Source organism: Watersipora subatra, chromosome 8 (assembly GCF_963576615.1).
Source record: "Watersipora subatra chromosome 8, tzWatSuba1.1, whole genome shotgun sequence".
Taxonomy (NCBI): Eukaryota; Metazoa; Bryozoa; class Gymnolaemata; order Cheilostomatida; family Watersiporidae; genus Watersipora; species Watersipora subatra.
The window spans coordinates 15608106-15680194 of NC_088715.1; the positions used below are offsets into that span (position 1 = coordinate 15608106).

Consider the following 72089-nt stretch of genomic DNA (forward strand, 5'->3'; position numbering starts at 1 on the left):
AATTCAGTTTACTGAACACATACTTGAAGAAAGTTTTATTACGTAATTTAGTAAACTTCAAAACTTTAGCTAAAATTTTATTATTTATCTGTTTGCGAATCCGTTTTTACTATAATAGATAACGCTGAATTGGCAAGCAACTTATTTCTCCTAATAACGTATATAATCAATACAACAATTAATGCAACAGACAAAAGACAAACATTAACAAAAACAAGACGAAGAAGCATCGTGTTGTAAATACTTAGGCCGAAAATATTTTTCAACAGGACATCGTAGCGCATGGGTGCAATGCTAAAATAATTATCATGCGTGCTAATTATTTAGCATGCTGAAATGCTATATAGCGCATGAGGTATGCCGTATATGAAAACATCTGTGATCATTATGGTGTTCTAGCTCAGTGGTAGAGCGTCCGGATAAGAAAGTTGTTTTGAGTTCAAATCTATGGTGGGTTCAAATCTATCAAAATACAGAATCTTAGTATCAAGATTTTAATAGCTATGCTGTTATATGAACACATAGTACAATTAACCGCCTCTGTCATCACACCTGCCACTACAAGTGTCATCACATCTGTCATTACATTTGTCAGTAATATTATATATAGAATATTAATAAATATTATATATTAATAATATCTATATATATATTAATGTATATAATAAGGCGGAGCTGAAGAAGCAAGCTCTACATGCCTATTCATCTCACAAATCCTGTCTGTATCACTTTATTTTATTCAAAAAGTTTTTGGCATGTACACCGGACCAAATTATCTCCCTATCTTCTGTTCTTCACCGCTACTAGGTGTCTTTTGTTGCCAAAAACTAACACGCAAACTCAGCAAATTTTGCTCAACTGGAAATTCTACAAACCTAAAAAGTAGAAAAAAAAAATGTTTAGTGCTGCTATAATTTTTGTAAAAAATAATATGGCAGCATCAGGTATAGCAGCATTTGTGACAAGGGATGATCATACAAAAATCAGACCATGTAGACACAATTACACAGCATGTTGAGACACTAAATTGGGAACTATAACTGAACATGAATTGAAATTATAGCAAAATATCCTCAATTTAGTTGACTCACTGCATATGAAATTGTAGAGAATTAATCGTCTTACTCTATTTATTGTTTGGGTAAGTAATTTTCCTAATAAGCTATTTAGGTTTAAACTTTAAAGTTTGACTTGCAACAAAATTCACATTACAATTATTTGATATCAAAAGATTCACCATGTCTTACTCTGTTGTGTTGTAGGTGCAAAGTATGTAGGAATGTGATTACAAGCTCATAAAAGCTCAAAAACGAACAGTTAAGTGCAGCCGCACGAGACCACCGTAGTTAGATTCTCTTTCCAAAACGGTTCAAATGTGACGTAGTTGTGGTAAATGGTTTCTGTTTACACTTTCATTCAACCTTATTCGTCGAAATATCTTCACAAATATACTTCACGCATTCAATAAAACCATGTCTATTGTTCTTACGCGTCTGTTTTATCGTAATTGTAACGCGGTCACTTTTAGCAGTGATATCTTATAACTTACCGTAAAAGTTCGTTCAACTTTTTAACCTTAGCTTGAAGGAGTGCATATTATTGTCTGATAATCATGATGAGCCTGTTGGTCACCTGTGATAATCGAAAAGTGCTGCAAAAATTATTTTCGAAATATTGGGTCACATGATCAGATTACGACTTGACGTTTAGTCCAAGCCGAAACAAAACTGTAAAATAGCCAGCATCTATATATTTGATACTGGGTGGTCGGTAAAACCCGAAGTGTTTGTCATAAACTAGTGCTATGATAAGTTTATATTGAGCTTTTATTGGCCTTTTAATTCACGTGAGAACATCACGTGACAAGGCAATAACCAAACTGTAATGACTACGTCAAATAAATAAACAGATTTCAATCTACGGAGGCTTTCGTTTTTTGAGCCTTAAAGAGCTTGCAATCACATTTCCACATACTTGTCACCTCCAACACAACAGGGTAAGACATGGTGAATCTTTTGATACCAAATAAACTGTATAATGTGATTTTTTTGCAAGTCAACGTTTAAAGCAAGTGAATAATTAGCTGTCTTAGTTGATTATCTGAATACTAAACTGTTTTTATTTAAATAATAAGCGTGTGAAAAGCTAAATGAGACATTATCTGGTTACTAACCCAGTGAAGATCAAACTGTAACTTAGCTGAATAATAAACATGAAAAGCTAGCATGGACATTATCTGGATGCTAACCTATTGGAGATCAAACTGCAACTTATTTGAATAACAAACGTGAAAAATTAACATAGACATTTTCCGGATACTAAGCATGTAAAAGTTCACATCTATAGAACACAGACAGGATGCTAAATAGTCCTAATCACCATCACACATGTGATGCTTGAGCAAATATTTTGATGAACTTTTCATTTATAGTAGCAAAACATGAAATATGATAGCCTCTGATTAAACTAAAGAGACAGCCATTTGTCTGAGAGGAACTTGATGGGAAATTCTACACATACGACAAACAAGGGAAAACATAGCTTGCAGACAAGTGAGAGATCTTGAAGATATATTCAAAGAGATAATTCAAGAAGCCATGTGATTGGCTGTAGCCTTTTGCTTATTTTGTGTTTTGCTTAGCGATAGGCTGCCATAGTAAGTCCAACTTACTGCTGATAATGAACCAGCTCGAATTGTAAACAAACCATATTTCATAACTTGCTTATCAAAAGTTAATAATGAGTGGCAAATCCTTTATAAAGGAAGTTTTCTTCTGGTCACGAAATTTGAACAAACAGGTCAAATTTAAGTGCAAAAAATGAAACTGCCTTTACAGTCAGATCTGATGAGTTCCTGCTCAAGGTCGATAAAAACATCAGCAGAAATCCATAATCTTCTATCATCTTTTTCCTCCCGATTGCATTCAGACACTCCCTTCAGCTGAACCTTGAGGTATTTAACCTGTACAACTGAAAAGAAGAGCAGCAATACTTACTTCATGAATTTAGAAGACGATACAGAGATGATTCCTAAACTTCAGTTCAGACATCTGTGCACTAGTGGATCCCTTTACTTCGAAGTTTAGAAATCTACTGGTGCACTGATTCTCCAACTAAAGTTTAGAATTATACTAGTACACAGATGTTCAAACTGAAATTTAGGATTCCACTGGCGCACTGATGTTAAAACTCAAGTTTAGGAATTTACTAGTGCACAGATGTTAAAACTGAAATTTAGGAGTCTACTGGTGCACTGATGCTCAAACTTAAGTTTAGATATCTACTAGTACACAGATGTTCAAACTGAAATTTAGGAATCTACTGGCGCACTGATATTAAAACTCAAGTTTAGGAATTTACTAGAGCACAGATGTTAAAACTGAAATTTAGGAATCTACTGGTGCACTGATGCTCAAACTTAAGTTTAGAAATCTACTAGTACACAGATGTTCAAACTAGTTTGAACATCTGTGCACTTGCAGACTCCTAAACTTCAGTTTGAACATCTGTGTACTAGTAGATTCCTAAACTTCATTTTGAACAACTGTGCACTAGTAGATTCCTAAACTTGAGTTTGAACATCTGTGCACCAGTAAATTGTGGTAAAATATTGATCTACCAACAAAACATGAAAAGCTCAACTATCTGGTAACTTAAACACGCAGGACCAATTTCCCATTTTTAGTTTTCAGATCATTACTATTCTTATTCTGTTATGATGGCTGATCAGAGACAGTGCGAATGACTCAATGTCATTTGGAAATACAATCAACAGCAATAATCATTTGGTATTTTTAATTATGGTGTTGAAACTTTGGAGAAAAATGAGAGTTGATATTTCAGAGACTCTCAGAGAACTATTGCTAAAGGATGAACTTACATGTACGCAAAACTATAGTAGATTTCATCAGAACATTTAATTTTTAATTTTTATCACTTGCGATTGTTTCTGATGTTTTGAAATGATCTGACTGCCAGGATAATTTAGATTGAAATACATAAAACTTGATAGCTGTTAAACTCTCATATTCAAGCGAAAGTACGATTATGAAGTCTATAGTTGCAAAGAGATCAACAGATTAGAGACATGCAACGCTGTAACTTGAACGCACTATAATAGCTGATATCACTAACAAGAGAGATGACAGCCGAGCAACTAGTAAGGTCATTTTAGTACACTTTTATTCTAAGCATTTTAACTGCGACCAAGTTTTTTGGATTTCATTCTGAAACATCTTGACGATCGTAAATAATAAAACAACACCGATACTTTCTGAAAAATTCTACTAAAATTTTGAGTAAGTTAATATTTAATTGTAACAAATCTATGTGAGGTTTTATCCGTTACAAAGTCATCTCAACACAATTTTGAAAAAGAGCATATACAAACACAGCTCAACAAACGTGCAGTATACATACATTCTTTCAGCTCTGTTACAATGCCACCAGATACACGCAGACCTGTACAAAAGAGGTTTTGAAAAAGAGCATGCAATAATCATTTAGTATTTATAATTACGATGTTGAAACTTCAGTGAAAAACGAGAGAGTTTATATTTCAGGGATGCTCGGAGAACCGTTGCTTAAAGATGTAGATTTTATCACAAAGTATTGATATTTTTCTATCAGTTGCATTTGTTTCTGATGTTTTGATGTTTCAGATTAAAATACATAAAATTTAATCGCAGTTGAAACTCTCAGATTCATGCAAAAGTATGATTATGGTGCTTATATTACATTTATAAATATTTTTATATATATATTTATATATTATATATATGTTATGTGTTTTATAGTTGTAAAGAAACTGATAGAATAGAGAGGCGTAACGCCGTAACTTGAACACAATAGCTGATACTACTTACAAGAGAGAGAGACAGACAGCTGAGCCACAAGTGGCCCCATTTCGGCACATTTTTTTAAGCGTTTCACCTGCCATCAAGTTTTATGGATTTTAGTCTGAAACATCTTGACAATTGTAAATGATAGAAAAAACACTTTTTGATAAAATTTACTAAAATTTTGAGTAAGTTAATATTTAATTGTAGCAAATCTATGTGAGGTTTTATCCGTTACAAAGTCATCTCAACACAATTTGGGAAAGTCTATACAAACACAGCTCAACAAGTGTGCAGTATACATACGTTCCTCCAATTCTATCGCAGTACCCCCAGAGACACAGAGACATCCTGGAATAACGGGTGGAATGGTGTCAGGATCAGTATTAATTGTTACACAAAATACTTTTACTTTTCCCATTGTAGGCAATCTGCAAATGGATTTGTTGTCTTTTCAATGTAATGTAGAATTAAAAAAAAGCGAAACTTGATTTGTTTAGAAATCATATAATATACAAAATATTTGTTTTGTTATGAGTCTTTTACAAATCCAATAAAAAATGAAGCGTTTGACACATTGACCAATTATTAGTGTAAAAGGCCCATCAATATACAATAAGCATGCAGTAATCTTTTGCTACTTCGAGTTTCAGATTTCAATACTTCACAGGGTAAAGCGTTCATTTAAAAATTGAAAACACAAAAATAAAAAAACTGTTTATATAAAAGAATAAACAGACATATAACACCAACATATATAACAACATGTATATCACAAACAGACGACAACATAATCGCAATTCTAAATTGGGAAACCGCACATGAGTATAACAATAGTTTTTACTTGATCAAGGAAACAAAATTACTCATCTAATATGAGCCTAATTGGTCATTATGAAGATGCTATATATGATATATATATATAATTGACATATGATATTGATATAAGATGAATTGTGTTCTGCCATGGCTCTGTGTCTGTGAGCGATCCCTCATAGATTGAGTATGATGTCTGCTTAGCTCACTGAAAGTAGAGGCTGTGCGGGTGTTTTTTAAAGCATTCTTGCACGAACATGGCTCTGGGGTCTTGGTTGAACATGTCTGAGTTCACTGTCAAGGAAACCTCGACGACTTGGGGCATGCCAGTTGAAGAAAACAGAAAGAAATATGGCAGACCTGTATATGTGTAATTGTTTGGTCTGTTTCCAATGTGTCATTGGTGGTTCTGTGATTTGCTGGGTATTACATCTTTCTAATTTTTCTTTGCTTGTAGCTTCCGAATGCCTTTTTTGTGGTTCTCTAATTTGCTGAGTCATGTGCTTCATCTGGGTTAACCTTCCTAATATACCTAGTGGATGTTTCGATGATGATGCAAATTGTTTAAACGCTTCCATTAATTGGTTTTGGTAATATATCCATACATCACTTGCTTCAAGACTTCTGTATGTCTTTTGCTGTAATTCTATACAATGTTTGATAGCCAGCTAGCATGACCAATTAGCTGATTAAATACAAATACAGTGCACCCCTACCAATAAGTCGTTGCGGTGTTGGCACCATAAGGCGAAAATGTCATATAAACGGTTGTAGAAACCGACAGCAAATATCTAATGCAAGCAAGCCCTGGTGAAACACATCAAAATTTTATATATGTACCGTGCATATTAAAAATAAGTTACAATATATTATGTTTACCTTAGTAGCTATAGTTACTTGAAGTAACTTTGGTGCATTTAGTGGTTATCAGCTGCAATAAGATTGTAGTAAAAAAATGAAATTCAAAGTTTTTTGAAAATTTGTTTGAAAAATTTTTGAAAAATTTGAAATTTAACAGAAATGAAAACAATTGTGAAAGCTGGTCTAATGAGCAAACTTTATGCAATGGGTGACGGTCCGGAAAGGGCCAAGGGTAGCAACCCCATGGGCATCGATTTCTAATGGGCTGGTGAGAAGACAGGGTGACCAAGTCGATATACCAGTATTTAAAGTTATTGTTCTTACAAGAGTTGAGTTCCCTCCTGCTGGTTTCAGCAGGTCGTATCGCAGGAAGCGTTAGATTTAGCGCACTCGGTTAGTTTCAACAGAGCTCAAGTAAGTTGGTTTCAACTCCTTCCTGTTGGTTTCAACAAGTTGCATCGCAGGAAGCGTTGGTTCGAGCGGAGGTAAACCAGAAGTAAGAGTTGTCTCCACCGCACTCCTCCGACTTTTCTTCAAAATGCAACATTACAATGTAATACGTGCAGTACGTACTGTAGTACGAAGTTACTACCTTCAAGATAGATGTATAACATAAACTTTGAATTTAGCTTAAATGTAGTTAGTTTACAAAACACATACTTAAAACTAAGTTTCAATATGTATTTCACTAAACTTTAATGTTGCAGTCGTCTAAAATTTCATGATTAAACGTTCCAGCCTGATTTTACTAAAACTTTTAACTGACCTCATTAAAACGTTTTTCAACCTAATTTTGCGAGAAAGAAAGCCCGAGCGTTACTGTTTGCGAAAACAACCTTTTGCATATTTGGCCATGCAAATGCCGCCGAAAGAAATGTTCACCATTGAAGTGGCGTGATTTGAGCTAGTATATGTATTCATTTTGCTTACTGTTCACTAATTTCCACACGAATAATGCTGAATTGAGAGAATGACCATCGTATTTCTTTACGCGTTGTGGTAGAGATTTTGGCGAATAGCCTATTGGCAATTTCGTTATTCCGACGTATTCAGCACCCGGTCAGATCTAAAAAAGATAACGATTTGTGAGTTTCTAGCCCACAGTTCCTAACTCGGTTTGAAAACTGTGTAGCTGTGTTGGCGATTACATGTAATCAGCAGTACCATGGACGTAAGAATTTAGTTTTGTATAGCTTTTAGAAGAAACCTTTGACATCAGTGTTAAACGTCCTGCTCTAGCGAGGAATATTTGTTTCTTTTTTGCATTTCTAAAGCAAGCGGCATGGTGGGGCCAGCATCGTGCTGCATGCTTGCAGTCAAAACTCTTCTTCTTGAAAACTAAGAATGATTACTGGCATTAAAAATGGTGACTGGTGTTTTGCTGGTGCTGGAAATGCCTAAATTTATTCTAGATACTAGAAATATAAGGTATATATATAAAAGAGTGATAAAAACATAATGCATTGAAAAAATACCAAAAAAGTTTACTGCTCTTAATAAAATGTTACGCTGCTAAAAATAGATCCTAGACAGATGTTTTATAAGCAATTATGTTCTTGATGACAGTTTGTGTTGCAACAGTGTCTTCTAGTGCAGACTGTTAAATTTCTAATTGTAATTTTCCTTCGAAATATTGGACTAAGTTTTAGATTTTATTTTACTTGTTTTAGGTGGTAGATGTTGGCATAAAACTGGCGATTTCCAAGTCGAAATCAACAATCAAGGTATGTCTTTCTGAGGTTGTGATCTAAAGTTGATGTGACGTGATGCTGTTAAAATATCTCTATTTCATTTAATCAGTTCATTATTTATAGGATTAGTTTTATCATAATTTTTGTTACATCAACAAAATATATATTTTATAAACTTATTATGCAACGCCTAACGACGCAGAAAAAATCTTGCCATATTGTATTATTCATTAACTTTTTTTATTTTTATCAAATGTTTATTTTCAGTTTCATGCTCTACTAATTCATGATAGTCTCACTAACGCATTAGAACAGCCTGCTGGCATTGTTATAGTACCAAGACATGATTCTGAGCGAAGTCACTACTCCCTAATGGTTAGTATTCTTATGCTGCACTTTTATACTAAAAGACTATGTCAAGGTATTAATTTTGAGAACGATTAGTGTTGCACGGCTGGGCATTGTTATTATAATTGTTTTAAAAATTTAAAACAGCACATCTTTTATATAGCGTGTAACTTGAATAAGATAACTGTTTTGTAGGCACAAGAATACTTGCTCTGCGTGTATCTATAACATGCAACTTGCATTAGCTCGCATAGCTTTATATACAAGTTGTATATATGGAACTCTGTTTGCAGCTGGTAGATAGAAAACTTAGGAAATTCATTTAATGGGCTCTCTTTCTTACAAAGGACAACAGACCATTGAAAATAGGTGAGCATGAAATACTTCACTAGGTTTGTTGGTAAATCTTACAAAAAGCAACAGTTATTGCCTTTGCATTCTAGCATAAATGGTTTAATCCAAAAACTCACTGTTAGTAACAATATTTGCAGGAAGCTTGTTTCTGTTGATAAAAGGTTTGCTGATTATGCTGTGACAGATAGTGAGATGGCGGCTATGCAACAGAAAGATTGTGTAAGCTGTGGACTGTATATTATCAAGGTGAAGCTGTGGACTGTATGTTATCAAGGTGAGTTACACTCTCATACGTAGAGGTCTCAAGACTTCAACAATTATCAGTAGGAAACGTCTGGTTGGATTATTTATCTACACATTAACTATTAGTAGGGAACCTAGTCCTATGCTGTCAATTTTCACTGTTAACCACAATGTTTTTTCAGCAAAATTAGTGTGATTCCTTGTAGGGGGTTATGCAATAATCTTGAACTTTCTAGATATTCGGCACATTTTTGTTGTCGTAAACTTATTAAAGAATAATTCTAAGAATCTCTATTTTTATAATGTTATTAATATTTTCAGCATGCGCAACGATATGTTGAATCATTTGAGCTAGAAAATAGAAAAGATGGTGATAGGTCTTTAAATCCTTCCACATATCGTAAAGAATTATTGGCAAGTATGAAGGTATGTGAAACAATAACTATTCCCAGCAGATTTAGCACATCTGTATATCTTGTATGTAAATATATGTTAAGATACTTCCTCACTTATTTGGTTCAATTTTCTCAACCTGAACTAACAACTTTTTAACATTTTTGCATTGAATTTCGTTTTTAACCAGTTTTCTTTATTTATGTTAGGAAGATGGTCGAGCATTGGCGGATATCAAGCTCTCTATTGAAGCAGGTAGGTTGAAGATGTAAGCCACATACAGGCTAACAAGTTTTATATTTGTATCATGTTAATACATAAAAATTATTTTACTGTGTTCACCAATCTAGAGCATGAGAATACTATTCTGATATCTTTAAATAGTATAGTGTCGGTATCTACAGACATTACCTGCTTTATATATATCTAATGCATGTTCTTAACCCTTTGGCTATGGCGCGCTTACGGCCGGGGAAATACCAGCGTGCGGAGGCAATTACTAGGGCGATTTGAGCCTTCGACATGACTGCATAAAAACTGCAGTTATGAAATACGAGCATAAAAACAGCAGTCACTTACATCACAATTCTGGTAGTTACATAAATTAATATGCATAGGAAAGCTGAGAAACTTCTCTACAAGCTGATATTTTTTCTATGCAGGTAGCTTGCAAATGTTTTTTAGCAAAAGTCTCAATTTGTTGAAGCTATTAACTTTTTTATACGTCATTTTCAATTGTATTTTCCTAATTGATAAAGGTAATTGACAATGTTGTATAAACAATACTTGCACGGATTCATAGGTTCTCAACAATTTGCAAAAGAAATTGGTCGTCAAAGAGCATCGAAAGTGAAGTTATGAGCTCCGATGCATTGCAGGAGCGCCACTCGAAATTCTCAGTGCATGACCCAAAAGACCAGCGAAAAATGGAGGCAAATTACATGCAAATTGGAATAGAGATATAAATGAATATGCATTTGAAAGCTTAGAAATTTCTCAACAGGCAGCCATTTATTCCCTGCAAATCGTCCCTGCAAATTTATTCGTCTGTGAATATTTCTATCAAAATTGTGATGTGTCAAAGTTGCCACCTATCTATCATAAAACATCGATAACAAATAAATTTTTGGAAGCAATAACTCTGTGAAAATGGTTTATGATAAGCATCTGCACGGTGTCATATGTTTGCAAGAGTTTGCAAAGAAACTGGTTGTCCAAGTTGTCCTTTCCAGGCCAGCAAGCTTTCATCTATAGATATGAATTTACCAGGCAGCAAAACAGAATATAACCGGTCGCATAGCATTGCAAAAACATCTTCTAACTTGAAAAATTTATTGCTAGCAGGCTGTTCAAAATTGTCAGCAAAATGCACAGTAGAAAGTAAACTTGCTTCTATTTTTCTTTCTATTTTTAATTTTATTAACAATCAGCGCAGATAATAAAGGATTGTGGACCAGTAAGACAATAGAGTAGGCTTTTTGAAAATACTTATATGCAAAACTAAATAAATAACTCGCCAAATATCTTTACCATCAACAGGCTCTGAAGCATCGCAATGTTTTTGAAGGCCATATTTATTCGTTTCGCTAAATATAACATTTATAATGGCCGATGTTATGAATAGCTTTAAATATTAAAAATACTTACCTGTTTGAAAATTCGAACTTACTCCTGCCAAGCTGTCAGCAAAATGTAATTTTTTTGGTTTTAAGTCAGCTCCTCCTTGAAATCCCTAAATACTCCCGGTTTCATCACCTGCCATTTCACTCTCACTTTCACAATCCAATTCACCCTCTTGATCTCATTTTTCACTATCGTTGTCTTCCCCCACATTCTTCCGACCTGATATCCTCTTCTTCACTTCCAAACCAGTCGATGTCTTCCCCTAAACAAACTTTTTTAGCAGAGCTTGAACAACCGCGTGCGTTCATGATGAATAGATTTCATAAAAGATCACATCTTTGCAAAGTGTATTGCTTGCACATGCGTATTATGGATTATTTATAGCCTCAGTATTACAAAGCCAACGGAAATTGATCAAATTACTAATTTTAAATTTTAATGTTGTTGTTTTAATAAATAATATATTTTAAAAAGGTCTATCGAAGGCCGAATTATTTCGAGATTGTCGGGATCCGTACGCTGAGACGATGCTCGTATTCCGGGCTTTTACGGATTTCATAAGCAAAGGGTTAAATAGATCAAAACTTTGTGAAGTAATCTGTAACGTTTTCTATTTATTTATTTGTGTAATAGCCAAGGAAGAATCCACCAGAGAAGGAGCAGTGAAGTGTTTCACGACAGCAGAAGATCATGAAGCTACTAACTGGAATGGCAAGGAGCTTACAAAAAACCCTGTGGAATTTCCTGCTGTCTCACTAGATGCTCAGCTTATGCATTATAAAATCAAGTACCTGAAGCGCTATAAAACACACCATACTAGTTATGGTGTATTTAATGTAGTTCCAGCCGAAGATTACGAACATTGTCGATAGGAGCATATATCTGGAATGTATGATGGTATTCAGATGGTAAATGAGACCATTTTATATTATCTTTAAGAGATTAGCTCTGACTATCAGGTCATTAGACGGCAACTTATTAGACTGAGTCCAGCTCTACTAGAAGCTTACGAGTTATGGTGTAAGAAGTAGACTCCAGAAGATGACAATAGTAGGCCATCTCCAGCATATTATGGTATGGAAAAATTCTTTACGCATAGCTAAACATATGTTTTCCTGTTATGCTATCCAATGTACACATGTATGCGGATAACTGGCATATCTTCAATACGTTTTAAAACAAAATTTTATTGTTTGTTCACACCGGACTATTATAGTGTATTCCCTGTTATTTGATGCCCTGATCCAGTAGTAACTACTTTTTTGTCAACTTTTATGTTGCATACATTTATATAGTTTAGCCATCTTGTATTTCTAGTCAGTTTGTTTGCATTAGTGGAATATGCATCAAGGCAGTGTGTACGCAGCTGTACTCAGTGTGTAGTTTTTCGTTATACAGTTTTGCAACTTGATGTATTCAACTTTTTCAGCGGTTTTTCTATTTGGTACATATTGTATTTCATTGAGAGATGCTATGTAAATCTAAATAATATATAACTTTTACACACAACATACAATGATAATACCTTCACATAACTCTAAGCTTTAGTTTGTATGAAGTCATAAAACTTTTATTTAGCCAGGCTAACACTTGCTTTTCAAGTCCATGGAGTTCAAATAAGATAACTGTTTTGTAGCCAGGCTAATAATTGCTGAAAAGTTAGGTTCTAACATGTATTTAATACAAATATAACTGTTTTGTAGCTAGGCTAATATTTGCTGAAAAGTCAGGTTCTAACATGTATTTAATACAAATATAACTGTTTTGTAGCTAGGCTAATATTTGCTGAAAAGTCAGGTTCTAACATGTATTTAATACAAATATAACTGTTTTGTAGCTAGGCTAATATTTGCTGAAAAGTCAGGTTCTAACATGTATTTAATAGAAATATAACTGTTTTGTAGCTAGGCTAATATTTGCTGAGGAGTCAGGTTTCAATATGTATTTAATAGAAATATAACTGTTTTGTAGCCAGGCTAATAATTGCTGAAAAGTTAGGTTCTAACATGTATTTAATACAAATATAACTGTTTTGTAGCTAGGCTAATATTTGCTGAAAAGTCAGGTTCTAACATGTATTTAATAGAAATATAACTGTTTTGTAGCTAGGCTAATATTTGCTGAGGAGTCAGGTTCTAATATGTATTTAATAGAAATATAACTGTTTTGTAGCTAGGCTAATAATTGCTAAAAAGTCAGGTTCTAATATGTATTTAATAGAAATATAACTGTTTTGTAGCTAGGCTAATATTTGCTGAGGAGTCAGGTTTCAATATGTATTTAATAGAAATATAACTGTTTTGTAGCTAGACTAATAATTGCTAAAAAGTCAGGTTCCAGCACGTATTTAATAGAAATATAACTGTTTTGTAGCTAAGCTGATAATTGCTGAAAAGTCAGGTTCTAATTTGTATTGTAATTGGAAGAAAAAGTATAACTGTTTTGTGGGCAAGCCAAAACTTGTTGTAGTCATATAAAATAACTGCTTTGCAATGTAGGACATACGTAATAGTTGGTAACATAGAGTTATCTCCCCCTAGAGTGATAACTACACGAGCGTTTCCGGTGCCAACAAGGAGCGTTTAGGCCACGCCTCTTTTTTGTGCTAGTCAGTCATAGTGATTGACTAGATCAATAACATCAGCCATGGGAAGGGTTAAACAAGGATCATGAATTCCAGTTGAGATAGTAATTAATGCTCATATTAAAGAAATGATGATTATAGTTTATTACTCTAATATATGCTTATTATTTAAAGCAATTCAATACCTACCAGGGATTGCTAAACATATTATGGAAATGTTTACTTTTTCATTTCCATAAACATAAATATTCCCATAATTTTAGGGAAATGGATATGGAAATTTTATTTTACAAGTATGGAAATGGTATGAAAATGGAAATAATATGGAAATGAATTATGGAAATGCTATGGAAATGGAATTAATATGGAAATGAACTATGGAACTTTTATGGAAATGGAAATGAATTATGGAAATGGAAATAATATGGAAATGAATTATGGAAATGGAATTAATATGGAAATTAATTATGGAAATGGAAATAACATGGAAATGGAAATAATATGGAAATGAATTATGGAAATGGAATTAATATGGAAATGAATTATGGAACTTTTATGGAAATGAAAATAATATGGAAATGAATTATGGAAATGGAAATAATATGGAAATGGAAATACTATGGAAATGGAATTAATATGGAAATGAATTATGGAAATGGAAATAATATGGAAATGGAAATAATATGGAAATGAATTATGGCAATGGAATTAATATGGAAATGAATTATGGAACTTTTATGGAAATGGAAATAATATGGAAATGAATTATGGAAATGTTATGGAAATAATATGGAAATGAAGTACGGAAATGTTATGGAAATGGAAATAATATGGAAATGAATTATGGAAATGGAATTAATATAGAAATGAATTATGGAACTTTTATGGAAATGGAAATAATATGGAAATGAATTATGGAAATGTTATGGAAATAATATGGAAATGAAGTAGGGAAATGTTATGGAAATAGAAATAATATGGAAATGAATTATGAAAATGTTATGGAAATGGAAATAATATGGAAATGAATTATGAAAATGGAAATTGTGACATACACGTAATCCCTGATACCTACATGACTTGCCAAGGCACTGAATAGATAGTGAGTGAAAGTGAAGGTAATGCAAGCAGTTACTCATAGATAACATACATAGTCATACTGGGGTTGTATTACATTGGTGTGATGGGAAGCTAATCAACTGCCATCAACTATGAGCTGTACTACCCGGTGTTGCCCGAGTAATAAAAAAGTATTTGGATAGAAAATTTATTTTTATATAACATTTACTATTCTAACTTTTAAACTTCATATCATGAGAAAATATTTTTAAGCAGTTTAAATGAATTAAGAGGAAAAAGAAAACAACTCTAAAGGTTTGCAAGCTTTTTCAAACAACTACAACTTTTAAATTTCATATCATGAAAGAAGTGTTTTGTTGAAATAAATTAAGAAAAAAAATAAAACTGTAAATGTGTTTAAATGTAAAATAATTAGCAAGTAATGACTAAATATAATCTGTTTAGCTATGATTACAATGAAAAATTATTTAATAAATAGGGTAATAAAAAAGTCTATTATTTTATTTTTATATAATTATAGTTAGTAGAATTAAGTATAATTTATTTTTATTTAACATATAACAACATTTACCACTTTAACTTTCAAACTACATATTATGAAAAGTGTTTTGTGTAATTGAAATAAATGAAGAGAAGAGAGAAAATAAAAACAACTGTAAATGTTTTCAAGCTTTTTCAAACAACTACCACTTTTAAACTTCATATCATGAAAGAAGTTTTTTGTTAAAATGAATTAAGAAAAAAAATTAAACTGCAAATGTGTTTAAATGTAAAATACAAGTAATTAGCAAGTAATGCTAAATATAATCTGTTTAGTTATGATTACAATAAAAAATTATTGTAATCATAGCTAATTTTTATTACTTTATTTAATAAATAAAGTAATAAAAAGTCTATTTTATTTTTAAATAATTATAATTTAGTATAATTAAGTATAATTTATTTTTATCTAACATATAACAACATTTGCCACTCTAACTTTCAAACCTTTTGCTTGCTTACATCAAGCAAAGATGTCCACTAACTAGTGGACATCTTTGCTTCAAGCTAGTCTATGTATTTGATTGATATGTATTGAAATCTAAGATTACATGTAAGGGCTGTTTGTGAACTGAGGTGACAATGAATCACTCTATCACCATACAATGTCAATACTTTCAGTTGATGGCAGCCGATTAGCTTCCCATCACACCAATGTAATACAACCCCAGTATGACTATCTATCTTATCTATGAATAACCAATGATATACAGCCCTTCATGTGTGGGGGCTGTATATCATTGGAGTAACTGATTGCATTAACTCACTTAACACCATCTATTCAGTGCCTTTGCAATGCATGTAGGTATTGAATTGCTTTAAATAATAAGCATATATTAGAGTAATAAACTATAATCATCATTTCTTTAATATGAGCATTAATTACTATCTTAGCTGGAAATTCATGATCATTCTCATGGCTGACGTTATTGTTCTGTCGATCACTACGATTGACTAGCACAAAAAAGGGGCGTGGCCTAAACGCTCCTTGTTGGCACCGGAAACGCTCGTGTTGTTGAATGCGCAGTTATCACTCTAGGGGGAGATAACTCTATGGTTGGTAATAATATTATCAATGTACAATCTCGATTCAAGAGTATACTAAAAACCATTTACAACAAAGGCCTACTACAACTACGCAGTACAATTAGCATTAGCAGTTTTGTAGTTCCGTAGAAACGACCTTTTTAACGTGCAGGTATATTGTAGGCGCCAAAATTTATTTCTGTGTATATTCCGCAACCGAGTTAGGAATTGCGGCTAGAAACTCACAAACCGTTCTTTTTTAGATCTGACCTCAGCACCCCGATTGCGAAATTTAAATCTTGAGAAATTTTTGTCGCGATTGCGTTGCGGCGAAAAACCGCCAAAAACAACTGGAAAACCAAATGGGTTGCACTGTATACATACGGAATATTTCTATTTAAAACCTAAAGAAAAAATGATGTAATCTCTCAAATATTGTAGACATTTTCAAGAACCTATGCTGTTCTTACAGCGAAGTGGCGTTCTCCGTTACATCTGCGCTGGCGGTTTGACTGCGGACAGCTTGATCTTTGTTTTCGGACGAAATGTTTTACGAGCGTCAAACTGGAAACGAATTTTTTCGTTTACAAATGTTCGTGACCAAAGACTAGTTCAAAAGATCTATACTGCAAGCAATCTTCATAGTCAAAAACAAAACAATTCCTCATAGTCTTTTGGTCGTAGGGCTAATCAGCTCATCGATATCTTTGCTTTTGCGCTTTAGCTCCTAAAACGTTGTTTGGATAATTAATTGTTGGTTGTAGATACAGCTTTTCACTTGCTTAACACTTCTAATATTACAGGGAACATGTTTTTCTGCCGATGCGTTGTTTACTGCAGCATTCTTGCCGTAGCTTGACAGCCGACCGATAACGCTTTTAATATTTTTTTGTCAAGCTCGAGGTTTTCTCTGATCATTGATAAGATCTGGAATGCATAAGCATTGTGCTACTTTGCCTGAATTCGTGTTTAACTTCAATTTTCGTGGAAATGTTTGCTGTTTTTACCTTCTTCGAGCAGTTTTGGTTATTTAAAAAATGGTTTTGCGAATACTATTCCTGTTCTTCGCTTTTTTACGGAATGTTCGTCGTGATTTGTAAATATTTTTGATAGTGTCTCTTTTTATGACCATTAATTGTTTCTAAATTGACCAGCTTTGCCTAGTTATATACTTTTTGGGAGTTAGCAACGCCAAGAGTTAGTTATTGTTTCCCTGTGATCTTTCCAGTCGTGAGTTTGTTGCCAGCAATGCTACTAACCAGAGGTGTACTCATTCAGTGGGTATGTGGATATTTATGTGATTTGAATGAAATAAAAATAATAGTGTAGTATTCTATTAATTATGTTATCGTTAAATTTTATACGATAATCTTTGTGGTATTGAAGAAAACTCGCAAGAGTGGGGTGGGGGGCAACTCTTATTTTTATTTATTGCGCTGTAACCAGCGCTGCCGTCAATACAACCTGCTGAACCCAACAGGAGGGAGCTGAAACCAACTCACTTGTGCTCTGCTGAACCCAACAGAGTGCGCTGAACCCAACGCTGCCGACTGTACAACCTCCGGAAACCAACAGGAGGGAGCTGAACCCAACTCACTTGTGTTCTGCTGAAACCAACAGAGTGCGCTGAAACCAACGCTACAACCTGCCGAACCCAACAGGAGGGAGCTGAAACCAACTCACTTGTGTTCTGCTGAACCCAACAGAGTGCGCTGAACCCAACGCTGCCAACTGTACAACCTGCGGAAACCAACAGGAAGGAGGTGAACCCAACTCAATTGTGTTCTGCTGAAACCAACAGAGTGCGCTGAAACCAATGCTGTCAATGCTATAACCTGCTGAAACCAACAGGAGAGAACACAACTCTTGTAAGGATAATAGTTATTTAATTATCCAAGTTGCTTGTAGTAACTTTGTGTGAGCTTGCTAGTGATGATGATAAGTGATATATTTCCAATACAACGACTTGATTATGATAATACCAATCATGCGGCTATTTCAAGAGCCAAACACAAACTGAACTGCCTAAAAATTAGTGGCAGTATTTATATTACATAAGCGATTGGCCTAGAGATTGACGGTTATTTTTCAAACTGACCAATCATATCGTCTTGCTGACGATATGATTGGTCTTGCTGATGATATGATCGGGCCCCTTCTCCGAGGAAGCTGCCAAGTGAGCTCTGGAGACCGGTGTGGCGTCCATCTCACTCGGTTAGGACATTGGCCACTCCGATACGCGAGGTTTCTTCTCGAATAGTCGCCAAGAACCCCCGAGATCCTCTCGGCCTTGATGACCTGGACGTTCTCGGAACAGCCAACATCCAAATAGGATAATTCTCCAGAATTATTCCTCCCATGGCCCTTTTCAGGGTCATCAGTGTTTTCATAGAGTTTATTCGTTTGAATATTTCGCTTGATTTTTAAGTTTACAACACCATTTCAGTTCGTACCTGTATAATTTGTTGATAATAAAGTAATAGTCTAAACGGCACATACGTTCCTCGTATGTTATTAACTTGTAAATTGATATAACATCGTTGATCAATCGAATAATGATAAGATGAACTAGTGATGGCTTACTTTACTTTGAATAAATACTTTTTCTCTTGAATGATTCTGTAATCAGCGATGTCAAATATTGCAAAATCATTATTTAGTTAATTAATAAATAAATACTTTTTCGTTTAAATGTTTCTATAATCAGCGATGTCAAATAGTGTGAAATCATTATTCAGTTATTAAGGATTCAAGTTGGACACAACAGATGGTTTGCTTTGCTAGATATTATTTGACATGCAAAAGTAATTTGACTTTTGTCAAATTAATTTTCAATGGGTATGAGTAGACTTCAAATAAAAAGATTCATTTTGATTCAGGTCGGCTTACGGCGTAATCTCAACTGCACAGGCCCTAAATGATTAGCTATGATTTAGTTACTGCTACCCAAAGTATTTGAGTGCAACTCCGCATCGTTAACACGGTAGGGTGCGAATTCATCATCAGTGGGCAAATCCGAACCCATTTCAAGCATAGAAACACAGTGTATGATTTATTTACCGCTCTCCAAAATATTTTGGTTCCAAAAGACTGTTACTTATTTAATCAAATTGAAAACCTAATCTTATATGCATACCTCATCACCTAAACTACTAGATTTCATACACTGTTAATCTAATCTGATGAGATTTTTAAAATGCAGGAATTAGGGTTTGAGATAATTAAAGTTCCCAAACAATCTCAGGGATATAAATCATAGTTCATTATGTTTTTTTGCAATTTAAGCACTCGTTGCTACATTCTCCAAAAAACCTGCAAAACAAATTTATTGTGAGTTGATAAGCATGAATTATTCTCAAAATTAGTTCTATCAGCAGACTAGCTATTGTGAGATGTTATAATTTTAATTTTTTCATTTTTATTTATTTTTGTGTTTTCAATGTCTTAATAAGTATCTTTTACCCCGTATTTTTAATGAATATGTTTTACCTGCGAAGTATTGAAAGCTGAAACTCGAAGTAGCAAAAGATTACTGCATGCTTATTGCATATCATTAGGCTTTTTACACCAATAATTGGTCCATGTGTCGAATGCTTCATTTTTTTCAATTGATTTGCAAACAACTCATAGCAAAACAATTATTTTGTCTATAATATGATTTCTGAACAAATTTTGTTTCGCTTGTTTTCTAATCTTACAAAATATTTAAATAACGGAGAATTCATTTGCAGATTGCCTACAATGGGAAAAGTAAAAGTATTTTGTGTGACAATCAATACTGATCCTGCCACCATTCCACCCGCTATTCCTGGATGTCTGTGTGTCTCTGGAGGCATTGTAATAGAGCTGGAGGAATGTATGTATACTGCACGTTTATTGAGCTGTGTTTGTATGGACTTTTTCAAAATTGTGTTGAGATGACTTCGTAATGGGTAAAACCTCAAATGGATCGGCTAAAATTAAAGATAAGTTTATGCAAAATTTTAGTACATTTTATCAAGAAGTGTGAGTATTTTTCTATCATTTACAATTGTCAAGATGTTTGAGACTAAAATCTATAAAACTTGATGGGAGGTGAAACGCTTGAAAAAATGTGCTGAAATGGGGCCACTAGTTGCTCGGCTGTCTGTCTCTCTCTTGTTAGTGATATAAGCTATTATGTTCAATTTACAGCGTTACACTTCTTTATTCTGTTGGTCTCATCACAACTATAGACATTATCATACTGTCGCTTGAATCTGAGAGTTTTAACTGCCATCAAATTTTATGTATTTTAATCTGAAACATCAAAACATCAGAAACAAATGCAACTGATAGAAAAATATCAATACTTTGTGATAAAATCTACATCTTTAAGCAACAGTTCTCCGAGCATCCCTGAAATATAAACTTTCATTTTTCACTGAAGTTTCAACATCGTAATTATAAATACTAAATGATTATTACTGTTTAGTGTCATTCTAAATGACATTGAGTCATTCGCACCGTCTGATCAGCCATCATAACAGCATAATTATACTAATTATCTGAAAAACTAAAATTTAGAAATTGGTTCCTCGTGTTTTTGGTTATCGGATAATTGAGGTTTTCATGTCTTGTTGGTCGATCAAGATTTTACCGGATTCTTCTAGTGCACAGATGTTCAAACTCAAGTTTAGGAATAATTTTTCAATGGTCTTCTAAGTTCATGAAGTAAGTAGTTTTGCTCTTCTTTTTAGCTGTACAGGTTAAATATCTGAATGTTCAGCTGCAGGGAGTGTCTAGATGCCGGTGGAGTGAAGGGTCTGGAAATAGTACAATAATAAGGAGTTCTACTGATGTTCTTATCGACCTTGAGCAGGAACTCATCAGATCTGATGGTAAAGGCAGTTTCATTTTTTTCACTTTTAAACCTGTTTGTTTGTTCAAATTTCATGACCATCGGAAAACTTCCTTTGTAAATGGTTTGCTGCTCGATATTAACTTTTGAAGAGTTAGTTATGAAGCTGGTGCACTATCAGTAGTAAGCTGGACTTTTAGCCTAACCCTAAACAAAACACAAAATAACCAAACGGCTACAGCCAATCAAATGGCTTCTTGCAATATCTATTTGAATACATCATCAAGATCTCCATTTATTAGCTAATTTCTGCGTTACTTTCTCAAAATATATTTAAAATTCTAAGTGAAGATTTTGTTTACGTGAACTGATGAATTAGCAGCGCGCGAAAGGTTGTCTTCTCATCACAACCACTTGTTTGAGAGCTTTGTTTTTCTCTTGTTCTTTGTATGTGTGTTGGACTTCACCTAAAGTTCCTCTCGCACACAATGGTTTTCTGTATAGTTGAGTCAGAGGCTATCATATTTCAAGTTGGCTACTAAAATTCAAAAGTTCATCAAAATATTTGTGCACACGTTACATGTGTGAGGGTCATTAGGTCATTTAACATCCTGCTTGGTTTTTATAGATCTAATGTCATGGTGAACTTTTCATATGCTTTCTATCCAGAACATGTCCATGTTAGCTCTTCTCATTTATTATCCAGATAAGTTAAGTTTGATCTTGTTTTATCTAAATAGCTTATTAGGACAATTACTCACCCAAACAATAAATAGTGTAAGACGATTAATTCTCTACAATTGTATATGCATATAGTCAACTGAAATGATGATGTTTTACCATAACTTCAATTTATGTTCAGTTATAGTCCCTAATTTAGTGTCTCAACATGCGGAGTAATTGTGTCTATAAGGTCTGATTTCGGTATGATCATCTGAGTTTATAAGGTCTCACTTCAACATGCGTATCAATCGTGTCTATTATTTATGGTCTGATTATGGTATGATCATCCCTTGTCACAAATATTGCTATCTGGGTTAGTGACTTAGTATCCCGTTTGTTCTTTACGTTTATTATCCAGATAGGTTACAGGTTGATCTTCACTGGGTTGGCGTTCCATTTGTTTTTTACGTATAATATCCAGATAGGTTAGTTTGATAAGTTACAGGCTTTTTTCATGTTTATTATACAGATAGGTTACACTCAGTGACTGGATAGTCACCAATTAGTCACTTATTAGTCAACCAATATAGTCACTAGATAGTCATCTACTTGTTTTACATCCATATAATTGATTAGCATAATCAGCATAATTGCGTTAATTAATAACGCAAACGTTATTTATTCAGATATTGAGTAAGACGATTAATCCTCTACATTTTTGTATGTAGTTAGTCAACTAAAATGATGAGGTTTGGTCAAAGCTTCAATTTCTGTTCAGTTAAAATCCCTATTTTAGTGTCTCAACATACGGAGTACTCGTGTCTATAAGATCTGATTTTGGCATGATCATCATTTCTTTGTCACACGTGCTGCTACACCATAATGCTGCCATATTATTTCTTAGATATTTTATACTCAAATCCGAAACTATTGGTTTATGTGAAAACTAGTTTTTAAAGGTTCCTTAATTTGTCAACAGCTATGGTCCTTCCTCGCGAGCTATGTCATATACCAAAGATGCTTCCTCGCTAGCTGTGTCAAGTATCACAGGTGTTTCCTCGTTAGCTGTGTCAAGTATCACAGGCGCTTCCTCACTAGCTGTGTCAAGTATCACAGGTGCTTCCTCGCTAACTGTGTCAAGTATCACAGGTGCTTCTTCGTTAACTGTGTCAAGTATCACAGGTGCTTCTTTGCTAGCTGTGACATGTATCACTTTGTTACTAAGCTCCAATTAGGAAAGGATAATGCTGTGTGTCTGAAACTCAAACGGATGGTTCATAGATCCCACTCAGTCCATAAACATTATTAGTGCCTTAAAACTTACTATTCATTTGGTACTTGCGATATTCCAGACCCTTACTAAGTCAGTAAATTTCTATGGTGAAGATGCAATAGACATTCATAGCTGTACATGTATTAGGGGGTTTATGTTTTGTTATAATCTTCAGATTTTGGTTCTGTTTTATACCCATGGTTAAATATAGTCAAGTCTCCACTTATGATCACCAGATAATACAGTGTATGGTTTGAAAATATTTTGGATTTTACTCATAAGGTAATTTACAGCATACAGTCTTTGAAGTTTCTCGAATTATCAAAGGTTTGTAATATAAAATGATTGTAGTAAAAATAGAAAAGCAAAAAATTGAAAAGAGTAAAATATTATAAGCTAAGTTAGTCCCTAACTTGACCTACTTTAAGTTAGAGTAATTGAAAATTCCCTTCACCACTAGCTCCATTCTACGTATCACCGAGTCAGCATATTCATGAGTGTGTGTTAAAGGGCACTAATAATATATACACTTATTTTCATTGCTTGTAACTCTATAAATTGAACATCCTACCTATAATTTATGTTTTTAATTTAGTTTTTTTTTAATTTAAATTAGTGAATTTCTTTTTATGTTATAATAATTACTTAAATAATGTGGGTATTTATTGCAGAGGTATCATATTTCTCATGGTTGTGAACCACATTAAAGGAGCGAAAGTGTATTCTTATGAACATATTTTGTACGACAAATAACAGTTTTAACGTATGAAGCTGATATGACAAAAAATTTACTTCAAATGGAGAGTTTTAGCGCTATGCAGCGGTGTTACTGGTAGCTGATAGTGACAGATATGATCGCAAATGTGATGACAGATGTCATGACAGATGTGATGCCAGATGTGGTGACAGATATGATGACAGATGTGATGACAGATATGATGACAGATGTTATGACAGATGTACTGACAGATGTGATGACAGATGTTATGATAGATAGGATGACAGATGTGATGACAGATGGGATGACAGATATGATGACAGATGTGGTGACAGAGGCTGTTCGTTGTAATGCTGTTTCACATGAAAGTTTTGGAGTAAAAACTCTAGACTAGTAAGAACAAACTGCAGTGGTTTAAATTATCTTTTATCTTTCATCTTTCAACTTATGGATCAGCTGTAGTACGGTGTTTAGATTTCTGTACTGCCTAGCGGTAGGTCAGAGGTTTGATTCCTGCTAAAAATGTCAAGAGCAGCATCTGGTATTAATTTGCTCTTGCGCTAAGGGAGACAACCCCAAGCTGGAACAATCCAAGGCGATCCACGGGAAACCACATCAGTACATTGCGTTTGACTCACATAGTCGTACGCGCGCTCACTGAAGTTTGAATTTCATGAAAAAGTTTTAAACTTTCAAGCTACCAACAGCCAAGTTTAAATCTTTTGGCCATATCGTAAGGCGGAGCAAATGCCATAACCAGGGACCAGCCAAACATTGTAATTCCACATCGTAACCTGAAGGAACCATATCTTAGGGCCTCTGTATCCCGGGTTTTTACTTCAGTTGCCAAAAGTCCACACTCAAGTGCCCACACTCAAGTGAGACACAGTCTCCCTTGAGTGTGGGCACTGAACTGGGCCAGGAGAATAATTGAATGAAATGCTCGGCCATTTTGTTCATTCCCAACCAGTGTGCTGTTTCAAGTGAAAAAAGTAATACAAACAGTTGTTTTGTAATTTATACGGCATTTACTGTCTTAATATATGTCTTCCTACAATGTAGGTAGGAATGAGAGTCAAAGACATAAATAGGAGCTATGAAAAGTTTAAACGCTTTCTTCCTAAAGGCTGACTCACACTATCTCCGCGTTGATGCCATAGTACTTCAGTGATCGTCGATGATAACCATGTTCACACTATCACATACCCATCCGCGTTTGCATCAGGAAATACCCCATGACGTACTGTTTTTATTTTTATCTTAAATTTTCACGAAGAAACCTCTTTGTTTTCGCTTGGTGGAATAAAAAACTAGTCGTGTGGTGACTATCATAAACGGATATGATTATATAGCTCTATTCGCGACCGCGAATTACCATCGCCGAAATGGTTCACATTTGAAAGGCGGTCATAGATGCTCGGTGAAATATTGGGATTGTTTGACCTTGCAAAATTTCCTGACGTGTCCGCGACGCTTCGTCGATACTATCCATTCATGGTTCACATAATCGACGATGGACCCCGAAAGGAAAACGCTGACAAACGGCGATATAGTGTAAACCGGTCCTGAGTTAGTGCAATCGATGCGGTTGATTGTGTGAATATGAATACCAGCTTGCCAGCTTTTTCAATACCCACTTTATCCCGCACCTTGTAAAGCAATGGCCCAGCCATCTCCGTGGCTGGTAGGTGGCGTGCATCCTAACAAGCGCTTTTCCATCAAAGCTATGTCTCATGTTCCACGAACCGGAACCATTCTGTTGCGTAGATCATTCTTGCGACAACCTCATTGATTCCTTCCTTTTCAGTTTTTCTTGTTTGGCTCTCATACGCTGAAAATCTAGAATTCATTTGTCTTCGCTATGTGACCTTTCTTGTTGGTGTGGCAGCACATGGTTTAGGTGCAAGTACTGTTGTTGTTGTAGTCTCTTTCTGAAGCTGTCGGCCTCACTTCTATGAGAGTGATGCCATTTTCTGCTGTTCTGGAAGCGCAACACTTTTCAGTATGTGATTTCATACAATCCACTATTCCTTGCATGACAGTCTTCAAGTCCTTGCATGTCGCTTTAAATCCCCTACCATGTTAACCAAAAGCTCTGGCTTTATAGTGTTTGATTTGAGCGAGAGTTTTACTGAATGTTCAAATTAACTGCTTGGGGAAACAAAACACTTCTAATTTACACGGAATTATTACTTCTAAAGTAAAAGCTGGCCTGGTTAAAGGTAGATATATTTGATGTCATGTCATTTATTAAAACAGAGTATCAAGGAAAACTTGTACCAGGTACAGTTTCTATCTTACAATTAATTCTGCTTTGAAGTTTACTAATTATAACTCATAGGTCCTAACTTCAAAGGTCCTTCCGCAGTGTTGTGCTACGCATGCAGTCAGATATCTCCACCATACTTGCTACTTCGTGCCAGAGGAGTGTTTACAGATTTATTATACACACATCAGAACGTGATTGTTTGTCCATAAACACTGACTTTGCAAGTTTATAGAAAAATCGACAAAAAAGAAATGTGATTCTTCCCAGAAAAAATCACGATTTAAATCAATGCTTTAAATCATTTGATTTTTTTGCCAAACCTGGTAAAGGTCATCTGTAATGCCATCTCAACATTTTGCTTCTGAGATATGTCAATAAAGAGGAGTCTGTGATGGTAAAATGTAGTATTAGATTTACTGATCTATAGTTGAATATTTGCTCCTAAAGACGGACTTACGCAAAATTTATGTAGATTTCATCAGAAAGTATTAATCTTTTTTGTTATCTGCAACTGTTTTTGATGTTTGAGGAGATCTGACTGTCAGGATGTTTCAAGATTAAAATTGACAAAACTTGATCGCGATTAAAACGCACAGAAGAAAATGCGTGAAAATAGCATCACTAGTTGCTATCATTGCTATAGTTGATATCAGCTGTTGTGTTCAAGTCACAATGTTATTCATCTCTACTCTCTCAGTCTTTTTGCAACTATAGACATCATAATCGCACGACAGTGCAATTATGATGTCATATGATGTCTGAGACCAACAAAAAGAGAATTATGATGTATATCATTGCAAATTGTCTCAAGTTACCTGTTGAGTTTTGAGGGGCTCTCTGAAGGATTTGGTTATCAGTATTGGGGAATTGACAAGACTTTATCTATCTAGGGAGAAAAAACTGACTAGTTGTTAAATTACCCTACAGGATGAAAATATTCGATGGATATAAAAATTCGCGATTTCGTGAACAGTCAATTCCGCGAATTATTAAATTCGCGAAAAAATAGTTCTATTTTTAGTCACAAGGGAGAACAACTACTGCCTCAAATTTAAAAACTAGTCGCTAGGCATAAATACTAAATGTGGCTGAGTTTCAAAACATTTTTAAAATAGTCGCCGGGGCTTTGAGTTAACCCCATTGCTAATACATCACATTTCTTTACAAAATTATTCAAGGTGTCACAAGATATGCAGAATGGCGTCATCGCAAAAATAGCGGTTAGGCAATGTACTAAACGTAGCCGAGTTTCAAAACTTTTTAAAAATCATCGCCGGGGCTTCGAGTTGAGCCCATTGCCAATGCATCAAACTTCTTTACAAAATGGTTCAAGGTTTTCACAAGTTACTAGGCATGGTATTGTCATTGCAAAAATTTCTCCTACAGTCATTTTACATTGAAATCAACTCCATCAACCTCTAACACCGAAGTTGAAGACGATCATGATCCTGACTTAGACCTTATGGTATGTACTTCATTTGCAGTGCAGATACTTTTTTCCATAATTAACTGCGTTAGTTAATTCTTTTGTTTAAAAACTGATCGCGTTCATGAAATACTTCAGCTATTGTTTTTGTACTTCCTTTACACATGTTAATATTTTTCTTTTGCGTTTACTGCAGATTGAAAATGAAACAGCACCTACCGGTATTCTGATTACGAAAACTAAAGACAAGTAGTAATATTCACCGTGGCAGCAATATTGGCAGGGAAGCAATTAATCAACCTAGACCCCTTCTTCAACAACAACTTATTGATATCGATGTGGCAAACTTGATTATATTATATATTTTATTTCATGTATAGATATATTATAATTTATTACAAACTTCGGTGTACAAATAAAATATTTCAAATGCAAATAAAATTTTACAAACGATGAATGGAGTAAATATAAACAGATTCGCCCATATGGCGGTTGTCTGGCAATAAAATTAAACTGATATTCTTGATAAGTGAATACTAGTGTGTAATGGTGCTCTCTGACTAGTTATTTTGGTAATATCAGCTCTATATCGTTGTCACTGTTTTGGGTAGATGTTAAAGGCAATTCTCTCGCTACTACATAGCTTATCACCAGAACTCTCCGCGTTGCTTACTATTGGAAAGTTCTGCCGGTTGGCAAAAAATTTGTGCTCGTAAAGGCTCTTTTGTTCCTTTTTTAAAACAGATATATTCTTCTCGTTAGCAGCTGCGGTCACATCCACCTCAATTTCCAGACCTCCCTGAATGATTGGTGATCTTCTAGGAATACATCTACCACCCTTGCAGTCATTGTGCCTCCGTTTATGATGAAAAATCTCTCACACTAAAACAAATAATGAAGCGGTAGGGATGGAAAAAATAAATATTGCGTTTTACCGAAGAACCAAAGTAAAATTCAACTAATTTAGTAAATGGTTTGAAAAAACTCATTACTTACCACAAATTGTTGGTTCATCAAAGGCCTCCAAATCTATGACTATTCGTGAAAACCTCTGAACGCAGCAAAAAATTTATGGCTTAGCATCATTGACTCGTAGTTGTTAGCTAAATAGAAAACGAAACATGGAATGCGCGCATGCGTAGGGTTAACTCTATCGTTAGCCGCAATAGAGTTAACTTTTCATAGAGAGTGACAGTGTTCAGCCGCGAATAAATTAATCCGCGAATAGCATGAAAAAGGCAATTTTCGCGAAATTTAACTTCGTGAATAAATTCATCCTGTAGGGTAGGTTGTGATATTGTATGTAGTTTTATGTGCGAATATGATTCTTGCTGAGGGTAAATTTGCAAAATATGTTGCATCCATGAAATCGCTTTACTGAACTTCTTTTTTGTTTTCGTTTCCTATAGATTTGCTGAAAATAATTTTGATTTGCGTTATAGATTGATAGTCAATTTTGTTGAAAGGTCTATTTTGTATCCAAAGAGACCCTGCGTTCTTAGGTCAATGTGCTAATCAATCAAACCTTTAACACATACACTTGTAAAGTCGTAAAATTACACTTGTAGATAATTCGAGGAGTTGATTTCCCTCGCCGAAGCAAACTGCTGCTAAGTTTCACTTAGTTTTTTGCACTTCCTGTTTAAGGAGAATTACAAAAAATGTTAGTTGCCTATTAGTTGGAGAAATGAGAACTGGCTGCCGACAGAATAATAGTGTCTAATGGCACGTGATTTAAATTAACTTAATTTAAATTAAATGAAGCGTAAGTAAGCGACGGACAGTATCTCAGATCCCATTAAGGCATTGTGAGAGGAATTTGGCCAATAGCATAACGATATCTTAGTGATGCCGTGGGGCCGACCATAGCAGACCTGCTTTTGAGTCCCTGCTGGGAAATTATAATATTAGATTTACTGGTCTATAGTTGTATAATATTAGACTTACTGGTCTATAGTTGTATAATATTAGATTTACTGGTCTATAGTTGTATAATATTAGATTTACTGGTCTATAGTTGTATAATATTAGACTTACTGGTCTATAGTTGTATATTTGCTCTTAAGGATGAACCTACATAACATTTTAGTAGATTTTATCAAAAAGTATGGCTATTTAGATTTGGTAGATTTTATTAGAACATATCGGTATTTTAGTATCAATTGCAATTGTTTTTTTCTATTTGATATGTAATTCCATTTTTAGTTTATTTTTCAAAACAGGAAAACCAAATCACTACAATCATGGCAATAAGAAATTCACCGAGTTCGTTAAGTGCAAAGGAAAAGTGAGAAGTTTTGTGAGTGTGATTCACTAAACAATTTTATACTTATCTTGTAGAGAATTCTGTTCTGAATAAGATGCATTTTACAATAAAACAATACAGTCATACTTCAACTTACGAGCTTAATGCGTTCCGAGACTGAGCTCGTATGTCAATTTACTCGCATGTTGGTGCAATTTATTTATATATAGAACAATTAAATATATATTGATTGGTTTCCATACTCTAAAAAATGCAAATAAAACACTCAAAACAAGATATTGTAACAGAAAGAACATGTTGGTTATTGTCCTAACTTACCACATGCTTTCAAAAAGCAACAAATAAAAAATAATGCAAGGAAATGTGATTAATTAAAATGTAAATTTAAATACATACAATAGCGGCTAACGCTAGCATTTGCCAGAGAGGGAGATATGAGTACTATATTACTTTACTACTACTTACCTTCATTACTACAGTTGACTTTAATAAATTTGGATTTTATCAGTCTTAAAAGACAAACGTAGAAGCAAACCTAAAAGCAAACTTTCATTTTTAACTTAACGTAATAAAAATTTCTTTGCCGTTCATAGTTTGAAGTTTCTCGCTGGTTAGCTAATTTTTCCTTTGTTTCCCTTTCACGACTAGCCGGCCATTTTAAGATACACCTACGGTATCTAAGGACGTTTGCCTTTGTCGCCCTTTCAACATGTTGCGATTAGAACGAGCACAGGTGTCGTCACGAAGGGTTAATGCACGACTACTAGCCAACTTGTAAAAATGTCTATTTTTATAGTTTTGATAGATAGCGCCGGCCTTCTCACATAGCATCGTTTCAGTTACGCTGTAACCGGCCAATTGTTGGGGTATCTTTTATCCCATGCCTGAGCGGTCTCTCCATCAGGGGTCGTGAAGATCGCTTGGCCGTTTAGAAACTATGGTTAGTCTTTTTGCGAACTAATTGCCCTGAATATAATCCTTCTGTTTGATAATTGTGGATGTATTTCTGTCATATTGCTGAGCTAGCTCAATCACGCATACACATTTCGCATATTTTTCAATAATTTTCCGTTTAATATCAATTGTTATCATTTGCTTTTTCTTTGCATTATCTTTCATTTTACTGGCAAACTTTCAGTCTACGCGCAGTACTTTTAATTCACATAAATCTGCACTGAAAATCGCGCACAAAAACACGGTAAAAAAGTATAACCTGAGCAGTTGAAAATTACAGAGTGATGCTGTTCTCATAAAACACCTCTGGCATACTTGGCAACTGACTCACGTGCTTGTATCTCAAACATGGCTCGTATGTTAGTGCTAAAACTTGCTTAAAAGCTGGCTCGTATCTCAAGCTTCTCGTACGTTGGAGCACTCGTAAGTTGAAGTATTACTGTATCTGTTTTGATTTTCAAGATATTACATAAGCACTAGTGAAATATGGATTTCCGAAAATCACTTGTTCTGAAATTTTCATGTACCGTAAAACCTTTAATTGAATGTCATGGCGCTCTATTTTTTAATCATTCCTTTATAGTATCAGTCAAATAGAGGTCGCGTTCAATTAAAAGTTTTACGGTTATTGGTTAGTTAGTTTCAACTCTATGAGTTGAAATGATGAGTAAGACTCAACAAACTGTAAAGGCTATTAGCTTAGGCTCATACACTTGCCTATATCCTTCTATTTCTGGTACTTAATAATGTTCTTAGTGTTTCATTAGTTTACTCAAGAAAGAGGCCAGCATTGACTTGAGTATGTTATGACTGTTAATTTAGTCCTGCCTGTATGCGTAAATTTGGAGTTATCCCTTACTGTTACCTCAGTAATTACTTTATAGATCACTAGCCATCGAATCCTATTAACTCTTTCACCGCCGTAGACGCATAAATGCGTTTTCGTGGGACTACTGTCGTAGACGCATTATTGCGACTTTCCCAGCAATTACGTAGTTACCTAATTTTATTATTCGTTGACAGCATAAGACTTTTATGAAATTGACAGTGTTGTCCGAAGATTTGTCTATAAAATTAGCCTAAAATAACGAAGCAGTTTTAAACTTTTGTTTGAGAATTTCTAATTTAATAACGAACATTTTTTTGTGTAAATTCATTAATTACCTCGCACGAGTCAGAAAACAGGTAATTAGTTATGTTGATGACATTATAGCCAATTCAGATTCAGATTTTCGTGATTATACAGATAATTAAAGCAGCAGCACTGTCTCTGATGGTGAAAGTAATAATTTTGTTAGAGTAAGGAACATTATGGAGGATCGTTAGAGCTTCGCATCGATCGTAGCTTCACACAGCTTTATCATCGCACAAAGTATATATCCATTGAATTTTTGCATAGCATTGATGGTTAAAATGTTGGCAAATTAAAATATGTAACAAAAATGTTCTAGATAGAGATTGAAATTGGAAAAAATACTGTTTACATATGTATCATGAAGCAATATCGGCAATTTTCGGTAAAATGGCTGGCACTTGGCAGATACCCAATTTTGTACATGCTTGGCAGTGAAATGGTTAAACTATCTATTTAATCTATGAATCTGAAAGTTTGTGTGTCTACTTCGGTTAGTCCAGCTATAGCCATTAAAATATTGAACGGGAAAATCTGGATCACAGAAGATTTTATCTAAGGCAGGTTTGCCAGGCGAAACCCTTACTAATTGAGCTACCCGAGGTTGATGGATTCTTTAGGCGATATATGTAGCTATGTGGATGGAAATACGCTACCACTCTCCATTACGGCACAATGTAATTTTATGCTTGCTCACACTGCTCTTAGTAGTAAGCTCGCTTAAATTAACCATTGGCAAAGTGCCAGGCTAATAGCAAGTGGTGGCAGGAAACTACATTACCCCTCACTGTTTATAAACTGATTTTTAATACCCATGCCACGCTGGGCATTCCGCTAGTCGTAGTATATATATACAGTCAAACATGGATAACTCAAACTTCACGGGACCGAGCAAAAGTGTTCGAATTATCAGAGCGTTCAAGTTATCAGAGCAGTGTCACAAGTCCATGTATTTACTTATTTATTAGTAGATACATGTACATATACAAACTATAATATAAATAAAAGCACAAATGGCTTGTTTCAAATTAAATGCTTCTAATGTAGAGTTTAAAACGTTTTTATCAAAAAGTATAGAGATTTTTCTATCACTTGAGATTGGTTTATTGTTTGAGGTGATGTTATTGCCAGGACGTTTTTTAGATTGACATTGGCAAAACTTGATCGTTGTTGAAATGCTCAAAAGAAAAGACATCCTTTTGTTTTGAGCGTTTTACCCACGATCAATTTTGCCGATTATTCTTGGAGTTTATGCAAAGATTACCTCACTTTTCCTTGCTTCCGAAGGGTGATCGCGCTAAGCTGATGTTTGGTATAAATCAAATTTCACCAAACCTTTAGAAAAGTCGTTGACAAAAATATTTTGCCGATGGTGGTAATACGACGCTTATGAATTACGAAAAGTTGAGGTTTACATCTATGGCTTGGAATAAAGTGATTTTCTAAAGCGATAACAACCGTTTCGGTAGCCGTTGGGCAAAAAACTGTTCGAGTTAACAGATTTGAGTTCGAGTTATCTATAGCAATTTATCATTACGTGGGAACGGACTAAAGAAACCGTTCGAGTTAACCATGTGTTCGATCTATCCGTGGGCGAGTTATCCATGTTTGACTGTATATATACATGTATATTATAGTTAAAATCAATCATTTTTATGCATACACAAGGTGGGCAGCTTTATTAAAATGCTGTCTGGCAGCACTGTGGGTGTTGCTGTCAAGAGTGGTGACTGTCAACTAGTGTAGGTCTACATGTTTATTTTTTGTCAGGTTTCCCTTTCATATTTAGTGTATGTTTGGTTTGTTAAATTAGTTTGTGATATTGTATGTAGTTTTATGTGTGAATATAATATGATTCTTGCAGAGGGTAAATTTGAAAAATGTGTTGCATCTACAAAATGGCTTTACTGAACATATTTTGTGTTTTTTTTTCTCTTAGATTTGCATGAAATAATTTTGATATGCGCTATAGACCGATGCTTTATTTCTATGAAGGGGTCATTTTGTATCCAAGGTGGCTCCATGTAATTAGGTCATGGTGCTTAACCAATGAAACCTTTAATACTTTGAAACCTGGCTCAGAGATAATTTGAGGAGTTGTTTGCCCGCCCGAGTGAACTCGGCAGCTTTTACACACTTTCAGTTTAAGCGGAGTTATCAAAGTTTGGGCTCTTTGTGCGTTTTGCGTTTTCAGCCTATTTGTGAAGTTTCAAGTTGATTGGACTATTAGTTCATCTAATAGTCTAATTATTAAATTACTAAATTATAATTAATTAAATGAAAATTAAATTAAAATTAATTAAATTACTAATTATCAAAATACTGAGGGCAATTAAATACAGAGTTGTTTAAGCTGGGAGCTTTGATATTCGGTTGAAAAGGAGTTGTACTATTGTAGGTATTTTAACAGCTGACAGAAAATTGTTAATATGTTCCAGGATCAGGAGACCTGATAGTATGTACAAGACTAGGTTTTAATGTGTTATTGTTATATTGTTTTTAGAATCATCTCCTTACGTGCTCAACCAAGGATCTCATAAGTTCCCATTTGTCTTTCAAGTGCAGGCTGACAGGTGAGAAAATTATTTAACTTACTGTAAAACCTTTATTTGGCTGCCTTTCTGTATTTTGCAACCTTTCCTTTAGCAGTGTTCTATTAGAGGTGACGTTCAAATGAAGGCTGGCTCAGTATTTCTCAGCTAGTTCTTCAGTATTTTGAGAAACTGAATTTAACTCTATTACGGGCAAAGTGATGCTATTGTCGCCTATATTTCGCACTCTCCTTCCTTCGGGCAATGTGTCGTTAAAGTCGCCGGCCTCATCGGTTTTGCTGAACCATTTTTCCTACACGTCGAAGTATCAGACCGAGTCAAACAAGGAACTACTTTGAGTAAAACACTAGAGAGATACAGTTATTAATTGTTTTAAAGTTTTAAAGAAAAACAGTAGAGCTTTGGAGTTAGAAAAGGGATACACCATAACAATGGCTGTTATTACGCTATACGTTGTTCCTGTTCTTGGATAGTATTTTCATCATTCATAAAATACTTAATTTTTTCATATCAGTTTGTGGATCGAGCTTTGACCTTTGTGACTTCGAATCAGAGTGTAGTTATAATGATTTGTCGATCTTCTCAGGTGCACCAACACTAAAACCATGGCAACCACTACACCAACAATGAAATAATCATTCTTAGTAGCATTTTGTGGAATCTTTTTTACAGATCACTTTCTATTATGGGTAAACATGATGAATATCAAAGTGTTGGTCTAGTAGAGGTGGCGTTCAGTTAAAGGCTGACACTGTACTTTTCAACCTTTCTCCTATACTGGCATTCTATTACAGGCGGCGTTAAAATAGAGGTGGCATTCAAATAGAGGTTTTACTGTATATTTCAAATTACACTTTTTAGATCCTGATCTTCCTTTATGGGAATACATAAAACTAAAAACATCAAGTTAACCTCTGTTTAGTTCAAGTTAGGGTAAGTTACACATTGTACCTCTATCATCAGCCCTACCTCTGCACCAGCTGTCTTATGCATCGTTAAAGTCTGGTTCCCATATCGATTGCGCGACTCTGGCGGTAACATGCGCAGCAAAACGCTTGCGACGCTAGGCTCGCTGGCATCTGTTCACATATAAAGCTGTATCGCTAAACATAATTGCGTAATCAAATAAAATGTTCGCTCGCCATGCCGTTTCTATAATGGTGACATTCACTCGTACAGTGCATTTCGGGAAAGTTTTGCCTGCGGACTTTTGCGGAATTTGAACAGCGCTAAACTATTGTGTTGCCGCCGGCAACTACCGGTGGTACCCAGCGCGTAGGCTCCTTTTTCACTGCTAATAGCCTGCGATGTTGTCGCCGTTGCTTTGCGACGTATGTGCGAACCAGGCTTTAGTCACCAGCCTTACTTTCGCACAAGCTGTCTCATACATCGCTAAGTCACCAGCCCTACTTCCGCACCAGCTGTCGCATGCATCACTAAGTCACCATTCCTACCTCCGCACCAGCTGTCTCACGTATCGCTAAGTCAACATTTTCAACGGCGTACTTTTTTGTTGTATTGGTGGTCTTGCATGCTGTGGGAAATAGTCAGGCATGTTAACTGTATGTACAATTGTTTGGATCATCAGGTGTAATAAGTATATGCATAATTATTCTTCAGCTCAGAAAGTAGTTGAGAGGCACAGCCGTTAGCCTGTCTGTCTGCAAAATAAACTATCTGAGTTTGAATTCCAACCCAGGCAACTTTTTCCTAACGCTTAGTGTGACTTCGGATAAACATGGTTCTTATTATAGTAAAGGTTGCTAACTTCATGTTGTTTCCTTGGTTTATTTTGGATTTATCGTCTCTCTTCCTTCCCGCAGGCACCTACCTTCCAGCTACGTCGGGCGCTATGGCCGTATCGTCTACTCACTGAGTTCCAAGATGGATCGGTTTGGAGTTATCTTTGATGACAAATCATCTTTTGTTATCAATGTTTCAAACCCACTCCCACTCAACCCAGCCCTACATGAGGTAGGTGACAATATTAGCAGGTGCTTATAGCCGTGTGGCTGCTTGTGAGTTTCTGATCTAGCTTACAAGAAAGTTACCATAGCTAAAGTTAATTATTCAATAATATGCATTTGAACATATAAAAAATGTATAGCTTTAGTTTTAGATGTTTGACTTGCCTCCTCCGTAACCACTATGATGTCAAAAGACAAATAATCAAAGTTGGACAAAAATAAAAAACAACCCTCTGACAAATCAGAGATTATTTAGCCTCTAAGTAAAATGATTACACACTACTATAACCTATATAATAGGTAATAGTAGTGTGCTATTATAGGTAATGCCAGACTAAATATATTAGCGACATATGCAACCTTATGCGTTTACACATGGGTAACTATGTGCTACATATAATGGTTACCGAAGGAGCTGCCATTGTGTAGTGGTTGGTAAAAGGGTGGTGGTTCAAATCACACAAGGACCATGTTAGCTTTTTGGAAAGGCATCCAACAGCAATTGCTCCTGCGCTCCAACTATCATGTGCCAGCATTAGTAGGCCTACAAGATATGGTTGTCCACAGCGACCTCACAAGGTGAAAGAAAAATAATGCAAGGTTAGACATTATGTGTCTGTTTGCTATAGTTCAACTCTTTAGCTTATTTATGATATTCACATGCAAAAGTACTAATTATGGTTGATAAGGTCAGCCTTGACCACCTTTATAGACAACTATATTTATAGTAATGTTGGATCCTGATCTCAAATGACTTTTTCCTGTCAAATTGTCACACTAATATTCTCTTACCCGTTTAATCTTTCCTGTAGTGCCGATAAAAGTGTAAAATCTGGTAGTGTAAAAGAACTGACCCAGTTCCTCTACTTGCTCTCTAAAAATCAAAGCACTCGAGTGCAAGGCAAGTCTTTATGTTATCTTATTAAACCCTGTGTCCAGTTGTAGTCTCGCAATGAAAAATCTGCTTGGTACTGGGGTTGAACTCGGAAACCCGATTCATTTGGAACACGTGTGCTACCCACCACTCCACACGGCTGTTTTGCTCCACTCCAACATAGCACTCATACTTATTCCAGCTACCAATCAAAGTGCACATGACTACCCAGCCGTGAATCTGAACGCACCCAGTTCGATTGCTGGGATGTGCAATTTTTTTTTCAACGTTTTAGCATTCTCGCTTTGGCTTGGGCTCCTCTCGGCCGAGGCCAAACCATGAGTGTTACCACGGGCTGTATTGTCCACAGAGTCGGGTCCCGGCATCGGTTGCTCCAGTGTCAGCTATCTTCTCTAGCTCGGCCATCGGGCATCACAGTAGCAATTTTGTTTTCGAAATGGTGAAAGGATACAAATGACATAATTTAATGTATTTATGATGTTGGAGTCTCCATAACAAACCTGCTAAAATAAAAGTTTTTGACATTAGTTTGTTTTTATCTACCTCAACCTTTGACATTTGACCTCAACATTTGACCTCTGACATTTGACATTCTGCCTTTTTACCCTAAGTGAAAACAGCACATGGGAAGGTTTGTTGCTATAGGTTTCCTTGTTCGATTGCAATGGTAGCGGAGGACCTGGAAAACTCACTGTGGTTTGAACCAGAAATCTTTCTCAGTTACCTCCTGCTCTACAAGATATTTTAAGAATGTGGCAGCCATTACTATAATGGTAACTAGTTCCTAAATCACTGTTACTACTCTGCCGCGAGTCTAGGAGGTGTCTAGGCATGCTGTATGACTGATCAGAGTAAGGGGTGGTTACCAGTTGAATGCAATTCCTAGAAACCTTTGTTGTTTGGCTATGATAAGATAGTTATATTAACATGAATATGGCTGGTTTTATGATCTTGTAGCTATGATATTTGCAATAAGTTGATGGGGAGCGCACATCCTAGTGCTCAATTACAATGATTTGCTTATTTTTTATTATTATATATTTATATTATATTATATATTATATAATTTATATTATTATATTTTTATTAGTAAAACTAATAACTAATACTTTATACGTCGACAATAAAGTGAAGCAAAAGAACATTTTTATTACAAAAAATAGCGATACTATTTGTTCATCGTCTATCTGTTCTCAGGGTCAAGGTTAGGATAAAAGGTAACTTTTGACGATACTCCAACTTGTGACATTCAGATTAGTAGACTGACGATGTCATACCTGCACCAATCGATCGCCTTTGTATTTATGAACATTTTCAATTGCAACAGCTACCCTATACTCTATACAAAGGGCGCTCAACAGGCGGCCCTGGGGCCGGAAGCGGCCCTCAGCCTGATTTTATGCGGCCCCCCAGAGACTTTACCAATTTAAAATTTTTATACTGAATTTTCTGCCCAAGCTCAGGCCCTAACTTAGCAGAAATGTAGGCCAATTGTAACCACACTTTCTGACCATGTTAACGGCTATGTCTATGTCTCTTGGAAATCCCCTTCCCTTGCATCACTTTTTTCTTCCTGTCTGATATTACTGCACATGTGGGTAAAATCCCCAGTTTTTAGGGAATTTCCCTAACTGACCTGCTAACTGTTGGTTTATAAATTGGTTTATTCATTTAAACACAAGCATGGCAAGTAAAAGGAAGATAGACAAAGAGGGCAGAGAATTTAATAACGATTGGAAATTAAGCTATTTTGTGAAACACCACTCTGTAAATCAGGCTGTCTGCGTAACTTGCAACCAAATTATAGCAGTTCTCAAAGAAAATAACATTCGACGGCATTATACTACTCGCCATGCTCAACAGTATGACCAGCACAGTGGCCGACAGAGAGCAGAGAAGTATGAAACACTGTCAAAAAATCTCGCATCACAGCAGCGCTTGTTCACCCGCTACACTGAAATCAGTGAAAAGGCTACAAAGTGTAGTTTGGTGATAGCTAACAAAATTGGCCAGAGGCAGCTGCCATTTCAACATGGAGAGTTCGCAAAAGAGGTAAGTTTATCTCTATTTCATCAATATGCTGAATATTACCGGTTGTTGTTTGGGTACCATTTATATGTGTATTATATTTGCATGCATTTTATGTTTTATTTAAATTTTATCAGCATAATCAACAGCACATGAAAGTATTGTTATTGACTATTGTATTGTAGGTACTGACAGCATTTGTGGAAGAGTTTTGCCCCGACAAGAAAGAAGCACTGGAGAGCATCTCTTTATCAAGACACACAGTAATTAGAAGGATTGAAACATTGAGTAAGGACATTGAGCGCAAACTCAGAGGTTGCAAGCAATTTTATCTACTTTAGCATTGCGCTTGATGAGAGTACAGATAATTCAGACATAGCACAACTTGCCATCATGGTCAGAGGTATTGATGATCAGTTCAGAATCACAGAGGATTTTCTCACAAGGAGCAGCCTTCATGGCACCACAACTGGTCAAGACATATTCGACAACCTGCTCAAAGAACTTAGATTTCAATCTGCCATTTGAGAAGTTATCAGGGATATACACTGATGGTGCGCCGGCAATGACTGGAGAACACACAGGCTTAATTGGCTTGCTGTTGAAGTCCAGAGTGTGGAATGTCCCTCCTATCGTGTACCACTGCATCATTCACCAGGAAAATTTAGGAGCACAGCACCTTAAGATGGGACATGTCATGGAAATGGTTGTATCCACAGTAAATTACATAAGAGCTCGAGCTTTGAGCCACCGCCAGTTCAAAGAGATGCTGAAGGAGATTGAAGCAGAATTTCAAGACGTGGCATATTATTGTAAATTGAGATGGCTCAGTAGTGCAAAAACACTTCGTCGGGTTCTCAGTTTTTTAGATCCCATCGATACTTTCATGAGAGGCATAGGACGTAACCATGAAGAATTCAGAAATGTGGCATGGATAAATGATCATGCTTTCTTGGCAGACATTACTTAGCATATGGCGGATCTCAACCGCAAACTACAGGGAAAGCAGCAGCATGTATCATCTCTGTGGAGCCATATAACAGCTTTCCGGTGTAAATTAAATCTGTGGGTCGGTCAACTTCAAAATGGAAACTGCACACATTTTAAGAGCCTGCTGGAGCGACAACAGAGTGTTGAAAATCATGTCAGTGCAGAGCCATATGCAAAGCTCCTGACTGGCCTTGCTGCTGAATTTGGCAGAAGGTTTGCTCAATTTGATGGCACTTGCATGCATATCAACATCTTTGAAGACCCATTTTCAGTCGACGCAGAAGAAGCACCTGCTCCTCTACAAATAGAACTGATTGATATTCAAGCTGATAAAAGGCTGAGCCAGCATCACAACAGCCATGAACTTGTAGAATTTTACCGTGATTTTCTTCCAAAACAAAGATTTCCAGGCCTATACAAACATGTTTTACTCATGGGCAGTTTGTTTGGCTCGACTTATCTATGCGAGCAGTTCTTCAGCCGTATGATACATACCAAAAATAAATACAGGACAACTATCACTGATGAACACTTGACCCAGCAACTAAGACTGGCTTCCTCAGCTACCCAGCCTGACATTGATAGAATAGTCAGAGAAAAGCAATGCCAAGTATCACACTGAAATATCTAATTACATGTTTTAGTGTTTGTAACTGTCCATGAAATGTTCAATTTATGTACCTGTACATGCATATCTCATTTACTTTAGTTGTACAATTTATTTTACTAACCTAAATAAAGTTTACTGTAAATAGCACTGTAAATCTTAATTAATCAGTTCACGGAACTCTGTGTGCAAACAAGGAGTATAGCAACTTTGACCTAACTTATGTAGATGTAATCTCGGCCCCCTGCCTGCAGATAATTTGTCATATTGGCCCTCACTATGAAAAGGTTGAGCACCCCTGCTCTATACCCTATACCCTACGTTTTGTTGACACGTCTGACGATCTATCACAGTTAACTAGAAAGTCATGGAGGTTGTATATATGTGTGATAGATATACTGCTGTACGCACGCTATACACACGGATTGACTCAGACTTGAGCATCATGCCCATCATCAAAAGATAGTGTATTGGGTCAGTATAAAATTAGTTAAGATCTTAGATAGCAATCCTTTGAAATCCAATTCATATTCAAGTTATTGAAGTTCTGCTATTTAATCGCTCCCGACCTGTGATGTCATGATTAAAACCTTGTAATTTATAGTATTTTATTAACATTTGTCAATTTATCTTGTGAACCATTTATTATGGACTAGTTAATGTTCTTAATCATAATTTCATAGCCCTTATTCTGTGCTATATTAAGAGTGCCGCCAAGAAGGGCTGGTCTCACGACCACCAAATAAGTGTTTCTAAGGGTTCGACATTTCAACTAAAATATTCAAAGTTTGCACAAAATCGAGCCCTGAAAGTTATCAGCAGTAGTAGAACAACAATAATAATAATAAAACTCAAGTATCATCTTTCACGTAATTTACTTTTAAAAATTCAATAAAATAGGTATTTTATAAACATATATAGCTCAAACTGAAAATTATTTCTATTGATAAAAACCTTTGGTACATAAACACTCATTTACATGTGTACTACTACAAAAAAGCTACGACTATGTATGATTGTCCATGTATAAAGTGCTTAGAAGCATTCTTTTCGCCAGAGTCCAATGTCACAGCGTAGCAAAGGCCAGTAGCATTGCCAACGTCCGAGCTACCATAACGATCGCTTTTCTCTGTTTATTCAAAGTTTATATCACTACCATCATCTAGATTATTATCATTTTGATCAAATAAAATATCATGAATGATCGCAGGATCAAATAAATCTTCATTTTTTGTTTTGAATGTCAAGCCGATGTTGAGTGGTTTTTTCAATTTCCAATTTTTTCAAAGGGCTCTCGATTTCTTTAGCTCGTATCACAAAGCAACGCCTTTCAGATGATCACATTTTATTCTAACTCATCGACCAACACCCTGCCGATAATGTTTAAGTCTTACTAGCGTTTATATCCTTTTGTTTATTGTTACTAGGCGACAGCTTTATAAATGTCTACGGAAAACCACCAAAAACGTTTCCCCACGGACCCGATAAACGACACTTTTGGCATTTCCCCAGCCAAAGGATGAACAATACTGCCAAAAGATTTGTCTCCCTTGGTATGCCATGGTGTATCAAGAAAGATAAATCTAAATTTAATTTTGCTTCAATTCCGAATGCAAAAAATCATTTCATAAAGTTTCTGATTTTTTGTGTCAACTAAAGTATAGAAGCAGTTTGCTTTTTGATCTATTTCCTTATTCTAATTCATCAAATAATCTACTTACTTTTGACCTATTTTAGCAACCTGCCGTTGCGGAAAATTCGCATACTGATTGCTGCCTTTGCTGTGCTTCTGGTCCCGTCATAGTGACAGCCAACATCAACAAGTCTGGACTTGCCATCGGATCAGGTCCGTAGATTCATGTCAACTTAGCTTGCTCTACTACAGAGCGCATATCATTTGTAGTTGTCAGACTTGTGCCCAATACGTGCCACTAAGATTATGGGTAGTCTACTGTAGCTTGTATCTAATTCTATATTAAGTGTGACCGATAGCCTCTAGCTTTAAATTAACATATTACCAATTTGATCTAATTCAATTATCAATTAGAGTTGCCTTCTCTTTTTGTTGTCAAAGGTGATCATTTTAATAGACTTACATGAAATAGAAAAACTGATAATGTTTATTCTTACCCTACAGGATGAATTTGTTCGCGGAGTTAATTTTCGCGAAAATTGCCATTTCATGCATATTCGTGGATTAATTTATTCTCAGCTAAAACTGTCACTCTCTATGAAGAGTTAACTTTATTACGTCTAGCAATAGAATTAACCCTCCGCATGCGCGCATTCCGTGTTTCATTTTCTATTTAGCTTACAAGTACGGGTCGATCAGGCTAAGCTATAAATTTTTTGCTGTGTTCAGAGGTTTTTACGAATATTCATAGATTTGGAGGCCTTTGATGAACCAACAATTTGTGGTAAGTAATGAGTTTTTTCAAAACCATTTACTAAATTAGTTGAATTTTACTTTGGTTCTTTGGTAAAACGCAATATTTATTTTTTCCATCCTTACTGCTTCATTACATGTTTTAGTGTGAGAGAGATTTTTTATCATACAGGCAAGCACAATGACTGCAAGGGTGGTAGATGTCATTCTTAGAAGATCACCAATCATTCAGGGAGGTCTGGAAATTGAGGTAGAAGTGACCGCAGCTACTTACGAGGAGAATATATCTGTTTGAAAAAGAGGAACAAAAACGCCTTTACGAGCACAAATCTTTGGCCAACCGGCAGAACTTTGCAATAGTAAGCCACGAGGAGAGTTCTGATGATAACTTCCTTACCAGCCATGTAGTAACGAGTGAATCGCCTTTAACATCTACCCAAGACAGTGACAGCAATATAGAGCTGATATTACCAAAATAACTAATCAGAGAGCACCATTACACGCTAGTATTCACTTATCAAGAGTATCAGTTTAATTTTATTGCTCTAGACAACCGCCATATAGACTAAACTATTTATATTTACTCCATTCATCGTTTGTAAAATTTTATTTGTATTTGAAATATTTTATTTGTACACTCAAGTTTGTAATAAATTATAATATATCTATACATGAAATAAAATATATAATTTAATCATGTTTGCTGCAGCGGTATCAAGGAGTTGTTGTCGATGAAGGGGTCTAGGTTGACTGGTTGCTTCTCTGCCAATATTCCTGCCTTGATGAATATTACTACTTGTCTCTAGTTTTCGTAATCGGAGTTGGTTGTTTCATTCTCAATCTGCAGTAAACACAAAAAAGAAAAAATATTAATAAGTTTTAAGGAAGTACAAAAACAATAGCTGAAGTATTTAATGAAAGCGATCAATTTTTAAACAAAAGAATTAACTAATGCAGTTAATTATGGAAAAACGTATGTGCACTGCAAATCAAATACATACCATAATGTCCAGATCAGAATCATGATCGTCATCAACTTCGGTATTAGAGTTTTTTTTGCGATGACGAAGCCATGCCGAATAACTTGTAAAAACCTTGAATAATTCTGTAAAGTTTGACGCAATGGCAATAAAACTCAAAACCCAGCGGTGATTTTAAAGAAGTTTTGGAACTCGGCTACGTTTAGCACTTCTGCCTAGGGGCTATTTTCGCAATGACGCCATTCTGCATATCTTGTGACCACCTTGAATAATTTTGTAAAGAAATGTGATGCATTGGCAATGGTGTTAGCTCAAAGCCCAAGCAATGATTTTAACAATGTTTTTGAACTCGTCTACGTTTAGTATTTATATTAAAAACTAGCCTAGCGACCAGTTTTCAATGTGATGCAGTAGTTATTCTCTCTTTATTTATGTGATATATGTATTACAGGTATTATATATATTTATGTATTATGTGTAAATCTAAATGTTTGTTTAACTGTAAAACTCCAGGCATTAAACTTGTGTATACATATTTTTTATATACGTATATACTTGTATGGATGTATGTGTATGTAAATATGTGCATACATACTTATAATGCGCAATCCACAATCATATTAATGAAAAATATGTTTTCCATATGGTTCTGCCATAAAAAGTAAAATAAAAGTATCAATAAGTAAAAAGGTTTTGCCTTGTATTGTATACAGCACTCTGATGGCAACGAAATAGATAGTTACTATTATTTTCTAGGGGATTAAAAAATACATCAAAAAGTGACTAATTGCTAAAAGCATCACAGGGCTAATTTACAAAAAGAATCGATCATCAGCTTTGGTATAGACTGGTTTGAATTTCTGGCTGTCAAATGATTCATTTAACCTGTCAGAATACGTCTTTGATCGGGAAGTTGTTGTGAAGTCCCGAGAAGGAGTAAGGAGTTTGTTAAATTTATCTAGGATTCTCTTGTGACTGATCTTCCCAAAATATTAGAATCCCAATTTTTCAGGTGAAACTCTCGAAGTTACCATATCCGTAGATAACATGAAAGGGAAGGCGATTATTCCTGAGGTGGGCATCGTAGAGATGACAAGGTTTCTAGCAGGAGGCCGTTCTCGAACTGGCACAAAGGTAATCGCTGTGGCCCAGCCAGGTCAGCCAATTATGCCAAACACTCGGAATAACAGGAGTTCATACGTGATTGGACCAATCCCTCCGACTGTTTGTGGAAACATCGAATCAACTCGAAACATTTTCGTTTCTTATATGGTATCGGTGAGTTTAAATGTGTATTTCTGTCGTGTTTTTGTTGCTATGGTGATTACGGCTTAGCTATACTGTGCTACTTTTATTAATAGTACTCTAGTAGTATATCATCTACCTGTAGTATTGTTACTCTATACTACTTTATCAATAGTATTCTAGTAGTATATCATCTACCTGTAGTATTGTTATTCTGTACTACTTTATCAATAGTACTCTAGTAGCATATCATCTACCTGTAGTATTGTTACTCTGTATTACTTTATTAATAGTACTCTAGTAGTATATCATCTACCTGTAGTATTGTTACTCTGTACTACTTTATCAATAGTACTCTGGTAGTATATCATCTACCTGTAGTATTGTATCCTCTGCTCGCAATATGTTTCATAATTGAAACACATTTATAATACCAATATAAATTTATCAGTATCTATTTTTGCTAACTCTGAAATGTCACATTCACGGTTATGATCTAGGTCACGATGAAGGGTTCAAGATTTAGGTTGCTGCATCCAATTTTCATTGGAATGGGTCAAGCTGCGTATCCTAACTACCAGCTCTTTGGTTTATCTTCGGAGCCCGGAGATGATCCCGATGCGCCCCCGATGGATTATGGTAGCACTATGCACGCCCCATCTCAGCCCGGACAACCCACTTCTGTGAAGTATTAACTATGACAGTTTCACATACGACTTTTAGACCTCCCACTTTTTCTCAGAAGTGAAGCAGCAAACTTCATAGACATTTTAACCATCTAGCCCTTGCTCAGTATCTTTGTTTTTGTTGCACCTTCTTATGCGTTGCAAGTCTTGTATTGTGATAATTCTGGCTACTATTATAATGTGTGGTTACTTATAACTACAGGCTATGACGACTATCAAAATTATGTTTGTAATGTTTTACTGTTTACACTTTCACTATTATAATATTTTCAGTTTTTATCCATATATACAATTCCTGATACTGTTGTATCGTGGTTTTAGTAATTTGAGTGATTTTTACTTTTTAATAAAATAAATTAGAATGATCTATACTTGACGTAACATAATCTATACTGCTAGTCTCAGATTGTGAGAGATTGCCATGTGTAATAATTCTGTTTGCAAGTTTACTCAGAAATAGACATGTGATTGAGTAGTGTAGTGGCAGCAGGTATATCTTAAAATGTGAAGATTCTGCTGCGATCCCAGGTTTGATTCAAGCGTGGTGCAGCTTTTTCCTCGTAGCAGCAATTACTATGGCAACAGATGGACGCGCCTCTTATTCTAGTTAAAGTGAAAGTAAACACATAATTTTAACATTGTTTTATATGATTGGTAATGCATGATACTATGTTAATTGAACGAGAAAACAAAATTTTAGCAGATATTTCTACTAGTTTAGCAAGTTCAAAGTTGAAAATATATTTTGGTGCATTTATGTTGGACCACTGCTGAATCCTAATAAAGCCGTTTCCAGTAACGAGTTCATTACTTATTCGTTAGTAATTCAACACATTTTATTTTCTTTTAACCAGAGTCAGTTAATTACGATGGGTTGATGTCTTTTTGCTAGTTGTGAATCTGACACTAGAAGTCGTAGCATAACCTTTTTTAGAGTTCCTGTCTCTCAGTCGCCAAATTTAGCAAAACTATGGCTGTCTTAGGCAAAGCTTGCCAACTAAACTTTTTGCTAGTGCGGTCGTGTGCATTATGCACTTCCATAAGAGCCAGCTTTATTCGGAGTAATTTGGGACAACTACAAGATTAAGAATGAAAGAGGGAAAGGTTCCATTTTCTAATGGTGTACCATACAGCAAGAGAGCATCGTCAAACAGGAAAACCTCAACCGTAAGTAATTTATGAAGTGTAAGTAATTTATGAAGAATTTTAAATAAATATTAATAACAAATATAGTTATTTTATAATATAAATTAATAAATATGATAAGTCAAAATATGTAGTACTGAACATTAGCACAAAGAAATGATTTTATATGACTGGGTGACAATGAGACTCAGGCTGAGTTGCATAGACGACGTTTGATATTAACCTGATTCACTTAAATTAACTTGGTTAACTGAGTACAAGTTAGTAAGGGAATTTAAATTTTCTGTTTGGTCTGAATTGTCAGAAATGCTCTAATTGTTCATAAAATATATGATTAATATCATAACATTTGGATTCCATTATTATTTATGATTCATGCTACCATTACTAATATAGGCTTTACAGATCACTTGAAGCGATTAGCCCACATGATTATATTAGTAGCATTTGCGTTGTTTTGTAACGTTGTTTCATCAAAAGAAAACCTAATTTTTACCATCTAATTATATAATAATAAATTTCAGATTTAAATTAGGCTTCGGTTTGTTATTGTTTGTGTTGGCATTTATTTTTTCCTCTATACTTTTAGCAATCATCCCATGCAGGTATACAAACCATGTCGCTAATATTCACAGGAGCTTTCCAGGACACAACAAGTTCATCCAGTGCTCTCATGAACCAATTGATCCGTGAGTGATGAAAAAGTATATTATTTATTTATTCAATGGTGGCATGAAAGCTGTATGTTGAATCTAATAATATATTCAGAAATATCAAAGCACAGGGAGATGTGTAATATACTATTTTATTAATCAATTAGAATGCCTTCGGTTTGTGATATAAGAATATGTAGTCATTTGTTGCATAATAGTAAACAGAAATTGTCCAAATGGTTAAATATTCTGCAGCTGGTTGACATTTGAATAAACAAAAGCTTTGCAGTTTATAATATCTTGAAAAATAACAATGAATAATTTGATGTTTACAGAGAAATGGAAAGAAAGGTGAAATGGTTAATTCCAGGAAGGGCAGGGCACAAAGTCATTTGTGATGCATTAGGACAAGCGAAACTGCTAAACACGTCGCGTCTGTTGAACCATGGTCAGCACACGGGTGCTTTAGAAAACCTCCACAGCCTCATTAGAAAACCTCCACAGCCTGTGCGACTTTCTGAAATTACTATGATGGTGTAATATACAAGTATTTGAATTGCAGGACAGAGCAGCTCCACTTTCAAAATATGTTATAAAACCAGATGGTAACACAGCGAAAGAAATGCATAGGTCAAGATTTACATAAGAGTTAAACTCAATCCTTAGTTTTATGTGAGATATTTTTTTTATAAAATTAATATAACAGGCTATTCAAATTATAAATATTATGTAGTTCTTTGTATAACACGATTTAGATTTATGTAACGTAACTTGTTAAATGTGGTGTTTTTGTGTCATGGCGCAAGTCAAATGATTGAAATATAATTATTTCTCAAACCATACATTATTCACTGTACAAGTCATGAAAATCAGCTAAGTAACGTTGCTGTCAGATTCAGTTAAAAGATTTATAAAAACCATATTTTGCTCAACTGAACTTACATTAATTTAGGCCACATTGTGATCAGGCCACATTGTGGGAATGTAGGCAACAACGCATGAAGGAATAACTTTCCGGCTTCTTCTTCCAAGGTACCCGTAGACGAAATCTATATAGTTTCTATAAGCATGGTATCTGTAGTTTAAATTAGTCATGTTAGTAAACAGAAGGGCATCCCCTCTGAAGCCAAGATACCTTTGATGCTTGAACCGTGAGAGTTGTATGGCAACTTTCCCCAACATCTGATGTATTAGTAAATTAGACTACAGGATGCAACTATTTATACCGGGAATATACTGATCATCCTGAAAGTTTGTATTAGCCAAACTTTCAGTGTAGCAACATACTTTTTCAATAGCTGTCGGCAAGTCAGAACAATTGCCACACTTGCAAAATTTATCTGGTGTTGGTAAGACGTCAGTGAAGGTAGTTGTAGGCGAAGCAATTGTAGTTGAAGCAGTGGTAGTAATAGTAGTGCTCGTGGTCGTTGCTATACTAATCGTTGTTGAACATGTCGATGATGAATCTGACTGTCTGTTTCGCTTGCGCTCATTGAATAGTTCACCACTGATATATTTATATCTTTGCCCATCTTCAACTTTGTCATCAATTGGGTAGCTTCTATAAGGAGTGGTTGTTTTAGCTGTGAGTCTTTTTAGCCATTTTATTGTGAATGTAATAGAATAGCGACAGAAATAAAACAAATTTGAAATATTTTAGCGATATGTGTATTAGCAATGACGGTCAAAGACGTGTTCTACATGTGCCCTTGTTTCCGGATTGTCACAATTGCGAGAGACGTGCGATGTCCCTCACATTAAATCACGAATCAAGTCAAACACTACGTGTCTCGTGATTGGATGAATGATTAGGTTTCAGTGTTCCCAGTGGCGAGTCCGTTTCACACTCATTTTCGCAATGGCGTTATCTATACGATTTTAGCAAAATATGCGATTGAAAAAAGACTCTGTACTCAGTTATATGTGAATTCACGGGCATTTTTTGTTCTTAAAATATTATTCTGAATATTTATCTGCTGTAACAAATAATTTATATTTTGCTAAACGTAGTAAATTACACGAAACGAATAGGGTGAAAGTTGGCTTTCATCAGTAAATTGTGTTTACTTTCCCTTTAAGATTCATGTGATTGGTTGGTAAGTCTTGATTTATTATTTTATATGACTTCACCTGATGAGTTACATAATATGAAGAGTTTTATTAAAATTAAGGTTTGTAACATTGTTCATTTGTGTGGGCAATCCCTTGAAGGTTGAGTAGGATGTCTGCTACTGCAAGCAAAGCCGGTGTATGTTTTTAAAAGCATTGTAGCACAAACAATGGCTCTGTAATCTTGGCTGGAAATGTCCGAGTCCACTGGCAAGGGAACCTTTACAAACATGCCTAGCTGCAGAAGGATTCAAATTGGATGCCATTCTCGACGCCGCCAGACCCTTTTGAGAAATTGAATCTAAACTTGTGATTTGCAACAGGTTCAAGATGTTCAGGTCAGATTTTCTAAAACACTAGGTCACTGTAGCTCTCTGTACATCAGACATATAATAGTTTATGCTACAGGTGACTAATTTGGAACAACACTCAATTCATAAAACTCATATGATACATAACTAGTAGATAAATATTATACACTAATTAATGTAAAAGCCTTTAAAATAATACCCAAGAGTTTACTAGGAAATTCTGTACTTTGCCTTGTCTGCCAAATATTACATCTCAACTTGACTGCTAATAACAGTTCATGACTTTACAATCATTTACATACTGGACGAAATACCAAAAGTAGAGTTTTGTATGCAGAATATCACACTAATGTTTATCCGATGAGCATTACATTTCTAATTAGCTATCACACTTTACAACTAGACTACCTGTTGGCTATTGCATTTTGGTTTAGCTGCCAAAATTCACTTTTCGGTTTGTCAGCCTTGAAAATCAGTCAATATAATTTTCATTGGTGTTGCTATGTAAGTTTACTCACTGTGTTTCTGATTTGTCTCCACCTGGAGGACAACAATTACTATTTAGGCTTTAGTATTTAAATTAACTTGCTGTTGACAAGTCTCCTCTCGACTAGTTTTGCATAATATTTACTAAATAAGTCTTTGTAGCAAATATCAAATGTCATCGCAAAATAAAGTGACAGGTTTTAGTTTTATTCAACTTGAGATGGTGGACAACTTGGAATTGTCTTTACATAGCATTTTTTTTCTTTCAACTTTTTATGGCGTTCAACCATTATGGCTTGAGTTGATTTATCAATCTGGATGATCGTTAAAGTTAGCGAAAGCTTCATGGCTTGTTGAAAACAATTGATTTCCGCAAATGCACTGTTACTGCTGAGACAGTTTCAAGGAATCGGGTCAGGTCATGTGACCTACCAAAACCACCTTTTTAGGTGAGTACCATAATGTGATAGATCTATTGAGCGCCATTGACAGACCCAAGTATAATATGCCAACCTTAATTACTATCTGTGTGCATGTTCAGTTTGCTGTTCTTTAGCATAAAAAGACGTGATTCAATAACTTTTTAGATTTCTAAATTTTATTGTTTTGTTTATTAATAGATTGCAGTTGAAATAATTTGCTACACTCTGCTTTTAGTGGTCTTTTTTCCTTCAGTAATTTTTCACAAAATTATTGCGTATCTTATTTATCTCCACCTGGAGAGTCATCGCGGGTTTGTTCAACATTAGCATTTAAATTAATTTGTTGTTGACAAGATTTTTTAGAATAGACTTGATTAAGATTTACCAAAAAATATTTGTATCAAATTTCATCGCAAAATAGTGTCAGTTTTTATTTTTTTCAACTTGACATGCTGGTTCTGTGCTTCAAGAATCGGGTCAGGTCATGTGACCCACCAATTCCACTTTTAAGCTGAGCAGCAGAACATGATAGACTTATGGAGCACCATTGATTTCAACTCAAATACGTTATGACAATTTTGATTATCCTCTATGAGCAAGTTCAGTTTTTTTCTTTAGCGTAAAAAGACATGATTTATATACTTTTTAGATTTCCACATTTTATTGTTTTGCTTATAGATTACAATATAAATTATTTGTTACACTCTTTACTTCTAGTGGTCTTCTTTCCTTCTCTAACTTTTCTCAACCTGAAAATATATCACATTTTCATATGTTAACAAAAACATAAACCAACATATAGTTACCATGTTGTGGGTTCGAATCCTGTATGGTGTAATTCTTTTTCCAACCTCCAATCGTGGCTCCGGAAAATGGACATGCCTAAATTACAGTAACGATTCCTAATTTCTACACAGAAGTATGGAGCACTTCATAATTTTAGCACTTTATGTTTCAGTGTGTAAATCAGGAAGCTTTACTATAATAATAGCTGTGCCCATCTGTCTGAAGACCCGACCGGAAATTGGAAAAAGATTACATCGTATAGGATTTAAATTAACAGCACTCAGCTCTTTAGACCAACACTCTAACACCTGTGCCAATCAAACACCTTCTACCCGGCTGTAATTAGTGTGTAGATAGTTATTCTCTGTGCACTGAAAATTCCTCACAGCACACTAGACTGTCAGGGTATTTGAATTTAAATAATGGTACAACTACTGCTATGTCTTGTTTATGATGAATAATAAAATTTTCCAGATGAGCACTGACCCCAGCAGTTTAAAAACCATGAAATTTTGAACAACTGTGTTGAAATTGTTAGTTTTCTGTGCTTGTACACATAGCCGCATTTCAGAAGAAATCAACTAATTCTTTATCAGATTTTATCAAAAAGTTATTTTTTTATCAGTTGTGTTGTTTTTGATGTTTGAGGTGATCTAACTGCCAGAATGTTTCAAGCGAAACTGTGATTATGCTGTCTATAGTTGCAAAGAGACCGACAAACTAGAGAAGTGTAATGCTGTAACTTGAACACAATAGCTGATATCACTTACAAGAGACAGACACACAAGTAACTAGTCATTTCGGCACATTTTCCTTCTAAGCATTTTAAATCCCAATCAAGTTTTGTCGATTTTAATCTTAAAACTTCCTGGCAGTCAGATCACCTCAAAACATCAGAAACAAGACAAAAAATAGAAAAATACTGATAATTTCTAATAACATTTAATTAAATTTCACGTAAGTTCAACTTTAATTGACAAAATTGACAAACACTTTCTGATAAAATATACTGAAATTTTGTGTAAGTTAATTTTTAATTGTAGCAAATCTATTTGAGGTTTTATCCATTACAAGTTCATCTCAACACAATTCTGGAAAAGTCCATGCAAACGCAGCTCAACAAATGAGCAGTATACATACGTTCCTCCAGTTTTATCACAATGCCACCAGAGACACACATACATCCAGGATTAGCCAGTGGAATAGTGGCAGGATCAGTATTGATTGGCACACAAAATACTTTTACTTTTCCCATTGTAAACAATCTGCAAATGAACCATCTGTCATTTCAAAATGAATATGTTGTAAGATTAAAAAACAAGCAAAACATTGTTTGTTCAGAAATCGTGTAACATGCGAAATAATTGTTTTGTTATTAGTTTTCTACAAATCAACTAAAAAAATGAAGCGTTTGACACACGAACCAATTATTAGTGTCAAAGGCCCATCAATATACACTAAGCATACCGTAATCTTTTGCTACTTCGAGTTTCAGCTTTCAATACTTCGCGGGTAAAACATTCATTTAAAAATTGAAAACAAAAGAAATAAAATACAAAAACTAAAATACATAAATCTCTCTCATACTCTTGGCAAAACAGTTTCACTTACAGTTCTCAGCAGCACATCATTTCTATTTTAATAATCTTTAAATTCTCTTCACTACATGACAAAACCTTTTTTGACTACAAAAACCTTTTAAGCAGCTTTGCAGTCAATTCATAGAAACAACACAATCACAGAATCAAAATACTTTGGGTAGCAGTAAGTAAATCATAGCTAATTGTTTAGGACCTGTTTAGTTGAGATTACGCCATAAGCGGAGCTGGATCAAAATTAATCCCTTTATTTGAAGTCTACTCATAATCATTGAAAATTAATTTGACGAATGTAAAATTACTTTTGCCTGTCGAATAACATCTAGCAAATCAAACTGGCCACCTGTTGTGTCCAATGTAATGCCTTAATAGCTGAATAATGATTTCACACTATTTGACATCGCTGATTACAGAAACATTTAAAAGAAAAAGTATTTATTTAAAGTAATGCAAGTCATCATTAGTTCCTACTATCATTATTCGATCGATCGACGATGTTAAATCAGTTTACCAGTCTATATACCCGGAGCATATGTGCCGTTTAGACTCCTCCTTTATTATCAACAACTTATACGAGCATACCTGCCAACTCTCACGCATTGGGCGTAAGACTCATGCAATCACCCCAAGAAAAAATGAAAATGCGTGAGATTTTTGCCCCAATTTCAAAATTTTTATGTATGCTATCATTAATACATCAATTGCCCCAAAACCAAATCTCACGCATTGCCCCCCTCTCAGGTTGTTGCTCGCCGCTCAACGGGGGGACAACTACGCAAAACAACAGCTTGTCAAGACAGGCTAGCTCATGCCCAATGCGTGAGAGTTGGCAGGTATGGGCCAGTATTCGTGTAAGCTTACATTTCTAATCATAAAAAGCCATGAACTCCATAACAATATTAACATAACCATGTAAGCCTATGTTACGTACTCTGTGATATTATATAACGTTTCTTCTAGACGTAATGTTTTCACCACATAATATTGTATGCCAAGAAAACCGGTGCTCTGCACTAAATGATATAGTAAATAAACATAATCATGAGGGCCTATGTTTCTCCCTCAATTATATTATAAATTTAATCATGAGGGCCTATGTTCCTCCCTCAATTATAATATAAATATAATCATGAAGCTTATATTCCTCACTAAAATGTATTACAAATATAAACATTAGGGCCTAAGTTCCTCGTTCGATTATATTACAGGTATAGTCATGAGGGCCTATGTTCCTCACACTATTATATTATAAATATAATCATGAGGGCCTATGTTCTTCACTCTTTTATAAATATAATCATGATGGCCTGTGTTCCTCATTCTATTAGCATAAAAATAAAACCATGAGAGCCTATGTTCCTCACTCTATTTTATTATAAATTTAATGATATTATATTATAAATGCTTTACTAGTTAAACTAGTTATACCATTCGCTATATATAGTTAAGCATAATATAAATATAATATGTTCCTCATTCTATTATAATATAAATATAATCATGAGCGTTTTTGTTCCTCAATCTATTATAATATAAATACAATCATGAAGGCCTATGTTCTTCACTCTATTATACATGTATTACAAATATAACAATGATAGCCTATGTTCTTCACTAGATATTGTGCAATGTACTCGTTGGGGCTTATGTTTCTCACTCGATATTGCGCAGTTTACTCAAAGAGCTTATGTTCCTCACTCGATATTGTGTGATATAGTACTCATAGGGCCTAAGTTCTTCACTCGATATTGTGCAATGTGTTTTATGATGTGCAGGTTGATATTAAATAAGAGTGAATGTTAGTGAGTATCAGCAGTTGGTATATCTTTAATTGGTGATTAGTCTAACTGAACTAGTACAAAGTTGAATAACACAAAGTTTAAACGGTAACCCGAAAACAGATTCAAAATATCATAATGAACCAAAAACCAGTTTGATAGATCAGATACGTTGAGTGGACAACTTCTACTTACTAAACATTTATGTTTGGGTCTCAAACATCAACATCTCCTTTCTTTTAAGAACATGGTATTTTTACAATGACTGTTTGAACACCCTATTTTGTTTGTCGCAATAAGTAATATCGTTAGTGCTTCTTTGGTTGGATCTCAAACAGTAGCTGCTACTGCATCACAAAATCTTTGTATTTGGTTGGAGGATATCTGGATTGTTTGGGTCTTAGTTCATAAGTTTTCTGCGCATCTTTTGTGACAGGGTTGTTACAGGTGGTAGATGCTTGCGGTTCATCTGCATCTGGGTGTGCTACTAGACTTGGTGTTGATGGCTGTCTAGTTTCATTCCAGCGTGTTTTTGTGGTGGAATCAGATGTTACAGATATTGGCTGCTGTAGCCCTGAAGGTTCGGTAAAAGTTTCTCTCAGACCTATGTTTCTTCAAACGAGATTGCCGATTTCTTCATTTAGAATAGTATATGATCGATCTGAGGCCCACTGATTGTGTGTGTTTTGAATGTTCTTGATGAGGAAAGGTGAGCCGGTAGACAAAGGAACAAACTCCTTGGCTCTTTTGTTGTAGTTTCTCTGAGAGGTAAGCTTTTTGGCTGCCTCCTCTCCTAGTATGTTATCTTAGGTGGGGATTGTAAAATGAAAGCCTTGTTGGAAGCACTGATCTGGTTGGCCTCCCAAACATTCTCTCTGCAGGTGAGGAAGTCATTCCTGCAGTAGGTGTGTTTCTGTATTTTAGAAGGGCTATGAAGGAATCTTAAGCTCTCCTCATAATTTGCTTCAGAATTTTAACTATTGATTCAGCTTTACCATTAGACTGTTGGTATCTTGGTGAGCTTGTTGTGTGCTGGAAACCCCACACTTTCTTTGAATGCTGTCAACTCTGAGGCAGTAAACTGGAGTCCATTGTCGGGCTGAACTGCATAAGAGATGCCATATCTGGCGAATGTTTTCTTCGCGACTTTGATCACTGACTTTGTAGTTGTCTCCTTCAGGTGTTCACATTCGAAGAAGTCTGTGAAGTCGTCGAACACTACTAGGTAGCTTTTTTGTCAAGTGTAAACAAGTCAATGCTTATCTCACTCCAGGTGGTGCCTAGAATGTCATGGTTCTGTAGAGTCTCCTTTTGTTGTAGTGAGAAATCCATCGCACACGGAACACAAAGCTCAATGTGTTTCTTTATGTCTTCTGACATTTGTGACCCCGGCAGTCAGAACGTACAATCGTGCGATAATTGCATTGTTCACACTAACGAGCTACGCGTGCTATACGGTATTATATGACTCACCATCACTATTTTAGTAAACGGTGATTTATAGAGCATTCAACTCTGCTCTTTCACATGGTCTTGTTTATTTTTTGTGTCTGACCAATCATAAAGTCAGAATTGCTATTTAACTCAACCCATATTGGTGATTGCCATGAATATTTTCATAACGCAAGATCATAAGTATAGGCTGTAATTGCGGGTGCGAGAATAAATGTGGCTATTTTCTGTTTTAACGCCTCAGGCTGAAACAAAATGAAACTGTCACAAAAATTACGGCTAGTTGATGCTAACAATATAGATCCGTATTTCTACTTAGAATCTGAGTCAGCTGCCTCAGATCATAGTGAAAGCGATGATGAGGATTGTGATAGTAGGCTGTTAACAATCATGAGAGTAATGTGAGATATGTCTATCTCGACATTGAAATATTGCGATATCTCCTCTATATGACGACTATTATTCCATTCAGAAGATTGTGTAACAGATCTACATACGTTTTATTAGTATTCATTTCTTAAGATATTCATTTACATAATAACTGCACTGCATCCACCATTACATTTGGACGCGATCTTGTAAAGCACCCAGTTGCCATCTGCGTCTATGTTAACCTTCTTTGTCTGACCATTGTGCCTGCAACAAAATTATAATAGTATTACTTATTATTGGTGTCCTTTTTGTATCTTGTGCTTGGCTTATTATACAGTATGATTAATGACTATTATGCTACCAACATTATATAAAGGAATGCTGACATTTTACTAAGCTTGTGATCATTGTTAGTCTCGTTAGCCTCTCAGTACTCATGTCAGTCTTGCTAATAAATGCTTATAAGACCCGACACTTTCTCTCCAGAAATCTTTAGGCTTTAGGAGTTAAAAGCCACCTTAGAGCAGCATACCGCGCTGTTACAGTAATAACGATCTTCCTAATGAATTAAATCAAATTACAGAAAATAACGATCAGCCTATCACTGCCGATAACTTTCCCATTCTGGCTGTTGACATCAAACTAATAAGCGGATGCTAATGTAGGGAATTCTGCGTTAGTTTTATGTCATCTGAACAAATCAGCTTCACTAGAACTGAGTATCAAGGATTGTCAAAAGAAACATTGGATATGGTTGTGTTGGAAAAAATTGACACTAACATAACAAGCAAACCCATCTAATGTGCTACAATAAATCTCTGCAGTGTACTCTGTGCTACACTGTGTGAGTGTTAAACTACATAAAAATAGCTCTAGATTGAATGGTCACTTGATGAGTTGGGTTGATATTTCCACAAGCTGATGGCCTCTGCGGTCACCTTTCATTGACCTTACCATGACTTTCTGTATAGTTGGACAAATCTTAATACACTTCCAACACTTTGATAATTCATTGGATTGTTATTATTTGCAGTCATCGCAATATAGCTTGATGAGAATGGCCCAGTTTGAAGCATACCCTTTAATGAAAATCTCTAGGACGGTGAGCTTTTCAGCCACATATATTGTTGACCTTACCATAACCTTTGGGAGGTCAACCAAGAATCGAATTTGAATAAAAATGCAACCATCATCTTTTTGAGGGTTTTAATGTGTAGAATGCCAGGTTTCCTCAATATAGGTTGAGATTAAAGGATCGGTTACTATGGCATTTGACTTATAAACAAATACCATGATTTACGATTCATGAATCGTCAACTTTACCCTACCTAAACTCAGAACAACAATTTTAGTTTATTGCGAGACCTTCTCTACTTAATCTTGCATAACCTGGGCAAATATGGTCAAATTTAAAAAATTTGAAATGCATTAAAATCTTCAGAATGTGCTGATTTTAAATCTTTAAATAACTCAAAATTTTTGTTTTAGCATGATTGCACATTCTGACTGCCCGGGTCACACTTGTGGCTAAAAACACACGATCTGGCTCGCCTAAGTATTGCTGCGATGCCTTAGTGACTGACATGGAGTTTCTTCAGGATAGTGGGTTGGTATGTCGTAGGGATCACCAGTTGAGAACCTTTGTATATGACACTATCTAGTACTGCTGATCTCGAAGATGGAAATATGGTTTGAGGTTTTTATGTAGCCCTATCTATTTTTTGGGCCATCCCTGAAGAATAAGATTTTTGACTGCTTGTAGCTCAAGATCTGGTTTAGAGGTTTTTTGATGCTTCCACATGTTTTGTCTGACACAGGTAAGTCTTGGAGGGTGTTTGCAGTATATAGATCTAATAAGAATGACCTTATTTGAAAAAATCTGTCTTTCAGGGATTTCACTTTGTGTTAGTTTGTAGATCAGCGCACGAGATAGCATGTCAGCAGTAATTTGCTGAGATCCAGATTTGTAGACAATGTGTGCTGGGTATCTCTGTAAAGCTAGCAGCATTGCTTGGTCACTTTGGAGCTTTTAAAAGGGATTTGTTGAATATTGGAATTAGTGGCTCATGGTCTGTGTGTATTGTCACCTCAGGGTTGCCAAAACATATTGATCAAATCTTTTTATTGCAAACACAATGGCTAGTAGTTCCAGCTCTATAGGTGTGAAGTTACGCTCACTGCCTGTTAGACTTCTGGGTGCATAAGCTACTGGCTTGCCATTTTGGAGCAACGCTCCCCTAGTCTTTCAAAAAATGCATCGGTTTGTATGATGATCGGGTTGTTTACCTTGAAACATTGCAATGTGATGTCTGCGGTAGCTAGGTGCATGAGTTTGATGATTGCTTGGTTTTGGTTTTCTCCTCAGTTAAAATTGTCTCTTTTTGCTCCAACCAGTTTTTTGAGAGGCTCGGTTTCACCTGAACAGTTGGAGAAGAACTTATCGAAGTAGTTGATGTTGCCTAAGAATCGTTGAGTGTCATCTCCATCTTTTTGTTTAACCATGTCTCGGATGGCGCTAATTTTCTTTGGGTCCTTTCTAATCTCCTCTGTTGAGATGACATGGCCAATATATTATGTTTGTTCATTCAGTAAGAATCTGCATTTCTCCTTATTCAGTTTGAGGTTTATTTGTTGGGCTTGTTCTAACAATCGTTTTAGCTTGTTGTGGTCCTGGGTGTCATCTGCTACTATTGTCACACCATCCAGACCGGCGAGTGCATATGAGAGTCTTTTCTGAAAGTCTTCACGACTTGAAGATAAGATAAGATGCGGAGCCACTTGTATTTGCCGAACGGAGTCTAAAAAGTTATAAGATTGCGAAACTTTTTATTCAGTTTAACCTAGAGGAACCCGTCTTTGGCATTGCATAGCGAGAATATTTTAGCTCTCCGTAGTTCTGGTGACATGTCCTCCAGTGTGATCATAGGGAAGTGGTTACGCTTTATGGCTTTGTTCGGATTGGCTGGATCTATGCATACTCGTAACTTTCTATTGGGCTTTATTCTAGCTAATGTGTTGCTGATCCACAGAGTTGGATGATCTACCTTGGCAACTATCTGATTGTCTGCTAGTGATTGTAGTTTCTGTTTGAGATCTTCTCTCATTGAGAGTGCAACTTTTCAGTTGTGACATTGGGTTGGAGTAACGCTAGTTTCTAACTGGATGCAGTACCAGGGAGACAGCCCACTCTTTCAAACACATCAGCATGTTGTTTCATTACGTCGTGTAGTATATTGTTTTGGGAGTCAGTTATCACATTCACTCATTCTCTGTTGACTTTAAGGAGTTGTAAGTTTAGGCAGGCATCTAGGAAAAGTAGACTCGTGTTTCTGTTTTGATCACACAGAACTTGAAGTGTTGTTGGTTCATCACAACTTCACATCTCTCTAGTGGTTTGGTTTCGGCTCCATCGTAAAGCTGCTGTCTTGGTAACCTCCTTGTTGCTCAGCGGCAGCTGTCCAAGAAAGTTGTAATCTTTCTTATTGAATACATTGCAGGAGGCGCCAGTATTCAGTTGGTATTCTATACGTGTTCTCCCGGTGCTAGTGTCAGTCTCGATAGTTGAGGTAAGCATTTTCCTCCCTACTCGGATGCACATAAGGGAGTAACTGGACTCATTGTGTTCGTCCTCTGCAGTTGTTCCCTCTGGCACCTGGTGTAGTTTGCGACCTCTCTTTGATCTGCATTTTGCTTAAATGTGGATGAACTTCTTGCATTTTGAGCATTGCTTGCCATATGCCAGACACTTGCGTCGTGGGTGAGAAATTTCACAGTTTGACATATATATTGAACTGGAGAAAGGTTTTCTGTTGTTAGGTTTGGATTGTTTACTGTCCAGTACTTGAACAAGCTCTCCGTCTGTTTTGATCACCTTTAGGTCTGCTTGGGAACTCTCTGAAATCTTACACTTCCTGATAGCTTTCTCTAAAGTGAGATCTTCAGAATCTTCAAAGGGATTCTTTCTTAATCTTTTGGCGATAAGCCCCAGTAGTAGCGCTTGCATCATGAAGTCATCGTACATATCTTCCAAGCTGCATCCTCTGGCTATTTTGTGTAGTGATGTCACATACTCGCCTATTGATAGATTTCCTTGTTTGATGGAGAGTAGTTGGTGTCTTTTGTTGATTTTGTTGGATTGTTTGTTACAGAATTGATCAAATTTTTTAATCACATCAGCATAGTCATTATTTGATTTTCCAGTTTCGTACTTGAAGCTCTTAAAACTGTTTACTCCTCTAGGTCAAATGCATCAAAGAAGAATGGCTATTTTGATGACATCACTTTTTTTTAATTCTCAGCTGCGGTAAGGTAATACCCAAACTTCTTTTTGAAGCGTGTCCATTGATTTGATTGGTCAGTTCCATCTTGTAGTGTCTTAGAAACAAGGAAATCATTGGTCTCAGCCATGTTGCTGTGTGTCATTGGAGGTATGTAGGTTTTTCTAATGAGTGCGATCGACTGCTTAGTGATTACTTTCACTCCTCAGTCGGGACAACATGCTTTATGACGTGCAGGTTGTTATTAAATAAAAATGAATGTTAGTGAGTATCAGCAGTTAGTATATCTTTAATTGTTGATTAGTCTAACTGAACTAGTACAAATTTGAATAATACAAAGTAAAAACGGTAACCCGAAAAAGTATTCAAAATATCATGATGAACCAAAAACCAGTTTGATAGAACAGATACATTGAACGACAACTTATACTTATCAAACATGTATGTTTGAGTCACAAACATCAACACAACGTACTCGCTTGGGCCTATGTTACTCAGTCGAAATCGCGCAATATACTCTCTTGGTCTTATATTCCTCACTTTATATCGCACAGTATACTCGCTTAGGCCTATGTTCCTCACGTGATATTGTACAATATACACGCTTGGGCCTATATTCCTCACTTCATATTGCGCAATATACTCAAAGGGTCTATGTTCCTTACTTGATATTGTACAATTGTCCAAATTGATCTTGCGGGTTTGGGGTTTGACTTGCGAGTTCGGGTTTTGTTACACAGATTCGTCGAGTAGAGTAGACAAAAACTCGGTCTATTGCGCCCGGCGCTCTAAACACAGTTTAATAACCCACATGTTAACCCTTTGAAGCCTGGTCTTTGTGTCAATGCGTGTCAGTAACCCTGGGCAATCTGTCCAACGATCCAAAGTTTTTAAACTTTTATTATATACAGTATATTGGAATGTGTTCATAATACAATGATACTTGTAAAACACTAGTAAAAAAATTGGGCAACCCAAAGCAAATGTTATCAAACAGAAAAAAGCAGTAATTTACCATTATTCGGGCTAAAACTAAAGGTTTGTATCCATTTCAACAAAAACTCATAGGAACATTTACAATAGTCCAGATTGAGAACATAAGTCCTTTGATGTTCTCGTTCTATGTCTCAGACATGCCATGTCAGCACGATAATATCAAATGTATCAAGTATGCTGATGACACAATGGTCCTGGAGTTCCTTACAGCAACGCTAACATCAAACCTCCAAGATGAAGCAGATAATCTCAGTAACTGGCGCGCTGACAATGACCTTGTGCTAAACTCTAAAAGAACTAAAGAGTTAATCTTCAGTAACTGTCATGATAACTCTGTCATTCACAATCTTGTCATAAACAACTCAACTACTGAGCAGATGTCAGAATTCACCTATCTTGGCACGGGTCTGAATCAGGAACTACACTTTAAAGCCAATACAGAAAAGTTTGTATCCAAAGCTCGCAAAAGACTACATATTATGAGTAATACCCCACACCAACACCCAAACACGCACAAACTCACAATTTTTTAAACTTTAAATACCGTAGCGTCATATCCATTGAGAACATGCTCATCATTATTTTATGACTCAAAATATACTAGAAAATTGCCATTAGTGTTATAAAGTTTTTTATTTGCATCACAATCATTCATGACCTGCCAACAAATGAGTCGTGTCAATTTTTTCGCAATATCGTTTAAATAAAATTTGTTATTAAAAGGAAGGAAGTAGGTAAAGATATTTGAAAACTGCTACAAATGGAAATGAAATTTCTGGTCTAATATATTGTGCAAAAATTAATTTGATTGATTTACTATGTTACTTGGAACCGGTTTTGTAAACAAAGCCATGTGAATGCCAAAATTCCGGCTGATAGAGATTCTTACACACCTTATGCAATGCCTGAAAACTGACAGTTGGGTTTCAAACTTCAAAGGATTAAACCTGCGAGCACGAATATCCGTTGTTAGAAAATAGTAAAACAAATAGATAAATTGAATAAAATTATAATTGCATTGTAAATTTTAAAATGTCTGATGTTTGGAAATTTTAGACATAAAACCCATATCAACAAACCCGATACCCGAAAAACCAGCTGGCCAAGAAGTACTCGTGCCAAGCACTACCATGTGCAAATACTCAAAAAACTCGACAGGAAGAGGACAAGTCTATACTCGTTGGCCAAGAAGTACTTATGCCCAGCACTACAATATACTCACCTGGGCCTACGCTCCTCACTCGCTCCCACAAATATTAGCAATATGCAATAAATGGGAAACCTATATGCAAAGCATCACTGTTATTGTAAGGTAGGAGACAATGTCGGATTTTTTTGACTTGGTTAGCTTTTAGTATTTACCTTCCACGTACAGTGCACCCTCGAGATACAATGTTGATCCATTCCAAGGTTGGCATCGTATGGTGAAAAAATCGTATGTAGGGGTATAGAAACCGTTGTAATTATTCAATGCAAAAAAATGGTAAACAATCTCCAAAATTTTATAAAAATGCTGTCAGATGATTTTGTTAGCTTTTAATATGTACTTTCTACATAGTTGTTAGTTCGTGTGCTTATATTTCGAAAATTTACATTCCACACGCTGATCAGAATGGTTCTATGTATAAAAATGTCATGGATGTAATTTAGTAACATCTCCATGGCTGGGAAATCTTTAAAACATTCCATTTCAGCTACTGAGCTCTTCAAGCTACTACAACAATAAGAACCCAGAAAACATTAATTCATGATTCGGATGTCATAGAGGAAGCATGCTGGAAGTCATACTATCAGATATTTTATTGGATTTATTGGCAAACTCATTTGTTTGCTGCATTTTAGCTCTTAACAAGATATTTTGTAAAACTGTTTCATGGCAGTTGGTGGCTCGTATTTTCTGGCTGCTTTCAACTTACGCTGAAGTTATATTACATTTATACGTTATATAATTCTTCAAAGAACACATGCCGGATGAAAAGTTCCATTCAAAGTATTACCATATATACTTTTTGGGAGACATTTTGATGTGAAACTTTGTGGGCCAACTTATGCATGAGTAATGTTTATGAACATGTTGCTGCTGATTCGAATAGAATGTGAATATGGAAAAACTTTGGTATTATACGTGAAACGTAAACATCCCGATATATAGCCTTAAAACACACATAGTAATGATAGTTCATTATATAAGTGTTAAAGTTATTTCACAAAAGTATCTGTATCAAATATCAGTGAAAATACGATATATATTTCTAGTGAACATGCTTAGTACATCACTTTCAATCATAATATAGCAGCCACCAATGATGTGCTGTACTGCCACCGATTGGTTAAAAATTTAACAAGTAATGTATTTGGGAAACATCATGCGAAGTTTTTTAACTGTGAATTCCAAATCGACCTTACTTTATAAATATGTGCTGTGTTTTGTTTGTTTACTACCGCTGAGTAGCCCACATGTGATTGAGAAGAGGCAATGCTAAACTCATGTTTTAGTATGCAATCATTCACAAGCAATACTTTGATTGAGTCAACTAAAAGCTCATTTAAAACATGCCAACAAACTCTATTTATTGTATCGAATAAAAAACTTTTCAAGGTTGTATCTTTAACTCGGATCGCAATAATCGATTCAGTTAAAATGATTCTAAAATATTCTGAAAAAACGAGGTCAACTTATACATAAGTAATACATATAATAATACAATTGTTGTCTTAGAAATACCTATCCACTTGTAAAGAATTGCCGTTTATACTAATGTAAGCGTTCATTTCATATATAATTTTGTCAGATTCTATTAATAAAATACGCTATGTAAAGCTAATCTTCCAGACATAGAACTGCAATGAAACTTCAATGATTACTATAGCATTAAACAACTTCTACTGTAGTTTGCTTATTAGTCAGTAAAATTCTTTCCACTCTTGATTTGATAGTTAGTATTTCGTAAACTTCACCACTTCGGTAACCAGGCGTATTTGCTTTTAAACAACTTTTTACTGCACTCAACTGCTGATCCGCATTTGTTCAAATGTTTATCATGTTAAGACAGAATACGTTTTTACAATGGGGTATTCAAATGAAATTAATAAACATACATAACAATAAAAATCTTCGTAACAACAATCATACTAATTTAATACAACTTACTCAAAGGCTCCGATCACATGATGTGGCGGAAGGGATCCCATACTAAAAAGTTTTTGTACAATCTCTAGTACATTACAATCTTTCTTGTATGCTGATCTCAAACAAAGAGCAGCCACCTTTCGAAAAATACTCTGGGTGAAATGAGGGTAGCACCCACATATTTTTTATATTGGGCCATGCTGCTTTTATTGCTTCATGCAGACTGATCTCAAAGTTGCAAACAACCTCAAGAGCACTCAATTCTGTAGTGCCTTGACTACCTTGAGCATCTACAAATGTGTGAAGCCTTAATGCTTTATTATTTTTATTTTTACTTGATTTTTATTTTTATTTGCAAAGAGACTATGTTTTGTGAAAACTCGACATCATATAATGTCATTAATTTGTGTGTTGAGACAAACACTTCCTAAAAGTTTCATGGTATGTGAAAAATATTGTACATAGCGGTGATGATAAACCTTATCGATTTAAAAATTAATTTTAAAAACTTAAACTTCTGACTTAAATTATTAAGTCAAACAAACAAAGGTAACAAATGTTTACGACTACATGTATATAAATGTGGTTGTAATAAAACAGTTTGCTGGCATACCTTCCAATAGCCTTTATTTTTATGAACACAAATAATAATGTCACAACATAACTTATGCTCAACTGACGCTGGGCATAAGGAAAACTAAAAAAGTAAATAGTAATTCTCAGGTTGATAAGTTGGCAGTCCTAAATTAGTGCTCATAAGCCTGATTTACTTTGCTGGCTACATGTTCAGTGGGATGATCAGTATAGGTGCTTTTATAAAAACACCATAGGCATAAGAAGAAGGCCGTCTACAGCCATCTCCTTTCTCAGTGGTCCCTGATAATCAAGCTCAAAGTTACAGAGCCTGAGTGAGTATGAGTTGGCTGAAACGTATGACATATTCATTGTTGCTGCTAGCGTAACTTTCTGATGTGAATATGATCTTTCATCTTTCATGAACACCATCTAAGGAGCCTGCATAAGCAAAGTTAAAATAGAGTAGAATGCAAAACAGGACTTCCTGAGTAACCTACATTTATAATATTTTTAGGTGAACAACATCGGCCCCAAACATACTCGCCAACAGTTGCAAGATAAACTGCACCTCTGGTCAATTGAAAATTTTGTCAAAGCTGCTTAAAATACGCTGTTGCTAGCTTAGTAGCAAGTAAACACCAATGCATTATTATTCGCTAAATTCAAAATCTCATTACTACTCAAAAGATCTCATGAAACTATGGTTGGATGCAGTAAAATTGAATTCTTTGCAAATTCCCACACCCAAGTTTCCAAAGGTTATTGATTGACTTGAGCATCATCAGGTTTCACCACAGGTTTCTGTGTTCTAAAAAGAATGAGTATAAATGTATTATTTCAAAAGCTGGGTCTTTAGGTCATTTATCAAAACATTTTTTGCGCAGTACCAGACAAAAAGATTTTTTACTGTATACAGGTTATATATGTGAATTGTCAGTTTCAGCATGGCTCAGCACATTGAGCAACAGCGAGTTGTTCTACGCGAGCACAAGCAAGAAAAATATGACAGAGCAAAGCCAGGCATTGTGCCACGCGCATAAGCAATTTATTTTTCTACCTTTTGTGATCATAATTTTCTGTCAATTAGTGAGTAAACATGTTCAGACATACAGAAACATGAAAATTTCTATAATGAAATCTTCTTTCTTAATGATATGGGCCACACAAGTAGATTTTTTTGGTATCGTGTGTGACGCTCGAGACAATAGGTCATCTTCTTTCAAACTTTGCTATTCATTCTGAAATAAATTTTGCTTTTCTTTTATAATTAATACAAAAGTAATTTTTTAGCCCAGGTGTTATTTCGTAACAAATGCAATTTTTCTTTACCATTCAGGCGAGCAAAGAATAGTTTGTCCCGTTCGTCACATTGTTAGTACATTTAGTTGCAGCCTGTTTTTCCTAATCAATCTGAGGTAAAAATCTTGTATCTATATTTCAATTTTGGGCTGCTATTCCTCAGCCAAACCTGCCAATTAGCTGAAAATCTGGCAAGTTTCTGTTTTATGGGCACATGGAAATATTTGTGACACGCAGGACAATCTTAATAATATGACGATGTATGCCTCTGTTTGAGAATTCATTTTCATACCCTGCATGGGGTAGCAACACTGGATATTTCAAGGCAAAAAAGCCAGTTTATTTAAGAGAAATGAAAAATTGGAATTAATTTGTGATCTTTTGTAACTCAGAACATGGAGTTGGTCAAAATTACTTTACTGATACACACACTTGGCGTGATGCCGTCAAATCATGAGGTAATCTTTGAGCCGAAAGTCTGTTTTTAAAGTATGGTTACAAAAATTACATCGCATGGCACAGGTGTAACAGATGGTATTGAGGAAAAGCATCAAACAACATGCGCTAATGGCAGCGTACCGAAAAAGGTATGTTGTAAACTCTGCAAAGTCATTTGCGAAAGCTGCAACAACAATAACTTCCAAATCAGCGAAACCAATAAAGATGTTCTCCATCTCAAAATATAAGATTGCTGAAACTGCGCAAATCTGCAAAAAACCCTTATGCCTCTAATTCATGACATTCCATCGTGCCATCACATAGCAATTAAAAACATAGTAATGTTGTTCTGATTGAATGGTGTCCATCCTTCTGGCTGCCAATTCTACACACACAGCAGCGAATCAAATTAAGAAGCAACCACGAGCGATACTTCACAAACACTAACACAGTTTTCGCCACAAATGCTTGTCGCATTGGCCTATGACTCTGAAGTCAACATTGAAGAAGTTCTCACAGTGAAAGCTTGCTAATGTCTTTCTTAGCAATGTTACCCTTAGGGGGCTTCTTCTGTTTAAGCCAATGTTTGTAGAACTGTTTTTCTACCACAAGATTTAATACTGCGATAACGAGACAGTGGTTGTATTTAAGAACAGTATATTTAACGATCTATATTACGTAGTGAGAATGTATCATAGAATATGAGCGTAAGAGTATCAGTATGAATGTTGAACTAAAAAGACTTCTCACAAACAAGATGGGGGTTCCCTTATATAGGAGAGAATGACTTGCATAAAATATGTGTGGCATGAGTCAAACACAAGATACGAAAAGGTTGCAGAATAATATTTACACAATTAATTTTGTTCCAGGCGCACAGACAAAGATAAGCAAGCGGATGCGGGCAGATCATTAGCTAGTTGGAATGTTTATGGAGGCTGACACGAATGGTGACACAGACAGTCTTGGCAGGAAAAGATGTTGGTCTTGTAGTAATTGTCAGATGTCAAATGATGAAATGTTATAGAAAAGTGTTACGTTCTTATCTTTTGTGTATAGTAAAATAACAACTTAATGTATAAAAGATATGTAGCTCTGACATGAGAGTTGTTCTGACATCGGTATGTAGAAACCACAGCTAGGCAGAGGCAAGATGAAACTAGGTCATAGTCAAGATACAGGTATCTTACAAAGCCAATGAAAGTTGCTGTACTACACATGCACAGTACATTCAAGAAGTTCATGCAGCTAAATCCCAACAACAAAGATAACTACATGTACCTAGAGGAACTTTCCTTGCAAAGCATTTCCAGTTATTGCACGAGCAGGAACTATCAGGTCACGGAAATACTGTTCACTAAAAAATGAGAAAATAATAGCAGAATACGACAATTTTAAGAAAAAATGGTTTACTGCATAAATCTTTGAATCGTATGTGTTTAATGTTTTACGTTTAAATTAAACAAGCATAAACATATAAACAAGCATAAACATATAAACAAGCATAAGCATATAAACAAGCATTAAACATATACTAATTTTAAATTACTAGTTTATTGACCACATTTATAGATGTTATAACTCCAAATCATGACAATTTGTTGTCTAACAACTGCAAAACATAGAAAAATTCTGGATTTTTCATGTTATTTTGTCCCCTGCGTCAAAGTCCCGCGCATCACAGGTGGTTGCCTTCTTTCAAACCTCAAAGAATAATTAAACTTGGGCCTGAAAACAAAGCAGTACATGTTTTTAGTAGAAGTATAGTAGAGATATGAGGTTGCCAAATAATAAGGTCATGAGTCAAAAACTTCAGAAGACTTGCAATTGACCACAAAGTAGTTTTTTTATGCCAAATTGTAGTCCTGCGCGTCACAACAGGTTTAATATTTCTTAATTTTTCAATCCATTGAATGACAAGGATGAAACCTCATTCAATGATAGTTGGTGCTAAGTGCTGCCTAAAATGCACAAATGACAGCAAAAGTTCAAATCTGGGCTGTATAGTATGCGAGGAAGCATTCAAACGTGCCGCGTGTCACAATCATCCCAAAAATGGCCGCGCCTGACTCTATGAGATCTTAAGAGCTTGATATGATCTAGCAAGAATAGCATGCAATATCAAGGAAGAACCTCAGTCATATGACAATTCGGGTGTCCATTCACCGCCATAATAATTGCTGTTATGAGGAAAATATTGCATCAGGCTTTAATCAAACCTGGGATCACAGTAAAATATTCAGATATAAGGCATGCACCTTACCGCTAAGCTACAACTAATGCAACCTTCTATTTCTGAGCAAACTTGTATACATACTTATTACACATGACGATCTCTCACAATCTTAGACTACCAATATACTAATATCAGTAATTTATTAAAATTTACAAATGGCTCAAATAAACAAAATCACACCACAACAATACCAGTATATCAATTAAAACTATAAAAATATTATAATAATGAGCATGTGAACAGTAAAATATTACAAATAGAATTTTGATAGACGCCATAGCCTGTAGTTATAAGTAACCACACAGCAGAATAGTAACCAAGAGATTCACTATAAAGGACTTACAACAGAAAAGGTGCAACAAAAATAGCCAAGAGGTTGAGCAAAGGCTAGATGTTTACAATGTCTATGAAGTTAATTGCTTCACTTCTGAGAAAAAGTTGGAAGTCTAAAGGTTGTATGCGGAACTGTCATAGTTAATACTCCACGACAGCAGGTTCTCCGGGCTGAGGTGGGGCATACATATCGCTGTCATAATCAATAGGGGGTGCATCAGGGTCATCTCCGGGTTCCGAAGATAAACTAAGGAACTGGTGGTTAGAATGCGCATTTTGATCCATTCCAATGAAAATCGGATGCAGCAGCCTAAATCTTGAGCCCTTCATCGTCACCTAGATAAGTAGGTACATTACTACAGTATTATTATACTATGTACTAATACCGATCAACTTGTACAGTTTAGCTATGCTGCAATCACCATGGTAACAGTATCGCAATCGCCATGGCAACAATCCAACAACAGAAGTACATAATGAAAACTCACCGACACCATGTAACCAACGAAAATGTTTCGAGTTGATTCGATGTTTCCCCAAACAAACGGAGGGATTGGTCCAATAACGTATGAACTCCTGTTATTCCGAGTGTTTGGCATGATTGGCTGACCTGGCTGGGCTACAGCTACTGTCTTTGTGGCAGTTCGAGATCTCCCTCTTGCTAGAAACCTTGTAACTTCTATGATACCCACCTCGGGAATAATCGCCTTCCCTTTCATGTTGTCTACGGATATGGTAACCTCGAGAGTTTCATCTAAAAAACACAGTGTGTAAGTGTGACAAAGTGTAACATAAGTGCATACATTATATTCGACAAACTAACAAACTCTTGGGTTTATTTATATTTTTTTATCTATATTTATATTATAATTTATCTAAACATACCATATTTATATATAATTCATAAATATATATAATACATAAATATATATATTACATAAAACACATTTACACTCGCAATACATAAAAGTATATAATACATAAATATATACCTTATATATATATATATATATATGTAATGTATATATACACACGATAACTAGCACATTGACTAGCACATTGACTTTCTAGTTATTGACAATTATTGTCAATTGACTTAGTTGTTTCGTGGCAGGAAGTCAACTCTCATGGGTGCTGGGATTTGTGCCCCTTGCCTAAGCTCTGAGCTGCACTGATGAGGCTTCAATAGCCGAAACAGTACCGTCTGTAGCATGAGTATATGCTCCCTCACTTTGGTTTGGTTGAGCACTCTGTGAGAGGTGCGACACTATTTGCCTTTGTGCAAAGCTCATTACTTTTGTGATTTGAGCACTCTGGTGTCAGCACATTGACTTTCTTAAAGTCTGCGAGGTAACTTAGTTGTTTCATGGCAGGAAGTCAACTCTCATGGGTACTGGGATTTGTATCCCTTGCCTAAGCTCTGAGCTGCACTGTTGAG

The 72089-nt window shown here is 35.4% G+C and overlaps 1 protein-coding gene across 3 annotated transcripts; it reads left to right on the top strand.

Annotated features, from left to right (window-relative positions):
• The first annotated feature begins 17234 nt into the window (after window positions 1-17234).
• LOC137401437 (arrestin domain-containing protein 2-like) lies at window positions 17235-46376 on the top strand. 3 transcript variants are annotated; one of them, XM_068087778.1, is made up of 9 exons: window positions 17333-17678; window positions 17878-18265; window positions 20129-20253; window positions 21116-21256; window positions 34421-34490; window positions 36293-36443; window positions 42694-42802; window positions 45335-45600; window positions 46068-46376. In XM_068087778.1, the coding sequence occupies exons 3-9, from the start codon at window positions 20139-20141 to the stop codon at window positions 46260-46262; spliced, it is 1047 nt and encodes a 348-aa protein (XP_067943879.1). In that variant the 5' UTR covers window positions 17333-17678; window positions 17878-18265; window positions 20129-20138; the 3' UTR covers window positions 46263-46376. The 3 variants fall into 3 exon arrangements, with proteins under 3 accessions (XP_067943878.1, XP_067943879.1, XP_067943877.1); XM_068087777.1 differs by lacking the exons at window positions 17333-17678; window positions 17878-18265 and adding an exon at window positions 17235-17316 and having other exon boundaries at window positions 20128-20253; XM_068087776.1 differs by having other exon boundaries at window positions 17333-18265.
• Window positions 46377-72089: the final 25713 nt, after the last annotated feature.

Excerpts from the sequence above, each read along its gene's own strand:
- LOC137401437 (XM_068087777.1), top strand. The coding sequence starts at position 20,139 with ATGGGAAAAGTAAAAGTATTTTGTGTGACAATCAATACTGATCCTGCC. Across the intron at positions 21,257-34,420 it reads GGAACTCATCAGATCTGATG|AATCATCTCCTTACGTGCTC; the intron begins GTAAAGGCAGTT and ends TATTGTTTTTAG. Across the intron at positions 45,601-46,067 it reads TCGTTTCTTATATGGTATCG|GTCACGATGAAGGGTTCAAG; the intron begins GTGAGTTTAAAT and ends GTTATGATCTAG.